Source organism: Rattus rattus, chromosome 14, assembly GCF_011064425.1.
Source record: "Rattus rattus isolate New Zealand chromosome 14, Rrattus_CSIRO_v1, whole genome shotgun sequence".
Lineage (NCBI taxonomy): Eukaryota > Metazoa > Chordata > Mammalia > Rodentia > Muridae > Rattus > Rattus rattus.
Window position 1 is genome coordinate 28,185,669 of NC_046167.1, and position 72,089 is coordinate 28,257,757.

At 42.2% G+C, this 72,089-nt stretch overlaps 1 protein-coding gene across 2 annotated transcripts; it reads left to right on the forward strand.

Annotated features, from left to right (window-relative positions):
* The first annotated feature begins 16,322 nt into the window (after positions 1-16,322).
* On the forward strand, positions 16,323-43,930 carry Ankrd26 (ankyrin repeat domain 26). 2 transcript variants are annotated; one of them, XM_032885149.1, is made up of 9 exons: positions 16,323-16,358; positions 25,282-25,441; positions 29,048-29,106; positions 29,488-29,587; positions 31,879-32,090; positions 38,097-38,307; positions 38,543-38,655; positions 40,930-41,059; positions 43,566-43,930. In XM_032885149.1, the coding sequence occupies exons 2-9, from the start codon at positions 25,295-25,297 to the stop codon at positions 43,782-43,784; spliced, it is 1,191 nt and encodes a 396-aa protein (XP_032741040.1). In that variant the 5' UTR covers positions 16,323-16,358; positions 25,282-25,294; the 3' UTR covers positions 43,785-43,930. The 2 variants fall into 2 exon arrangements, with proteins under 2 accessions (XP_032741040.1, XP_032741041.1); XM_032885150.1 differs by lacking the exons at positions 16,323-16,358; positions 29,048-29,106; positions 29,488-29,587 and having other exon boundaries at positions 25,337-25,441; positions 43,566-43,784.
* Positions 43,931-72,089: the final 28,159 nt, after the last annotated feature.

Consider the following 72,089-nt stretch of genomic DNA (forward strand, 5'->3'; position numbering starts at 1 on the left):
GAGTTCTCTTTACCCTTGAATGTTACAGACTTTGAGGACCGTCTGTGTCTTGTCAGCAAAGCATATGATGATGGAGTATTTTTGTGAGTAACCCCTCAGGAGCAGACAGACTATTAGGTAAAACGGCCTGTGAGAAAAATAGAAAGAGCCTAAGTAGCAAAAAGGCACCCCTGAGAAACAAAATGTGAAATAAAGAGAAAAAAACAAACAGAGCCTCCTGGCCTTTCACTCTGCCCACTGGAAGTACCTCAGTAAAGAACACGGGGACAGACTCAGTGAGGTGGCTCTGTGAATACGGTGTTCCCACCAAGCTCACAGATATCTACACAGTAGGGAAGAATTGAACCTTTTTACGGCCCCTAGAGGGTGCTCTGGTACAAGGACAATTCTGCTGCCCATAGTCTCTGCTGGTGGCTACAGTGGTAGAAAAGGAGAAATTAAGGGATCATAGCAGGGAAAGGAAAAGGGCTCACCAGTTGAAAAACAAAGAATTTCAGCACAATTAGCAACATTGTCTTGAAAGTTTCCTACATGGAGACAATGTTATTCTTATAGAGAGATAATTTCAAGTTAATAATGTTAAAATAGCAATAAACCATACAAAGGCCCCTTTTATGTTTTCAAGGAATTTCATAAGACTTTTGCTTACAATAAAAACACCCTTTCCCATGAACTCAGCAATCTAGGATAACCTTATCAGCTATAATCCTATCCCAATTACCTCAAGAAGGAGCCCACGATCCCATTTAAATCCTGAGTGACCTTCAGAGATAGGAATTGAGAATCCGCCAAAACCATGTGTCTTTGTAAACACAACAAAGAGTACTTCTTCCTTGAGATGCTCATGTCCCTGCCTTTAAAAAATAATCTTTATTTATTCAGTAGATCCTGGATTTAATCCCAGTATCAGTCCCCTCTCCTCTCAGTACCCCTCACACAGATCTTTCCCCATTTTCTCCTCCCCCATTTGTCTGAGGAGGGAAGGCCTCCTGGTTATAAACCCACACACAAGTCGCTCATTACTAGGTGCATCCTCTCCCACTGAGGTGGACGAGTCAGCCCATTTAGGGGAACAGAATCCACAGGCAGGCACCAGGCTCCTGGTCCAGTCGTTAGGGGACCTGCAGGGAAACCAAGCACAGATAGCCTAGGTCCAGCTTGTGTATGCTCTTTGGTGGTCCAGGTTATTGACTCTATTGGTCTTCCTGTGGGGTCCCTCTGCCCTCCTGGATTCTCAATCCTTCTCCCAACTCTACACATGACTCCCAGAGCTCACCCTTCTTCTATTCCCATTATTATTGGGTCTGGTCTTTTCATAGTCCCAATTTATCATGATGTTTTGTGTTAGAAACATTTTAAATTTGGCATTTTCTTTATCTGATGTAGCATTTTTTTTCTCTGGTATCTTCTATGCCTGAGACTCTCTCCTCCTTCTCCTGTGTTCTGTGATGGTGCTCGTATCTGTAGTTCCTGTTCTCATTCCTAGGTTTTCCGTCTCCAGGATTCCTTCGGTGTGTGTTTTCTTTCTCACCTCTGTACCCATTTTCAGGTCTTGAACAGTTTTATTCATTTCTTTCACAGATTTGATTCTATTTTCCTGCATTCTTTTCTGTAGTTTTCTATATTTATTTATTACTTCTTTTTTTGTCTATCTTTATTAACTTGGGTATTTCTTATTGACATTTCAATTGTATTTATTACTTCCTTAAAAGCATGTTTGATTGTATGTTACTGTATTTCATTAAAGGATTTATTCATTTCCTCTTTAAAGGTCTCTGTCATCATCATAAGATTAGATTTAAGGTCATTTTTTTTTGCAACTCGGGTGTATTTGGATATTCAGGTCTTGGTATACGAGGAGAGCTGGGTCATGCCATACAGCCCTGGCTTTAGTTCATTGTGTTCTTACACTGGCCTTTTAGCTATTTGTTTTCCGGAGGGTTACCAGGCCTGGTGGTCTCTGATGGGTCTAGGCCTTTAGGCACTAGGATAACTTCAACTTGCTCCATAGTCATCCTCATCCGATTTACCTGCTGTCATAAAGATTGTGACTGACTCTGTTAGACTCCACTGAGTCTTTCTATACACTTAGAGATTATTTTTAAATTATATGTCTGTGAATGTGTGCTTATTAGTGCAGGTTCCCTCAAAGCGAGAAGAGGCCATACACGCTACAGCCAGTGAAGGATAGACAGTTGTACACCACCCAGACCAAGCTGCTGAGAACCATATTGAGGTCCTATGAAAAAACACAGAGTGCTCCCAACACTGAGTAATCTCTCAAGCCCTTGTAATCATTTTTTACATGGTGACAAACATGTTCTTAAAAAAGAGAAGTGGAAGGAGAAGACCCAGTTGAAGCACGAGTATTAAGCTACTGCTCACCACAGTAAGGTGGGTGGACCCTAGCCCAACTATGTTGAGCACAGAGACCCAGGAACCATCCTACTGGATGAAGTCAGAGCCAGTAGTTTCTGGCTTCTCTTGCCGTGAAAGGCAACCATGGAAGGCAGCCATTCTGCCTCATACCACATCATCCTGGACTCCCAGGTCTCCTAATCTGCCCTCTTTCCTGTCATTCGCACAAATATTCCCAAGTGTAAATTGGCCCTGCACTCTGATGACATTGCTCATGAAGGCTGCCTTAGAGCTGGCTGGAGTCTCTGTATCCTGTGAGGTGTCTGGAGCCGCCTGTGCTGCCCTGGTTCCCAACAAGGGAAGAAAAGGAGGCTACAGATGAATTGCCTAACTCTTTAAAATTCAGGTCTACCTTATGCTGGAGTGCTGGAGGCCAGGTACCCACTTGACTTTCCCCTTTTCCCTGTCCAACCTAGCCTTTTCTTCCTTCCTACCTTCCTTCCTTCCTTCCTTCCTTCCTTCCTTCCTTCCTTCCCTCCTTCCTTCCCTCCCTCCCTCCCTCCTTCCTTCCTTTCTTTCTTTCTTCCTCCCTCCCTCCGTCCATCCGTCCCTCCCTCCCCCCTCTCTTTCTTTCTTTCTTTCTTTCTTTCTTTCTTTCTTTCTCTGTTTTGCAGTAAACCACAGGTCCAGTACAAATGGAGAGATTAAGGTAAGCACCAAGTATACCCCCACAAATCACAAAGAATTAATCACTCATTAGGGCTTTGATACCCAAGACAGTGATAGACCCAGGAGTTTGCAGGTATACCTCCACAGGAATGCTCAGGACCACTGTCCAACAGGACTTAGTGTTATATTCCCCAAAGTCACAAGACCTCTGGGTGACCTGGGAATTCTAGCAGCATCAGATTCTTTCTTCAAAGTACACTCATACTCCTATGAGAGCAGATTTTGGATAGCACTTGGATTGGCCTAGAGGGGACTTCAGGGCGGTGCAGTATCAAAAAAATCTCTCTGCATTCCCTAAGCTTACTTTAATTCATGCCCCATCACACCATGTGCCCAGTAGCTGGAGGGAGCCTACTGATTTGAGATTCAGGAACAAGAGATGTTGGCTCAAGCCCTGGGGAGACCAAGCTCAGCCTCAGGAAACACTGGCAAAAGCACTCTGCCTGCTTCTGGACCTCACCTCTCCTGAGCATGAAGTTCATGTTCTCATGACTTTTATTTTCTTCTACTAAATCTGGGTATGGTATAAGATTAATTTCATAAGCCCTTCATTTCCCTAGCAAATCAATTTTCCTACTGTGTAAAAATACTGCTTTGACAGACCTCGCACCAGCATAGGTGTCTGAGAATGCTCCAAGCACGATCTCCCTCTCCTTGCCTCCCAGTCACCTACTCTCTTCTCTGCTAACCTTAATCTCTGAAGAACTGTCCATTCTGAACCCCAACATCTGAGCTGCCTGGACACCTGAGACCTGTGTTCTCATCCTCCTCCATCTACATCTCACTCTGACGTGACTGCAGGTCACTATCATGCCACCTCTGTTTCTAGGATCCACACCCTGCCAGATACAGTCTCCCATTTCCCGAGTGACAACTATGGCCTCCCCTCTGAGCATCTCTTAAGAAGATATCTGAGTAGAGTCTGCAAGTCCCAGGCCTGGTCACAGGAATCAGAGAGACCAGACAGTCAATGACAGCACCAGAAGAACTGGCCGTGGGAAGGAGGAGGCCAAGTGGGATGGCTGCCCGTGGTTCCTGGATCCTTGTAGAGCTCCAGGCTGAGCAGGTTCAGAGTTTATGGAGTTTGAACCTGGCTCACTGGGAAAAGACACTAAAGCATAAAATCTTTTCTGTGTGTTCTATGCCAGACAGGTAGCAGGCAGGCAGCAAGACTGAATGGGACCAGGTTGAAGCTAGTAGCAGGAGGACACAGTCAGACTGTCCAGCTGTCCTGAACTCTCCCACTCGGACAACTCTATGGGAGAGAAACAAACTCTTCAGCTCTGAAGCACATGTCCATCCGCTTGTAGCAGGATACATCTGTGCCCTGTTTGGAATCCACCGCAAAATGTGACCTCCACATCAGGCTCTAGTCCTGTTGTTCTGGACCCAGTCTATCTATACTATGTGCCAAGTTTCTCCACCCTTCATCCTTAATTCACTGGGCTACTACTCTTCTGGTTGTAATATATAAATACTTGAGTAAATCTGTGAAACCGACACAGATCACATTGGAATTCTCATGAGCTCCAAGCCTATTCCACCCCAGTACAATTACTTTGTCCCTAAAACACAGAAGTCTGTGTATGCTGGCTGAGAGGCATTTCCAGCCGTCATCCTCCCAGGCAAATGTTTCCAGACCAATGTCTAACAAGCTGCAAAGCCTGGATCTGCTCTGCCCGCCCAATGCGCTGCCCTCCTCTGCTTTCTTCTACCCTTCTCATTGTTCTGCACACTCACGTTCAATGTTGGCTGAAGACCTGAGTGCATTCAGAAACCCCAGAGCTTGGTGAGATGCCCCTGACTGTGTGTCCTGTGGTGGAGTTTCCGAGGAGGATTTCCTGCTGAGGGAATGCCCACACTGGGTGTGCAGAGCACTATCCCATTGATCTGGACAGAAGCACAGGAGAAAGTCAGCCAAGCTCCCTGATTCGCTTCTGCTTCCTGACTCCGTGGGGGGTGTGAACTGCCCAACTGCACCTTGCCCTCTCTGCCCTCCCAGACCTCCTCACTCTTCTTGCCCTTCTTGCCCTGGTGAACTAAACCTCTGAAGCTGAGAGCCAAGATGATTTTCCTTCCTTTGCTGCTGACAAGTCCCTGCTGACAGCAATCATGATGCCAACTTGAGCAACACTGACAACTGTACACACTCTTGTGTCTTTCAGTCCATGAACCGTCTAACACAGGATCTCTTTATTTTCATTTCCCCAAATTCTTTGTGAAATGTTGATTTTCACTGTGTATATTTTCAGTATACTCTTTTGTACATCTTACTGATACCAATTCTAATTTCAGTTGTAGCTCATTCATGCATAAAGATATAGATGCAGATTTTATCCATAATTCACATATGACGTGGGACTCCCTCATTACCTCTAATGAGACCATGTGGTGGCTCACTGTTTTCCAAATCTAATTAATCTGTGACCTGTGAGGACACTTTCCATTGCTGTTCATGTATGGATACACAAGTATCTTCAGCATGTTGTATTTTCTTTGTTATGTTGTGACAGCCAGTCCACTACTACTACCAGTTCATCTCCTGCTGTTAGACTGACACATGCTCACTTCCTGTATTACCAGGAAGCTTAACTCTACCTGAGTCAGGAGGGGGGTCTCTCAGCTGACTTCCTGCACAACAGGGCTACTTCAGCAAATCTCACCCTTCACATCCCTTCTTGAACCTACACTCCCATGCCGTAATGCAGACTCTCTGAAGTGCAGAGGCTGGCTCCTAGAGAGCTGAGACTCGTCTGACTTTTCACCAAGAATAATCTCATAGAGACTGATGAGCAGAGTCCCCTTCGTTCCTAAAAAGCTGTAGTGAGCAGATCTGTGACCACTAAGAGGTCCTGCATAACCTGATTGGCCCCAATAGATAGACTAGCACCTTACCTGCCCAAGATTACGCATGTTGGACAGCAATCGGTGGTAGTCATCAATGTTATTGTCTTGAGGAGAGACAAGAACATGCTGAGAGCAGTTAGCTGGTTTCCAGGTCATATCCAGAAACACAGGAAGAAATATAAATAAAACCTTGGCATTGCCTTCAAGTGAAAATTTCTGGTTTCGTTAGTAAAAGGAGCCCGGCTCAGCGCTCTGGTTCTATCTTGAAGGAAGCTGAAGGGGAATGAGTCAGCAGTGGTAAGACTTGGTCTTATGAGAGATTTGGGTGGCTTTCTATAATTTTACCTATCTTGACTTTAAGTTACTGAAGCCAGAAACTGTGGGCTTCTGGACCTACTGAAGCTTGTTGCTGAAAGGGGGTAAGGAGGAGAATTAGGTAAAGGATTCATTACTAATGCTCCCTTCTCTGGCCAGGCAGCTAGGAGCCCCTCACTGACTTGGGTGGTTAACTCTTTGTAAACCAGAAAAGAAAGAGTTACATAGAAAACACATACACTGAATGAAAGAGAAAACGACTACACAACCTTTTATCACTTTCAGTTTTTTATAGGTTTTAGACAAAAAAGTTCTCTATGTAAAAAAGAATTATGTTACAATGAAAGAAATTGAAATCCCTCACAAAGGCAAATGTGCACAGACACATATTCATATACACAGTCTGGCCAGGTGGAGCCACCTGTCTCAACGCCACAAGTGTTTACGCATGCATACATACATACATACATACATACATACATACATACATACGTACATACCTTCATAGGTACATATAAACATATAAACAAACATAGATTTGTATGGATGGATGTAGGATGGATGGATGGAGCAGAGACCCCCAAGTCACCAACCTTATTTCTTGTATTTGGCCTTGTTACACCTTCCTAGACAAAAGTTCTTAGAAAATTACGTCAGAGATAAAATGTTATATAAAGTGGGCGTTACAGAGGGATGTTGACATTAAGTTCAAGGCAGTGTTTCATCCTATTATGTTCATTATGTGTTCACAGAAATTTTCACACACCTTGCTTATCATAGTGTACATCTATAGCTTCATCCTTGGACCAAAAGATTTTTCCTTGAACACGAATGTGTCCCAAGTCTGTTTCTCTTTTTAGTGTAATTACTATAGTGCACTGTATTTTATTAAGTAGCTTTTGCTTACTATTATGAGGAATGGGCACATTCTATTCTTGATTCTGATTTTATTACATCTTTCTAGCAAAACAACTAAGACCATCTCTTAATACTTTATTTCTAAACCTATTTGAATCAAATCAGAAATTCTATAGAACAATTAAATCACATGAACAGCCTTAATTCATAAAAGTTCATCTTCATGTTGATCTACAGGAAATCTGCTCAATAGTTTGGGCTAATGCCCAGGGGTTATTATATTAATTTTAATGATGACAGGAAAGACATCAGCTGCAAGGAGCAATCCTGAGATGAAGTCCTTTTGGACCTTGCTTCATAGAGCTCACCCATCACAGACCATGCAACATTGGTGGGCCACCTCCAGGTAGGCCACCTGCTAGCCTTTGCCTATCCTAGATGGCTCCTGACACTTTAAAGCCTCAGTTGTGTCATGTGATGCTTTTCTGGAAACTGTCTTATGAGAGGATGTGTTTGCTGAAGCAGACACATGGCAGGATATTTTGCAGAGAACTGACTCATATTGTGTTCCAGTGTTCCTGGAAGCTGCCTGGAGAAAGGGTGTGTGATGTTTTTGCTAGAGTGGATGCTTGAGAGAACCATGACGTTTGGAAAGTGTACAATTAGCCCAACAGACAGAGGATGATGCTGTGTGGTGTTGATTCGTTGGGCTTTCCTGATCCTGGACTTCGATGCTGAAGCTGTGGCACTGGTTCACCTCACCTACTTGATGGATCGTCATTTGTCATGACTTCATAAAAATGCACCAAAGAACTTCAGGTGGTGTCTGGCAGCTTCCTGCTGCTTCCATGAACTCTGGCCGATTGGGAGAGCCTCTGTTTCTTCTGGATTGAGCTGCCATTGCTGATTCGTGAATGGTGTTTGTCAGAGGTCTGAGCTACCACTGCTGACTTATGGGAACTAAACTACTGATATCCTGGCCACATAGATCGTATTCGCCCCCAAAGAACTATTTCTAACTCGATCTACATCCCTTTTTGCCTCATTAACCTTCCCTTTCCACTGCTTCTGGTGAGTGGTGAGCCTTCAGAAGGGAAGTTAAAGCATTTACGTACACTTAGTAAAGTTCTGAAAAATATAAGCCTACATGGTCCACCAACATGGGAGTTAACCATTCCTTCAAAAAAATCAAAATGGTTTAAACACTGTATCATGAAACGCCCTCTTCAGACCCTGACATAGTACTGCTACTCAGTTTCAGGAGCCTGAAACTAAAGCAGAAACCACTTTCAAGGACACCTGGTCAGTCTGACCTCAGAGCACTTAACCTTAGCCATTAGAAGCCCAGCAAAATGCAGTCAGCCTCAACTACCTGTATTTCTAGCACCAATCTCAGGCATAGACCTGATCTCTGTCAAAGCAGTCACTTTCACCTCCCATCCTCCAAGATGGTCTCTCTCCATGGAACCTCTCACAGGAGCAGTGTGGTCTCCTTGGTAGACTGCTTATGCCCAGTACAAGCCTGCTAAGTGGACACCATAACCACAACTATTCAACAAAAAAGGAGTACTAACAATTTATTAAAACAAATACTAAAAAGAAACACAACATAAAAAGAACCACAGAAGTAAAAAGGCCATTTCTCAGGGGGAGGTGAGGGCTGGCTGTGGGGCAAGGGAAGTTGCTATATTGAAATCAGGGAATGGTTCTGCCAGTACATCAGACAGGTGCTGTCTGCAGAGCAGATATAAGAGACCCCACAGGTGATAATGACAGGGTCATTCTCTAAGGAGATAGAACAAGGTCGAGAAGGGGAGAAGATGCATGAAAGTTCATTGTGTCGGCTGACACGGTGAGACACAGGCTCCACAGCTGCTAGCAGGTATGCTGGCTGGGCTGCTGCTGTCCCATCTAGTCCCAAGAGATGACCTTTATGGTGGATTCTAGGGTCTCTGTGTCTTGCAAATAATCTGGTTCCGACTGCACGTCCCCTGAGGGAAACCAGGCTTCGATCTCTAAATCTCCAGAGGTGTAGCTCCTTACTTCTACAGATGAAGACAAATCTGCAGCCGATGAAGTCTTGTAGAGAAGGGTAACGGGCATTGAAACTGCAAGAGACAAGATCCCCAAGATGAGACTTCCTCTCAGCCTTTCCAAAGACAGAGGAGACCATGTCTGCTGGGGATCTCAACTCTGTCCTACAAAAGGTCCTGTGGCCAGGCCAGGGTCAAGCGATAGCTTCTGCAAACAGGAGCCTGTCAGCCTCAGCACACCAAGTACAGAACCTCACACACAGGGTCTCAAACACCTACCTGAGTCTTCGTCTTTTCCCTCTGACTCATTGGACTCATGCCGCAACTCCTTGAGGAGCATATGGACACGGACATTCAGATCGGAGGAGGGCATGTTCACACTCAAGTAGGTCTTCAGCTTTTTCAGAATGGTCTGACTAAACTCCTCAGGGTATTGGTCTATCCATGTGTCCAGGAAACAACAGAGAGTGCTGGGGAGAGGGGATACACAACAGGCTATGACCAGGCCTTTCCTTCTACAACCCTCCCATGGCTTCTGCCTGTAGTAAGGACTGCAAGGAAGAGATCCAGCCCTATGCAGATGAGAACGGTGGGCAGTGCTGTGAGGTCCTAGTGAGCAAGGAACCTCACACATCTCATTGTCAACCTCTAGTGGAGAACAGCTGAACAAGCCTCCTGGCATGGCCTGGTATGTGCGTAGAGTCTCACAGCAGCACTTGAGGCCCCAGGCTTCCCCATCTCACCACTGGGAAGAACCAAGCCCATGCAATTCTCATCCTGCAGGCACTGCTTGGACCACGCTGTGGTACTAGAACCCAGGAGAAGAACCAGACCAAAACATTGGCCATCCTTGCCCTAGGAACCCAAATGCCCCACACTGGAGACCCAAATCCTTCCTCTTTCTACAAAGCCCACTTACCTCTTTATTTGTTCATCCTCTTCACGATCCAGGTAGAAGTAGGCAAACCTAGAGGACACCAGAACACATGTTACCTGTAAAATCCCAGGTCCCCACCTAAAACACATTAAGGGCAGGTGCCTACCGAGATGAGAATCAAAATTCAGAACGTGGAAGTTCTGTCTGCTCTCAGAATTATTAGTTCAGCTATGTACAGTAGGTGCTTCAAAGATGCTTGTGCAGTGGGGGAGCACAACATCTCTATTCTGACATCTCAGTGATCACAGGTCTCTCAGATTTCCCTCCATAGGTCTCTACTCTGGACACATCTGTATTGGGTATTTCTATAGGAATTCTGGAACATTCTTTACAAATGGGAGGAGTGCTTCCACCAAGGCCTCAGAAATAGTGGGCAAAAGGTAAAGAGCTTCTTTAAGGCCCAGAGGACAGCTACATTCATTAGGGTCTCAGCTTGGCCAGCAAACCCCTTTGAGCTAAGTCTGGGAGAAGCATTTTTTGAATTGATGCTGCTGTGGCCTGACAATACTCTAGTCAAGGAGTAGACAGAGTGCTTCCCAGAACAAACAAGAGGGCCTGAGACCTCCAGGCTTGGAGGTGGGCACTCACCTCTTCAACAGCAGATCCAGTGCATGCTGTGTGGTGGTGAACTGTCGGTATGCGTTCAGGAAGGCAGGGGCAAAGAAGAGGTCCCCACCCTGCAGAGATGACACCAGACGATTCAGCAGATTTCCCACCATGTCTGCACTGATGGGGGACTCTCTACAGGGCTCCGTCACGACCATTGGGGCACACTCATGCTCACCCTGAGGAGACATCATGATGGATGTTTCAAACAAGCACAAGTTTCGTTCTGCAACATTCTCATTGGTTATTATCATTACAAGTCTCCTTCAATAATAACACCTCGAGCAAAACTAGAAAAAACTGTGAGAGTTCAGAGAGGTTACCTCGTCTTCGTAGTCCTGGGCCTGGTTGTCCTGGGTCAAGTCTGTATCCTTCTGGGCAAATGGCCAGAGACATTGCAGGCAGGAAAGAATCATGAATTTCAAGGTTCCTACCTGACCTTCATTTTTATCTTTCTTCAGGCCTGAGCCTTCAGTAGTCCAAGGACAACAAGAGAACATCCTGCTCTCTCTAAGCTCTTGGACAAGTGAGCCTGCTGGGCTGTGTGTAAGCAGTTGGCTACCTGGTCATCAGGATTTTGCATTGTTGGGTCATAGTGAAGGAAATGAGGTCACTTCCTGGGGGTCCCTTTGCTGTCCCCTCTTCACACAGGACTTTCCCTAAATATTTCTAGGTCCCTTCCCATTTCGCAGGTTCACACTTAGACACAGTTACATAGGTGTGTCCCATTCCACTGCTCCAAGGGATGTCTGGGTACAGACAATACCTCAGCTTTGCAATCTGAGTCCTTACACTTAAATGGCATCTCTGTATCCCTACACCTAAACTTAACCCTGCACACCCAGGCCCACCTTAAACCCTAGCCATGTTGCCTTCTTCCATGCTACCCTGTGTGTGACCTGTGTGAAGTGCAAGTACACATACACACTTGTACCAGCCCTCAGCCCCATAATGTCAGTGTTCTTGCATGGGAATTGTCTTTCTCAGATCATTTTAGAGCTCAATCCCAAAGGTTTGTGGCCCTCTGTAAACTGCTGTCTCAGCCACATCCACCAACTTACAAGAAGGAAGCTGGCCCCCAACTCTCTTTCAGAAAGGATTTGTCCTCCATTGTTTCTGCTTCAAGTTTCTGCTTAAGTTCTTCTCCTGACTTTCTCCAATGATGATCTATGATCTATAGGCTGCAAGAACCCTTTGCAAGAGTTGACAGTATTGTTAAAAGGTGGTCAATACTCCCAAGAATCCTTCCTAGTAAGACACTTAGACTTGGATGCTTTTTTTTTCTACAATGTTCCCAAAGTTCCCAGTGGAATCTGCCAGTTGGAATCAGAGGCTGAGCACTTGACTGACATGGACCAGAGCTAGGAATGATTGCTTTTACCATGTTTAGGTATGGGCTTTGAAGTCCTGATCTTTCCAAGATTTTTATTATGAAGGCCGTTGAATTTTTTCAAATGTTTTCTCAGCATCTAGTGAAATGATCATGTGGTTTTTTTCTTTGAGTTGGTTAACAAAGTTGATTATGTTGACAGATTTCTATATATTGAACCATCCCTTTATTCCTGGGATTAAGCCTATTTGATCATGGTGGTTGATTGTTTTGATGGGTTCTTGCATTCAGTTTGTGAGAATCTTATGCGTATTTTTGCATTGATATGCATAAGGCAAATTGGTCTGAAGTTCTCTTTCTTTCTTGAGTCTTTGTGTGTTTTAGGTACAAGTGTAATTGTGCCTTCATAGAATGAAATGGGTAGTGTTCCTTCCGTTTCTATTTTGTGGCATAGTTTGGAGAGTATTGTTATGAGGTCCTCTATGAAAGTCTCATAGAATTCATCACTAAACCCATCTGGTCCTGGGCTTTTTTTGGTTGGAAGACTTTTAATGAGTGCTGATATTTCTCTACAAGCGATGGGACAGTTTAGATGGGGTATCTGGGCCTGATTCACCTAGGTACCTCTTATCTGTCTAGAAAATTGTTCATTTCTTCCAGATTTTCCAGTTTTGTGGTAGAATCTGATGATTTTTTTTTGGATTTCCTCAGTTCCTGTTATTATGTCTCCCTTTTTATTTCTGATTTTGTTAATTTGGATACTGTCTCTATGCCCTCCGGTTAGTCTGGCTAAGGATTTATCTATCGTGTTGATTTTCTCAAAGAACCAGCTCCAGGTTTTGTTGATTCTTTGTATAGAGAGATCCGATTCTTATTCTCACAGTTTAATTGTCAAATCCTGCCCTGATAATAATAATATTACTGTTATTTAGGTATGGGGATTGAACCCAGGGCTGGTGCTTGAGAAGCACACATTCCTCCCTGAGCTCCACAACCAGCGTCAGAGAAATTCTTGTGAAGTTTAATTCGTTGAAACAAAAATCAATCCTTCCTGTGTAGCACAAAACATGTAGATAAGTGAAGCCTCTTCTCACAATATTCACAATATGCTTGTCTCAGGTGAACAACATGTCTTTGCTTTATAGACAATTATTTATATCAATAAGGAAAAACTAGGCTCTGTTAAATCATCTGTGTGAGGAGTTAGCCTTGGGCCACTCGCCTCCTAATTCCACAGGAGTATGTGTCCATCTTTCCTCAAATGGTGCTGATTCAAACATGCTGGCCAGGCAGCACAGCGCTGTGGCCTTGTGTGCTGTGTACATTGAAAGCATCTTAATGGTGGCACAGTCTGCTCTCACGGTGCAAACACAGAGGGAAGAACAAGGTACGGATGACACAACTTTATTTCCACAACACCCACAGAGTGTTTGTAGTAACAGTGACATAGCAGGTTCATTTGACCGTGTAGAAGCTCAACTCTTCTGGAAAAAAACATGTTGAGGTGATTTATCAAAGCTTCTCTGTATATTTTGATGGTTTGAAGAATTCCAGTTCTTTAAATGGCGTGGAGAGATGGCTCAGTGGTTAAGAGCACCGACTGCTCTTCCAGAGGTCCTGAGTTCAATTCCCAGAGACCATATGGTGGCTCACAACCATCTGTAATGGGGTCTGATGCCCTCTTCTGGTGTGTTTGAAGAAAGCAAGAGTGTACTCACATAAATAATTAAATCTTATAAAAAGGAAGTGGAAGAAGATGTAGTCTTCTCCTCTTCCATGCACTCATGAGAAATATTTGATAAAACACTGAATTTGTTCAAAGCAAAACTTACATTTTTCAAATTATTTTTTCAACAAAGATTTTTAACATACTGAAGCAAAATGATACTTGAAAGCAGGCTCCATTGTAAAGGAAATAAAAGTATTTATATTTTATAATAAATGGAAAGCTTGTTGCTATTGAAAAAATTGTTAAAGTGATTAATATTAAGAAGTAAAGCTACAGCAAAAAGAAGGAGAAGATGAATGGGAGAAAAATGAGGAGGAAGAGAAAAAAAGGAAGATCAGGGGTTCAATGTGAAGACCAGTTTACAAACGAAGCTATCCGAGGGCATTGCCCAGATGCAATGCTAAATGAATGTTCAAATACTCTACATTCTGTGTATGGAAGGGAGCTGGGCTAGTAATCATCACAACCGAGTTACGAATATGCCCAAGATGAGTTCCAGAAGGCCCCAAAGAGGTAGCACAGGTCTGACTGTGTGGAGGTCTGGAGGAGGGTCAGAAGCATAGTGGTGTGTTATTATTTTCTCTGTCAGAAGCAAGCCCTTAGTTAAGAGCTATAACTCACCTTTCCACTCTTCAGTTTTGCTCCAGAATTTTATATGGTAGAATCAACTTGCATTTGGAATTTTCTGGCTCCTGTTCTGCCCCTAGCTGGGAAAATTAGCATTCTTAGGAAATAAATGTGTCTTGTTTCTTCATCTGGCCATATCCTCAGATGACAAGGGAACTCAGCTGTGTTGGTGAGAAACAAGGCTGAAGGGGATGCTTGTCTGCTTTTCAATTAGATTGTCCATGAAAATGACCTGGGGAGAGTTTTGAACAATTACAAATACAGAGTGTCCCTAAACATCTGAATCAATAGACCTAATGTAGCCTGGATGTGGATATTTCTTTCCTAATGATTCTGACAACTATAGTTATATACTATGTCTGCAATGTCTCCTTTTTAGTAGTATTAGCCTAAGGGCCTTCTTTCTTAGCTTCCATTACCTGACAATTTAAAAGGAATCCTACTGGTTATAAGTAATGGTTCACAGAATCCTATCACATTTGCTATGCTGTTAATGATTCATTTCACTCACAAGCTCTTTAGAAAATTGCTCTTTTAGTAAGTCCAGTTTGTCTCTTATAGAAGACTCCCTGTCTCCCTTTTCTTACTTCCATCCTCAGGTCAACAAACAGCAAAATTTATGGAATATATGTATATATATATATTACTTAAAGATTATATAGACATATTTTCTATATGTGTCAATGCATACATATTTTTTATTGGTTATAGTTCTTTATTTACAATTCAAATGTTATTCCCCTTCCTGGTTTTCTGTTCATACCACCCATCCCCCCCCTCCCCCATAAGGGTTTTCCTCCCATCCACCCTCCCTTACCATCCCACTTGACATTCTGCTGCGAAAGGGGTCCAATCTTGGCAGGACCAAGGGCTTCCCCTTCCACTGGTGCCCCAACAAGGCTATTCCTGCTCCATATGCAGATGGAGCACTGGATCAGTTCATATACAGTGTTCGGGTAGTGCTTTAGTCCCTGGAACCTCTGGTTGGTTGGCATTGTTGTTCTTACAGGGTTGCAAGTCCCTTCAGCTCTTTCAATCCTTCCTCTAATTTCCCAAAGAGGGTCCTGTTCTCATTTCAGTGGTTTGCTGCAAGTATTTATGACTGTATTGGACATGCTCTGGTTGTGTCTCTCAGGAGAGATCTATATCCGGTTCCTGTCAGCATGCACTGCTTAGCTTCATCAATCTTTTCTGGCTTTGGTGACTGTATATATATATGGGTTACATGTAGGGCAGGCTCTGAATGGCCATTCCTTCAGTCTCTGCTCTAAGCTTTGCCTCCATATCCCCTCCTATGGATATTTTTGTTCCCCCTTTTAAGGAGTGGAAGCATCTGCATTTTGGCCATCCTTCTTGAGCTTCCTGTGATCTGTGGATTGCATCTTGGGTAGAGAATAGGGATTTATTAGAATGATTTACAGGCTGAGACCAGGCTAATCCAATGGAAGTTGGCTACGAACAGAAAGTTTAAGCATCCCTTAGCTGCTCAGTCCAAGAGGCTGAATGTCTCAGCAGGTCTTCAATATACCTGGAATCCCAAGGAAGAAAACTCTAATAATGCCAATAAAGGAGTGGGCTCAAACAGCAAAGGGCAAAGCTTCCTTCTTCCCTGTCCTTATATAGGCTTCCAACAGAAGGTGTGATGCTGATCAGAGGTGGGTTTTCCCAGCACTATCTTCCTACTTCAAGTCCCAGGTTAAAGGTGTGTGTATTCCCATGTCAAGATCCTTACCTCAAGAATCGGGATTAAAAGTGGATCTTCGTACTTTGAATTAAGAAAGAATCTCTCACAGGTGTGTCCTCCACTTTTAGGTTTTACTTAGTTCCAGGTGTAGTTAAGTTGACAACCAAGAACAGCCATCATAGCAAGCAAGCTTTTCTCTGAGAGAAGAGTAGTAGCAGATTCTAAACAGTTGTTTTTTTCAGTTGAAGTTGTGTCTGTTTGCATTGGTAGAAGATGGTGTCATCAGTTGGCATCTATGAACACTGGTAACCATACATTTAGTAAGAGTACAAACAGAAATCATCTAACTAGCTGAGTTTCAAAAATTTGTGTCAACTAATTGTTCAGTTACTTAGGAGGTTGGGAAAATTCAGTGTAAATGAAGTGATAAGTTCTGGAGGGCAGGTGAAGGCATTGATTCCTTCTGTTCCATGCTGGGACATGAGTTTTGGTAAAGCATAATATTAAGGAAGGAATTCCACATGCCAATATTTTTTTATATCTAATCATTTGAACAGATGCACACAGCCACATCAAATGTAAGACCCAATGATTGTGGCCTCAACCTGGGTCACAGATGTACTGAATCTTCTCTATGATTTGTGTTGTGGTATTTTAAAGCGTTTTCTTTGATATTGTTAACTATTCATATTCTCATTAGAATGCCTGGAAGCCTAAGGGGGCTGGTTGTGGTTTTTATTGAGGGAGTTGCGCTTCTTGCAAACAAACTTATATACTTCTCCTCAGCATTGTCCCTTAACAATGTGAGTGATTTAGCGGCTTTCATTATGCTCAGATTAATATATAAAGAGGTGTATTGGAATTTTGATGTTCCATTATATTTCTACTCCATTTATACTTTACCTAAAATGAAAAATAGCTAGTGATAATGAACATAGAAATAGAATAAACATTAGTTTGAAATAGTGTATGTGTATTGGAGATATAATTCTGTGTGCAAATACAATTCTGTTTTGAGCTTTTATACAACTGAATTATAAGTCTTTCATCTTTTGTAGGAGAAAATACATGGGCCATTTAGTGAGACGCACCCACAGTGTTTCGTGTGACATCTTTTTAAATTCAGGTCTCATTTTCTTTTCTTTTAAAGATTTTTTAAATTTATTTACAGTCCACCCACCACCCCCCACCCCCACTCCCATGCCCCTCTCCGCAGTTCCTCATCCTATTCCTCTCCCCCCACCCCGGTTCCCTAGAGGATGCTCCCCCATCACCAGGCTTCCCTACTCCCTGGAGTCTCAAGTCTCTTGAGCATTTGACACTTCTTCTCCCATTGAGGGAGCCAGGCTATTTCTGTGCTGTATATGTGTGGGGCGCCTTGGGGCAGCCGCCTGGTTGGTGGCTCAGTGTCCAGGAGCTCCCTAGGATGCGGGTCTTTTTAGGGGCTGCCTTCCTCGTCTGCTTCTTCTATCCTCCCCTATTTAACCATGAGGGTCCCCAGCTTCGGTCCAATGGTTGGGTGTAAGTATCTGGGTCCGTCTCATGCTGGTTGGGCTTCTCAGAGCCAGGCCTGCCATGCTAAGCTCCTGTCTGGAAACACATTGTAGCATTAATAATAGTGTCAGTCCTTGGTGTCTCCACATGGATTCCCAGTTGGGTCTGTCACTGGACAGCCTTTCCTTAGTCTCACCTCCATGTTAGTCCCTGCAGTTCTTCTAGACAGGAATACCTCTGGGTCAGAAATTTTGACTGTGAGATGGCAACCCTGTACCTGCTCTTGAGGCCCTGTCTGTCTACTGGAGGCAAACTCTTTTTTTATTTCCCTCTCCCCACTGTTTGGCACTTCATCTAAGGTCACTGCCATCGAGTCCTGAGAATTGAACACCTCCCAGGTCTCTGGTACTTTCTAGAGGGTCTCCCTACCTCCCACCTTCTGAGGCTCATTCTGCTGGCCCTCTGGGCCTCTCTCCTGTCTCCCATTTTCAGATCCTGTTCCCCTTTTCCTCTACCCTTCCCCTTCCCACCCAAATCCCCCCTCCCTCTGCCTCCTGTGATTATTTTCTCCCCCCTACTAAGTGAAATTGAAACATCCTCACTTGGCCTTTCTGTTTGTTAAAGTTCTTAAATTCTGTGGAGTATATCCTAGGTATTCTGTACCTTTTGGCTAATATTCACTTATTACTGAGTACATGTATGTCTTTTTGAGTCTGGATTACCTCTCTCAGGATGATATTTTCTAGTTCCCTCCATTTACCTGCAAAATTCGTTTTGTCCTTGTTTTTAATAGCTGAAGAGTATTCCACTGTGTAAATGTACCACATTTTCTGTATCCATTCTGTGGGAAATCTGCTTTTTCCCCCCAGCTTCTAGCTATTAAAAATAAAGCTGCTATGAACATCATGGAGCCCTTTTCCCTTTGATGTGCTGGGACGTCTTTTGGGTATGTGATTAAGAGTACGTCCTCAGGTACGTCAATTTCCAGTTTTCTGAGGAACTGCTAGATTGATTTCCAGAGTGGTTGTACCAGTTTGCAATTCCCACCAACAGTGGAGGAGTGTTCCCCTTTCTCCACATCCTCACCAGCATATACTGTTGCCTGAGTTTTTGATCTTAGCCATTCTGATTGGTGTACAGTGAATCTCAGGGTCATTTTGATTTGCATTTCTCTGATGATTAAGGACTTTGAACATTTAAGTGCTTCTCTGCCATTTGAAGTTCCTCTGTTGTGAATTCTCTGTTTACCTCTGTACCATATTTTAATTGGGTTATTTGGTTTTTTGGGGGTCAGCTTCTTGTGTTCTGCATACATTTGGCACTCTCTCCGATGTGGGGTTAGAGAAGGTTTTTTTCCCATTCTGTGGGTTGTTAATTTATCCTATTGATGGTGTCTTTTGCCTTAAGAAGATTTTCAGTTTCATGAAGTCCTATTTATCAATTGTTGATCTTAGAGCCTGAGACATTGAAGTTTCTGTTTAGGAGATTTAATGAGTTTGAGGTTCTTTCCCAATTTCTCTTCTATTACTTTAGTTTTATGTTGAGGTCCTTGATCCGCTTTGTGCAAGGTGATAAATATGGATCTATTTTCAATTTGCTACATACAGACCAACAGATCAGCACCATTTATTTATTTGTTTATTTATTTATTTTGGATTTTTAAATTTACATTTCAAATGTTATTTCCTTTCCCAGGTTCCTGGACAAAAGTCCCCCTCCCTTTTTTCTATAAGGGTGTTCCCTAACCCATCCAAACCCTCTTCCACCTCCCCTGACATTCCCCTACACTGAGGGTCCAACATTGGCAGGACCAAGGGCTTCTCCTTCCATTGGTGCCTAACAAGGCCATCCTCTGTTACATATGCAGTTGGATCCCTGGGTCAGTCCATGGTCTTTGGGTAGTGGTTTAGTCTGGGAGCTCTGATGGGTTGGCATTGTTGTTCTTCCGAGGTTGCAAGTCCCTTCAGCTCTTTCAATCCTTTCTCTACTTCCTCCAAAGGGGAGAAAGTTCTCAGTTCAGTGGTTTGGACCAGCACCATTTATTGACGATGCTTTGTTTTTTCCATTGTATGTTTTGGCTTCTTTGTCAAAGATCAAGTGTTTATAAGTGTGTAGGCATATTTCTGGTTCTGCAATTCTATTCTATTGATCAACCTGTCTGTCTCTGTACCAATATCATGAGGATTTTATCACTATTGCTCTGTAGTACAGCTTGAGATCAGAGGGTGATAATTCCCCCAGAAGTTCTTTTGTTGTTAAGTGTTGTTTTTGCTATCCTGTGTTTTTTGTTTTACCATATGAAATTGAGAATTACTCTTACCATGTCTGTGACGAACTGTGTTGTGATGTTGATGGAGATTGCACTGGATATGTAGATTACTTTTGGTAGGATAGCCATTTTTACTATGTTACTCCTACCAATCTTTGAACATGGGAGATCTTTCCATTTTCTAATATCTTCTTCGATTTCTTTTTTCAGGGATTTGTAGTTCTTGTCATATAGATCTTTCATTTGCTTGGTAAGAGTTACACCAAGATATTTTATACTATTTGTGACTGTTTTAAAGGGTGTTGTTTTTCTACTGTCATTCTCAGTCTATCATTTATATGTTTGGTTTAATTAATTTTTATATTGAGTCACTTTGGTGAAGTTTATCAGCTGAAGAAGTTCTCTGGTAGATTTTTTTTTCTTTTTGGAATATATATATATATATATATATATATTATCCTATCATCCACAATGAGTGATACCTTGACTTCTTCTTTTCCAATTCTTATCTCCTTGATCTCCTGTTGTTGTCTTATTGCTCTACCTAGAACTTCAAGTACTATACTGAATAGATATGGAGAGAGTGTCTTGTTCCAGATTTTAGTGGGATTGGTTCAAGTATCTCTCCATTTAATTTAATATTGGCAGACTGATTGCTGTATATTGCTTTTACTACGTTTAGGTAAGGGCCTTGAATTCCTGGTCTCTCCAATACTATTAATATGAAGGGGTGTTGTATTTTGTCAAATGCTTTTTTCAGCAACGAATGAGATGATCATGTGATGTTTTTCTTTGAGTTTGTTCATATAGTGGATTGCATTAATGGATTTTTGTATACTGAACCAATCTTGCATTCCTGGGAAGAAGTCTACTTGAGCGTGGTTAATGATGCTTTTGATGTGTTCTTGGATTCAGTTTGTGAGAATTTTACTGAGTATTTTACATGAATATTCATAAGTGAAATTGGTCTGAAGTTTTCTTTGTTGTGTCTTTGTGTGGTTTAGGTATCAGTTTAACTGTGGCTTCATAGAATGAATTAGGCAGTGTTCCTTCTGCTTCTATTGTATGGAATACTTGGAGGAATATTAGTGTTAGGTCTTCTTTGGATGCCTGATAGAATTCTGCACTAAAGTCATCTGGCCCTGGGCTTTTTTTTTTTTTTTTTTTTTTTTTTTGGTTGAAGTTTTTTTTTAATGACTTATATTTTCTTAGGGCATATGGAACTGTTTAGTTTAACTGCTCTTGATTTTAGGTACGTGGTATCAGTCTAGGAGAGCATCCATTTCATCTATACTTTCCAGTTTTGTTGAGTAAAGGCTTTTGTAGTAAGTTCTGATGATTTTTTTTTGATTTGCTCAGATTCTGTTGTTATGTCTCCCTTTTCATTTCTAATATTGTTAATTTGGATACAATCTGTGTCCTTTAGTTTGGGTAAGGGTTTATCTATCTTGTTGTTTTTCTCAAAGAGCCAGCTTTTGGTTTTGTTAATTCTTTGTATCATTCTGTTTCTAACGAGTTGATTTACACTCCGAATTTGATTATTTTCTGCTGTCTACTTTTCTTAGGTGTGTTTGCTTCTTTTTGTTCTAGGGCTTTCGGTTGGGCTGTAAGTTGCTGGTGTAGAATCTCTTCAGTTTCTTCATGAGGACACTTAGTGCTATGAATTTTCCTCTTGGCACTGCTTTCATTGTGTCTTATTTTCATTGAATTCTAGAAAGTTTAATTTCTTTCTTTATTTCTTCCCTTACCAAGTTATTATTCAATGGAGAGTTGTTCTGTTTCTATGGGTATGTGTGTTTCCTGTTCATTATGTTGTTATTGTCCAGCCTTCATGTGTGGTGATCTGATAGGATGCATGGGATTACTTCAATCTTCTTGTACCTGTTGTGGCTTATTTTGTGGCTGATTATATGGTTAATTTTGGAGAAAGTACTCTGAGGTACTGGGAAGGAGGTATATTCTTTTGTTTTAGGGTGAAATGTTCTGTATATATCTGTTAAATCCATTTGGTCCATAACTTCTGTTAATTTCACTGTTTACCCTTTTAGTTTCTGGTTCAATGACCTGTCCATTGGTGAGACTTGGGTGTTGAAGTCTTCCACTATTATTGTGTGAGGTTCAATGTGTGTTTGACTTTAGTAAAGTTTCTTTTACAAATGTGGGTGCCCTTGCATTTGGGGTATAGATGTTCTGAATTGAGAGTTCATCTTGGTCATTATTTCCTTTGATGAATATGAAGTGTCCTTCCCCATCTCATTTGATAACTTTTGGTTGAAGTCTATTTAATTGGATATTAAAATGGCAATTCCAGCTTGTTTCTTGGTACCATTTGCTTGGAAAACGTTTTCTTCTAGCTTTTTACTCTGAGGTAGTGTCTGTCTTTGTCATTGAAGTGTGTTTCTTGTATACAGAAAAATGTTGGATCCTGCTTGCATATCTAGTCTGTTAGCTTAGTTGTTTTTATTGGGGAATTGAGTTCATTGATTTTGAGAGATATTAAAGACATGATTGTTAGTTCCTGTTATAGTTGTTGTAGGTGGTATTATGTGTGTATTATTTTCTTTTGGGTTTGCTGTGAGATGACGTATTTCTTGTTTTTTCTTTGGTATAGTTATTCTCTTTTTGTTGGAGTTTTCCTTTTAATTTCCTTTTAGAATCCTCTATATGGATGGGGAGATATATATATATTATATATATATATATATATATATATATATATAAAATTTGTTTTTGTCATGGAATATTTTGTTTTATCCATTTGTGATGAGTGAGAATTTTGCTAGGGATAGTAGCCTGGGCTGATATTTGTGTTCTCTTGGAGTCTGCATGACATCTGTCAACTTACAACTTTTAGAGTCTTTGTTGAAAAGACTGGTGTAATTCTGATAGATTTTCCTTTATATGTTACTTGGTCTTTTTCCCTTGTAGTTTTTAATATTCTTTCTTCTACTTGTGCAGTTAGTGTTTTGATTATATGTGACAGGAAGATTCTTTTCTGGTCCAATCTATTTGATTTCCTGTAGACTTCTTTTACTTTTATGGCCATCTCTTTCTTTAGGTTATGGAAGTTTTCCCTCTATGATTTCTTTGAAGATGTTTTCTCGCCCTTTGAGCTGGGACTCTTTGCTCTCTTCTATTCCAATTATTCTTAGATTTGGTCTTTTCATTATGTCCTGGGTATCTTGGATGTTTTGGGTTAGAGGTTTTTTATTCTTTGTATTTTCTTTGACAGTTGTGTCCATATCTTCTATGATATCATCTATGCTCAAGATCTCTCTTCTATGTATTGTATTCTGTTGGTGATGCTTGCATCTGTAGCTCCTGACCTCTTTCCTAGGTTTTCCATTGCCAGGGTTACCTCTATTTGTGATTTCTTTGTTGTTCTATTTCCATTTTTAGCTCTTGCACTCCTTTGTTCAATTCCTTCCCATGTTTGAGTCTTGTGGGAGCCCTAGGTCCAACCCATGTATGCTCTTTGATTGGTGATTCAGTCCAATCAAACTTTTGGAGCCCCCAAAAGTCCAGGTTATCGACTCTGTTAGTCTTCCTGTGGAGTTCCTATCCCCTCCAGGTCATGCAATCCTTCACCCAACTCTTCCACAAGACTCCTTGAGCTCTGTTTAATTCTCGGCTGTGGGTCTCTGCATCTGTTTCCATCATCTGCTGGGTGGAGCCTCTCTGACAACAGTTATGCTAAGCTCCTGTCTGCAAGTCAAACATAATGTTATTAATCATTGCAGGGATTGGTTCTTGCCGATGAGATGGGTCTCAAGTTGGGCTGGTCATTGGGTGGCCATTTTCTCAGTCTCTGCTCCATCTTTGTCCCTGAACTTCTTGTAGAGAGGACAAATTTGGAGTCAAAGGTTTTGTGGGTTGGTTGGTGTCCTTATCCCTCCACCGGGAGTCCTGTCTGGCTACAGGAGGTAGGCACTTCAGGATTCACATACCTGAGACTGGGCTACAGTCATTCTCATAAACTGCCTGGAGTCTCCCCAACCCCATGTCTCTGGCACATCCTAGGGACGCCCTTCCACTGTCAGCCATCAATTTCAATTCACTCTCCCACTCCTCTCTCCCCAGCGCTCCCCACATCTGATCCCTCATGTCCCCTTCCCATCCCCCTGCAAGTTCCTTCCATCCACCTTTGATGACTATTTTATTTCCCCTTCTGAGTGAGATTTAAACATCCTTTCTTTGGCTGTCCTTGTTATTTATCTTCTGTGGGTCTGTGGAATGTGGCCTGAGTATACTGTACTTTATGGCTAACATCCACTTATAAGAGAATACATACCATGCATGTCCGTTTGAGTCTGGGTTATCTCACTTGGGATAATATTTTCTAGTTCCACCCATTTGCTTATAAATTTTATGATGTCCTTGGTTTAAATAGCTGAGTACTCTTCCATTGTGTAAATGAACCACCTTTTCTTTATCCATTCTTTAGTCGAGGGACATCTAGGTTGTTTCCAGTTTCTGGCTATTACAAATAAAACCGCTATGAACATAGAGGAGTAAGTATCCTTGTGGGGTGGTGGAGCATCTTTTGGGTATATGTCCAGGAGTGGTATAGCTGGGTCTTGAGGTTTATAAAATTGTTTATAAAATAATCCACAAGATAGGTTATAGAAAAGGATTTTAAAATGTGATAGAATCCAGGTAAGAACAACCACACTGTATTCTCAGCACTTGAGAAACAGAGGCAGACTCATCATCACAAGTTACAGGTCAGTAAGAGCTAAAGATTGAAATCCTGTCTAAAACAATGTATGAATCTCTATCTCAAAGGGATGTAAAGTGAATAAATAAATAAACAAACAAATAAATAAATGGAGAAAAGTAAAAATAAATAAAAATGGAATTTTAAATGATAAAAATTGTGTGGTAATAGACAATAGACTTGGTAGCTTACTTTTAGAGTTAGTAATATACATCCATGGTATTTGGAAGACATCTCAGGGTGGTCAACAGGACCACCTTTTGTGAGGATAGAATTTCATTTCTAGAATTTATAAACTAGTTTCTTGTTTTATACGCTAGTCTGTAAACCTATAAACACTAACTTTTTTTCAGACAAGATTTTCTTACGTATTTTTGGGTATCATAGAACTCACTATGTAGACCAGGCTAGCCGTGAGTTCACAGAGATCTGTTTACCTCTGCCTCCTGAGTGGGAGGAAAGGCATGTGATAGCAATAACTTTTTCAGAATTATTTAATTTTAAATTATCTGGTCCAGTTGAGGAAACATTTAGAAAAGAACTTTCAAGCTGCCACTTTCCTGGGAAAGCCATAATATTAAGTAGAATAAGAAAGAAGAGAGACTTTGTTATTGCCAGAATGCTTACCTTGTTACCTTTTGAGTGTTAGTCCTTTGGAAAAGTTCAAAGTAAGAAATGAACATTTTTCTGGTTAGTAATTAACACATGAATAATCAGAAAATTTCAATAAAAGCACCTTTAATTGCAGATTTGCCTCACAAATGGAGAAGACTACGATAAATGAGCGGTTGCCTTGCGGAAACATGGAAAACTCGAGAACTGAAAGACAGAGGTACCTTCAGAAGCTTGATGTGACACACCCTGGGATCTATTCATGGATAGAAATCGAGGCAAAAACTTGGGATGAGGTGAATTAACCTTTGGTAAAACCTCATATTTCTGGCTTTATTTGATCAATATAACATATAACGCTCCCTTGATTTGACACAGAGATGTGTTTTGCATAAAGACGGGGATTCAACCTTAGAATGTGGTGTTTGGCAATTGTACTTATGGATCATCGCAGTTCTGTGCTCACAGAAATCTCACAGCACTATGTCCTGCAGGCTTGTGGTCCATGGTGGCCCAGAACATTCTGTGATGTGTGACTTTTATTTAGACTTAAAACAAAATGTCATCTCATGCTAAAAGTAAATGATGACATTTATGAATGAGTTTTTGACTTTCCTTTGTTATAAATCTTGGTGTATATTGGATGCTCAGTGCATATTTTCTGAACAATGGCATGGAAGGTAACCAAAGGCAACCTCTAGGATAAAGGTTAGCTTTGGCATTGCCATGCTATAGTACAGGCTTACCTAGCTCTGAAATTAGTGATGTTAGTAATTTTAAATGTTAAATATTTAAATGTTAGTTAATATTTTGTAATGAGATGTTAATTCCCAGTACTAACTCTGCCTTCATTAAAGAACTTTTGCTTTCGATAAATCATGCTGTCTTTCAAGCAATTAGAATCCGAATAATACATATGATACAGCACTTTAACAGGCTACGTACTTTCAACAAAGTTTTGTTCTTATAGGTTGTGCTAATGATTATATATTTAGACCCACAAATCCCCTTATTAGTCCCTCAACCTGATTTGTTCTTTGAAAGTCACCAATCTACAACCTGTAGGTTGAATTTCCATGCAAATAGCTATATAATATTTAGCCCTTTAACCTGTTCCATTTAGTTAGGGTAATACTTTGGGAATTCTTCATTTCTTAACGTTGCTGTGCAGCGTCTCTCATGTGGTCAGGAATGGTGGCTCACATCTGTAATCCTAGCACAGAGTCTGAAGAAGAAAGATAGGCTCAAGTTCAAAGCCAGCCTGGTATACATAGTGAATTCCTGCTACCTAATGAAATCCTGTCCCAACACACAGACACAGACACATACACAGACACACACACAAACACACACATACAGACCCACACAGACAGACAGGCAGACACAGACACACACAGAGAGACACACAGACAGACAGACAAACACACACAGACACACACAGGCACACAGACACATACAGCATTATGAGGCTGCACCACATACCTGTTCCTAGGCTGATAATTGTGCTGTGAGCGTTGCTGTACCCACGCTGTGTACTTCTTCTTGTTTCCTTTCGACTGGGTTTTGCCCTCCTAGCCAACTGAGTTCATGGTGCTATCTCTCTGCCTTCCCTTATACTGTTCTTTCCTGCTTGTCCATATTTTCTCATCTGGCTTCATTTACTTAGGAGTGTCTCACTACCTTCTCTTCCATGAAGCCTTCTCTAACTAGACTGATTTTCCAAAGTCCGTCTAGAACTTATCCTTTCAGATAAGTTATTCAGCTTATCCTTTAACTTTGAATAAATATTATCTAAGTATAAATTGGGAGGAAGATCAAATGATATATGACACTTTTTCTCAAAAAAATTTAAGACATGTTTGCCTAAGTTATAGGATAAAATATGTATCATGCCAATACTTTTTCCTAAGGACAAAGATATTCTAAAGTTTTTATTTTTGTATTCTGAGAATTATTTTATATTCTGAGGAATTAATATAAAATCAAATGCACTTAATAAATAGGACACATTGTTTAATTGAGTGCTCCTGTTTGCCTTAAAACAGAAAAACTTAGACCTGCTTTCCTTCCTTGTTTAGCCAGAACTGGAGATTATAGACGTAACTGGTAGGAAGTCCCCTGCAGTAGTTTTCTATACACTCATCCTAGCACCTTCACCTGCTCCTGGGGTGTGGCAAAGCACTTTCATGTGACAGTTGCTGGGACAGACTAACTGAGGAACCTGATTCCACAGTGGAGACCATCCAGGGCTTTAACCTGACTCTGAGACTATGCTATTTCCACATCCCTTCTTCTAGTCAGTGCCACACTTTGCACTACACAATCACGGCCTGCGAGTACTCCTAAGAGCTCAGGAGATGTGGACTTTTCTAAGTGGGCAGGAGTAGTGCTGTCTAGTTGTTGTTTGGCTTTTTCTGTGGAGATGTGACTAAATGTCTATTCATACCAGATACAGCAACGACGACATACGAAAGAAGAATGCTGCCCAAGATGGGCAGTAATCAACCCTGAGGTTTAGATGGGCTATAATCAACGCTGAGGTTTGGGGATCACTAGAGGAGCACAGGGAACTGAGGTATCACTGGAGATCCTACCCCAGCATAATGGCAGCTCAAATGTGCTCTGGTAGTGATGATTTAAAAAAAAAAAAAGGAGTCTCCCCCAGGTATTGTTAGATCTCCTGGAGGGACCCCATGGTCCTCTAAGTTTTATGCACATTCAGAGCATAGTAACTTCCATGAGCTTCTGGAGTCTTGTGATCCCCACTCTCCTCCAGAAAGGGATGTTTTCATCCAGAGAAGGCAACTACACAGCACAACATGGTTGGTCAAATTTCAAGAAGTACTAAGGGTGCACGGGGGCCTTGTTCCTCATGGTACCACTTGGACTGTTGTGAGAAAGGAGTCATCGGGATGAGATATCTTCCCTCACACATTAGAATATCAATGTACTCTTGACCCTAATGCTAGCAGCAGGTGTTATATAGCAGTAGATGCTTCTACTGTGCCACACGTGTATTCTCTAACAACATCCCTGATGATCCACTGTGGCAGTGTCTATCAATATCTTCATGTCACAGGTGAAGAAACCAAGCCAAAGGATTAACTTGCTCAGGACCCCACACCTCATCAGGGTCAAGTTGAGATGGACATTCTGACATCTGTGTAGACACTGTCCCTGCAAATGATCCCATGAGACATTTGAATGATAATGGCCCCCATAGGTTCATACATTTGAATGCTCAGTTACTAAAGAATGTACTATTTGAGACAGATAGGAGGCGGGGTCTTGGTGAAAGAAGTGTGCCACTGGGAGTGGGCTTTGAGGTCTCAAAAGCTCATTCAAGGCCCAGTCTCTCATGTCTGCCACCGTGTTACCTGCTTTCATGACAGACCCAGCCTCTGAAACTGTAAGAAAGTCCCCAATTTAGTGCTTTCTTTTATCAAGAGTTTCTTTGCCTCTTTACAGCAATATAACAGTGACTAAGAGGACATCTAAGGCATCACGTTAATTTCATCATCACTACCATGGTGTCTCAAATTATAGTGTTGGCGAGGTGGTGTTTGGATGTCAAAATTACAAATGCTTATTGCTGCGTGGTATTTCCTCTTTCAGTCTTACTGATTGTGCCAACTTGAGTATCTGAGAAAATACAATTCAGACCTAATGATGTGTTTAACATTAGTGCCGGCGGGTCATATTTCTGGAAAAAGCCAGACAGTATGATATTAGGTGTTGTAACACATCTGCTAGGCCTTCCGTTATAACACAGAGCGACTGTACACAGCGTGCAGAGGAAGGGTCCATCTGTGCTCCTATAACACTTAAGAAGAGAACACAAACAGGAGATGGATAAGCTCGAGCCAGAGTCTAACTTAACTTTCCCCCATTTTTTGTTCTAGTTGCGAGAATCATTAGCGATGCTAAAAGCGGCCAAGAAAATGCGTTGTAGGATTCAAAGGTATGACTACATGCAGCATGCAGAGACAGCTGCTGTGTTTCCGATGCAGGCAGAGCAGTGTGATCCACGTGAGCAGAGATGCACGTGTGTAAGGCCAGGGTAACATTTCTGCTCCCAGTCACTTCACATGATTGCACAGCTGCATGGGGCAGGGGACTAACTCAGTGCTGGAGTGTATGTTTGCCTATGTAAGGTCCTGGTAGTTATTCACGCAGTCCCTACACGTCACAACTAACCACATAACACAGCTAGAAAAATTATAGATCTCTTGAGTAGCTTGTTTTCCAAAGAATTTGCCAAATTGCTTTTAAGATGGTTATTTAGAAATCACGTGGTATCTAAAAAATTCACTCATGAGAATCATTCCTTTAAAATACTTAGGCTCGAACTTGAAAATTCCAACTTAGTCGTCACAATTGAAAAACAAGCGAGAGAAATGGAAGCGCTTGGTGAAAAACTGTTAAACACAGGAAACGACGTGGTAAGTTTAATAGGTTTCTCATTAATGCTGTCAATATGGAAGAGTTGTTGTTCTTTCTCTAGTAGTACTCCACGGGACCATGTTACCCAGAATGAAAAGGCTCATTGACAAAAGTGTTTGTTTTAATCACATTGCTACTATTTATTAGTAGAGGTGAAAGTCCTCTGGCTTTACAGAAATTGACGGAATAGATAAAAGAAACGATTTCGGTAGAATTTTTTAATGAGAAACATTGATGGTCCTGTTTTATATAGGCATTCATTGATGGGCACACTCGATGCTTCCCACGGTTTGGTCGCTGTCGGCTGTGCTGCTTTGGATCTCTGGGTCTCTGATAAAAGTTTATGATAACTCTTACGTTTGGTGCTAGTTAGATGAAGAATTCTGACCTTATCTTATTGCCAGTTTCTTAACGTTAGCTTCTGTACTAGTTTTGCTTTCTGTTGCTGCCAACTTGGGGAGAAGAATGTTATTTCACCTTAGATCTCCCCAGTCAGGTGCTGAGGAAGGTCAGGACAGGAACCTAAGGCAGGAACTGAAGGCAGGAACTGAAGCACATAGCTTGTTCCTCATGGCTTGCTCCGCTACGCTTTGTATGCAGCCGAGGCCCCGTGCCTAGGATTTCTGTACCCTCAGTACCTATGTCAGTCAGCAGTCAAGAAAATGTCCCACATACATGCCCCCAGGCTAACCTGACTGAACTTCCTCGTTTGAGATTTCCGTTTCCCAGATGTGTCAAAGTGGCAACTAAAACTAACTGTGACAACTTTTGGGGAAAGATAACTTACGATTTCTACTCGTCATCAAGAATAGATACTAAGTCTTACAGAAGCTTTTGATTTGTGCCAGAGAATTGCCCTGCAACACCCACCCCTTTGGGTTTTAAAAAGAAAAGTTATGTCTGAAAAAAAAAAAAAAAAAGATGTGGCTTCTGAGCTGTCATGGACCTTGCAGAGTACCCTAGGAAGCCTACCGTTGACTGTCGTCAGTGTCTGAGCTTCCCAACCATGCGGCAGTCCATGCCCCTGGAAGGTGGATACGCCTCTGGGATGGAAATCTATTGTAGAATGAAAGCTGTGTATCTGCACACCCACAGAGCAGCATCCATGGTCTCCTTCCTGGAAGCCGACCCCTGTTGCGTTTTGAGCCCCAAATTGGACCAATGAAGTAGTTGCTCTTTTTACTCATAGAGCCCAGGCTCTTTTCGGTGAAGCATCTTTCTTCAGCCCAGCTTGCACGTTGATTTGCCCTCAGCGTTGTGTTGTAAAGTCCCTTCCTCATCAGACTTCACCAGCCTCCCAGCCCTAACTGCCAATGTCTTGGAGCCCCCACAGGTGTCCAGTACTACCCTTTGAAGCCCCCATGGCTTCCAGCTTTTTTTGTTCCCAAGGAATATCATATTTAGTTTATTTTTTAATTTTTAAAAATGATCTTATAATTTCTCACCTGAATCCACTGCATGCTCACCACCCTCTCCCACCCTCTTCACTCCCCTACCTCCTCACAAATCTCCTTCTCACACTTGTCTCTTCATTTGTGTGACCCAGTGAAATTAACCAGGGCCGTCTGAGTGGGTTCAAGACTAAAGACAGTGACAACACACCCTCCAGAACTTCTTACTTAACTCCTTTTGGGTTACAGTATTTGTGATTAAAATTTCCGAATTGATTTTATTATTTTGGGAATGATGAATTTATGAAATTACACAAGGCCATTCATGGCTGAGGATGTGACTCAGTTTGCCTAGATTGTGCCAAGGTGGGCACAATCACAGCACTCCACGCCCACAGAAACCACACATTCTCACAAACATACACATACAGGTGTGTGCACACACACATGTACAGGCACACACACATACATGCTCACACACATGTACATGCACACACATGCACACACATGTACACACATACATGCGTAGGGTGAATCACAAGTCCCTATTAGCCATATTTAGTACGGTGGATACTGAAGAAAAATATTTTGAACTCCAGTTCTGTTTTTCTTAATTGAATTGTATTTTACCAGCATGCAGAGAAAGAATGTGACATTTTTATGTACATATGTTTTTATCCATTGTTGCTAATTCTTCAAACACCAGTGCCCTTCCTGGGCCTCCTTACTTCTCTTTCCTAAGTCACCTTATTTCCTCACAATTTCCCTTTTCAAAATGTATATTCCATTTCCGGTATACTTACAGTTGCTGAGCTGTGGGTGAAAACTGCAAAATTTCAGGTTCGCAGAAGTTACTTACGTTCTGATTTGAAAAAGTCCACCTTTGTAATTTGTTTTAGGTGGAAGCGGCACCGGAAGGAGACCCGGGGGAGGCGAGGGAGGAGGCTGTTGCTGCACCCTGGAGTCAGATGGAGCTGATGCAGCTCACGTCTGAGCTCGCGAAAATGAGAATGCAAGAGGACTCTTGTAAAACGGAAGTTCAAAAATACAAGGAACTCTATCTACAAGAACTAAGAAGTAATAATGCCTTACTCTCAAGTCTTCAAAATAGGTGAGAGAGACACGGGGGAGGGGGTGGGGGGAGGCGGGAGGGAGAGGAGAGGAGGGGAGGAGAGGGGAGGGGACAGGAGGGGAGGGGAGGGGGGGGGACGGGAGGGGAGAGAGGTGCTGAGACTAAACTAAGCTCAGTGCCTGTCACTAAAGGATACTTCTCAGTGAGCAGCGTCCCTGGATCTGTAGATTATGAGAGCTAAGTGGACTTTGTAATTCTGGGAGGTTACGCTAAAGCACTTCCTTTGAAATGTTAATTCGGGACACTTTTTACTCCTCCATTCTTACAGTATGTCTATTTCCAACTCAGTATTCTCACCTAGTTGATTTAATCTATTGATTTTTTTAGGTGTTTATGAAACTCTTTAGTTAACATAGTTTTACTATAACTCGATTATTTGTTTACATAAAATAGATATTAAAGGCTTTACTATTTTTGGAAGACTATAACCTCTGCATTGAACGTTCCCGTGGTATTCAGTGTCGCCACTAGAGGGTGCAGCAGAGTCACTGCCCTTCAGCGTTTCTCTCTCCTCGCAGTTTTGGGATACAGGAAAAGACCAACTTTGAGCAGAAGGAAGCAGAAGTCTCAGCTGGTTACAGCAATTCCTTGTTCAGTTGGGCTAAGAGTGTGTGGCAGACAGAAAGGTCAGCTTCATCTCGGTGCCTCGGCAAGAATGTGCTGAACTAATTGCCTGGGCTGCTTGCTTCAGTTTCTCGTTCTCTCTCCATCTTGGCCTCCCTGACTCAGAACTCCTCAGGGAAAGGCTCAGTTTCTTTCACTTGGGTGCAACGAATGTACAGATGGCAGAAGCAAATGCTTGTGGGTGTCTTTGAGGGATTTTTAAAAAACATATTTTCATTAAGCCGTTGAGAATTTCATTCATAAATGCAAAGTATTTTGATCGTATTCAACTTCCATCACTAACTGCCCATCTTTACCCTGCCACCAAATTCGTGTCCCTCTTGGGTTTGGGGCCATCCACTATAGGGACCTTTAAGGGACAGCCTTAAAGAGAACTGATTCTCCCTCAGAAGCCATAACTGTCAAAAGCTCCTCTGGTGTGGGAGCTTGAGACCCTCTCCCCAGTTCATGCTGGGATGCTGACTGGCTTGGTCCTGTGCATGTCACCGTGATTCAGGATGACAGCAATCCTGTCGTGCCTAGGAGATAGCTTTCCTTAGTCTCCATCCTCCTTTGGCTCTTGTGCCATGTGTTCTGTAATGTTCTGTGAGGCTCGTGGGTAGGGGTTGATAAAAGGAGTCCCATTTGTGGCTTAGCACTCCATTGGCTTATAGTCTCTCCCACATTAGCCAGTTGTAAATGTCTGCATTAACCACATAGAACTTTCTCCAATGAGGTCTGAGAGTTGCACTAATCTTTACTAATTTAGAGAGCAACTTGATACCATGCTCATTTAGCAAAATAATAGTAGGGGTTTCACCCCTTGGGGCCAATGAGAGTATAAAATCCATTAAACTGGAGAAGTAGCATTTTCTTCTACTGAAATAAATTATATGGCACACTCAATCTAGCAAATACAATACACAATTCAAAGTTTCTGAGAATACTTCAAATGAGGTACCATAAAGATGTAGAGATGGGTATCACTTCATTTAGTTTGATGATATTATTTCACAAAAGTTTCCATGAATTATATTTCTCTTTTTCATTGGATATTTTTTATTTACATTTCAAATGTCCCCTTTCCGGGTTTTTCCCATACATAAACCCCCAGTCCTATTCCTCCTCCCCCTTCTTCTATGAGGGTGCTTCCCCATCCATCCACCCATTCCTTCCTACCTTTCCTCCCTGACATTCCCTTACACTGGATGGTTCAGCCTTGGCAGAACCAAGGGCTTCTCCTCCCATTGGTGCCCAACAAGGCCATCCTCTGCTACATATGCAGCTGGAACCAGGAGTCTGTCCATGTGTATGCTTTGGGTGGTGGTTTAGTCCCTGGGAGCTCTGGTTGGTTGGTATTGTTGTTCTTATGGGGCTTAGCTCCTTCAAACTTTTCTCTAACTCCTCCGATGGGGACCGTGTTCTCAGTTCAATGGTTGGCTGTGAGCATCTGCCTCTGTATCTGTCATACTCTGGCAGAGCCTCTCAGGAAATAGCTATATCAGGCTCCTGCCAGAATGCACTTCTTGGCATCAGCAATATTGTCTGTGTTTGGTGGCTGAATGTATATGGGCTGGATCCCCAGGTAGGGCAGTCTCTAGATGGCCTTTCCTTCAGTCTCTGCTCCAAATATTGTCTCTGTGTTTCCTCCCATTAATATTTTATTCCCTCTTCTAAGAAGGACTGAAGCATCCTCACTTTGGCCATCCTTCTTCTTGAACTTCATGTTGTCTGTGGATTATATCTTGGGTAATTTGAGCTTTTGGGCTAATATCTACTTATCAGTGAATGCATACCATTTGTGGGTTTTTTTGTGGTTGGGTTACCTCACTCAGGATGATATTTTCTAGTTCCATCCATTTGCCTAAGAATTTCATGAAGTCATTGTTTTTAATAGCTGAGTAGTACTCCATTGTGTAAATGTACCACTTTTTTTTGTATCCATTCCTCTGTTGAGGAACATCTGGATTCTTTCCAGTTTCTGGCTTTTAATGCCTCTCCTCTTTCAGTGGATTTGTCTGCAGTGTTCAGGAGAATCTAGGTTGTGGTACAGTTGTATTTGTTTATGAGGTTGGTGGTTGAGTATTTTGTGCAGCCATAGTTACTATCGAGGTGTTAGCCCCCTCTGCACGAGACTACAGAAACAGATACTTGTTAAGTCTTTTTTTTTAATTTTATTATTTATTAGATATATTTATTTATATACATTTCAAATGTTATTCCCTTTCACGGTTTCCTGTCCATAAGCCCCCCCATCCTCTCCCACTCTCCCATACGGGTGTTCCCCCTATTCACTCCCCTTACCACTCCCCCCAACATTCCCCTGCACTGGGGGTCTAACCTTGGCAGGACCAAGGGCTTCCCCTTCCACTGGTGCCCCAACAAGCCTATTCTCTGCTACATATGCAGTTGGAGGCCTGGGTCAGTCCATGTATAGTCTTTGGATAGTGGTTTAGTCCCTGGAAGCTCTGGTTGGTAGGCATTGTTGTTCTTATGGGGTTGCAAGCCCCTTCAGCTCTTTCAATCCTTCCTCTAATTCCCCCAAAGGGGTCCTGTTCTCAGGTCAGTGGTTTGCTGCTAGCATTGACCTCTGTATTGGACATGCTCTGCTTGTGTCTCTCAGGAGAGATCTACATCCGGTCCCTTTCCGCGTGTACTTTTTAGCTTCATCAATCTTATCTAGTTTTGGTGACTGTATATTTATAGGCCACATGTGGGGCAGGCTCTGAATGGCCATTTCTTCAGCCTCTGCTCTAAGCTTTGCTTCCATATCCCCCCCTATGGATATTTTTGTTCCCCCTTTTAAGAAGGACTGGGAGCATCCACATTTTGGTCATCCTTCTTCTTGAGCTTCCTGTGGTCTGTGGATTGTATCTTGGGTAATTCAAGCTTTTGGGCTAATATCCACTTATCAATGAGTGCATACCACGTGTGTTTTTCTGTGATTGGGTTACCTCACTCAGGATGATATTTTCTTGTTAAGTCTTGACTGGTTTAGGGAGCAAAGGGACACAGATAGGCCAGTGTATGTTAATGTGTTAGAATTAGTTAAAAGGAAGAGGAAAAAAAAGGTGGGCAATGTTACAGCAACTGCAGTGACTGGTCTCAGGTCAAGTTAGATAGGAAGTAGAGGAGGGGATACATAGAGGAATGGGAGTAATCAAGGCAGAGGGGAAAGTGGGCTGAATATATAGTTAACCGAAGACTATACCAAGAGGGTAAAGACACCTACCCTCTCTATATACTATGATACAGGAATAAAGTAAGAAGTGTAATAAATTACAATTTAAAATAATGTAATAAAGGCATAATATAAACCAGGTCAGCCTCTAAACTTTGGGAGTAAGAAGAAAAGGCATAGAAAAAGAGTAAAGGAAAAAATGAAAAAGAACACACACACACACACATAAACATACACACATACACACATGAGCACATGAGCATATGCATACACAGAGGGTCGGGAGACATGAACAGGAGAGGACAGTGTTTGCTTGCTAAAACCGACTGTACCATCCTGGTAAGACATGACTGTAGGGGAGGGCGGAGAGCTGAGTGGAGACATGAGATATCTGGGCCCCTGGCAGCTAAGAGCGTAACAAGAGCTGTGCTGAGGAAGGAGAGCTGGGCGGAGACAAAGGAAAGGGAATCAGAAGCCTGAATAGTTTTCCTCTCCTTGGTGGACCTGCTGCTTCACTGTGTTTTCTGTCTGGTCCCGGACTGGGCTTTTTCCCAGTCCTGTTCTCTTGTGGGATCCCAGTTCTTGTTCTTGTATGTGGGGTTTTCTTGATTGCCCTATGGACTGTGGAGGCAGACTCCACTCAGCCACCAATGCTGCATGCCCATAGGCCTGCATGGCTATCTGGTACCCAAAGCACTGTGTACAGCTCTGTGGTGCTGATGGTGTCCCTGACAGCAGGAATCCTACTGTGGTACTCCTAATTGAATATCCATTTAAGTTTCCTGGTAGGAATCTGGACTCATTGATCACACTTATAGTGGCAAGAGCAGTCCAGTGGGAGGGAAAGTTTAGGGCCCAGGGGGTAGAAGGGTTTGTTGGGGCCAAGATGGAAAAGTAACTTGTGGAGTGATAGGAAACTCCCTTTCACTGTGTTTTCCAAAATCATCATCAGACAATTGTTCCTGTGTAGATTCTTATCTTCTATCTTACCTGGAAGTCTTCAAGATTTTTTTTCTTTAATCATTATTTTGCTAACTACAAGTGTATTAGTCAGAATTCTTTAAAGGAACAGAACTGAGTGAATATATATATGCACATGAACGTGCATGCACAATCACATTCACACACAGAGGGCATGTGTTCTCACACACACACACACACACACACACACATGATTTATTAGATTGGTCTACAAGCTGTAGTCTGCATAGTTCAGTAATAGCAGTCTTGTATTGGAGAGGCTGAGAATCCGATATCTGCTCAGTCCATGAGACTGGATGGCTTAGCAGCCTGAGTCTGTCACTTGAGGATTCCTGGAGAGCTGCTGGCCTTTAGTCTATGTTTCTAGCCTGAAGAAATTGGTTCTAATATAGATGAAGAGTTGCTGCATCAAGTTAGATGAATTTGCCAGCAAGAGTGAGGGAAAGCGGCAAAAAGAGAAGTTTCTGTCTTCCATGTCCTACAGTCTGGGCTGCATCAGAAGGTTCCACCTACTTTTAGAGTGGGTGGGTGGACTTTCTGCTTTAAATGGTTTGATCAAGAAAGACCAGGCTGGCCTAGAACTCACAGAGATCCTTCTGCCTCTGCCTCCCAAGTATTGGGAATAAAAGCATGTAACACCACTTCTGGCTCTGGTAGTCTTAACTTTTACTGACTGTATGTATTTAGTAGTACAGCATGATATTTGAATATGTTCATATGCAATGGGATGATTATAATTATCAAGTATGCCTTTATCTTCCAGAGTAACCCTTTAAAAATGTAAATCTTTACAGGCACATTAAAAACTCAAAGCAGATTCCTTCCACAGGCCATAGCTTTACCTGGTAAGCCACATATTGTTAATCTGTCCTATACTGTTCGATAGTTCAAAGTTTCCGTTGCTGTCTTTTGAGACAAGGTTCACTCTGTAGATGAGGCTGGGCTAGAACTCACAGTCTGGCCTTAAACTCACAATCCTCCTGCCCCAGCTTTGTATGTGCTAGCATTATGGACATATGCTTCCATACCTTGCTGTGTGTCTTGAGACTGACCCTAAGCTTATAATCGTGTGCCGTCTGAATCCTGTGACAGTTTCAGAGTTAATGCACCATTTTACTCTGATGCCACCATTCTCTGAGATGCAAGTCATGCAGGAATCCTGTAGTCATTTTGGGGAACATGAGACATACTCCACATTAACATTTTTTCCATCTGTGCAGGACTTGCAAGCGTCCAGAGCAGTCATGTTCAAATCAGGAGGGGGAGATGCGGTGGAAGACGTCTTCAATGGTGGCTCTTGTAGGGCCCCACCCGGAGTGCCCTCAAGTGCCCTATCTAACAAGCAGCACCATGGAGCCACAAGGAAATGTGCCCCAGCCCTCCCAATGCCCAGGAGCTAGCTGTGAATTCATGGAAAATGCTAGGGGCTGTGTGAGTTGTATAATCAAACTTTCTTTGGGTTTTAACTTCTTGATATTACTCAGTGCTTAATTTGGGTGAACTCCTGAGTTACTCAGTTGACTTATGCTTTGGTAGAAGGTCACAGTAATGCACATAAGGAAAAGAGAATTAAAAACAGTAAAAACGTGAGTCCTAAAGTATTTTAAGAAAGATGTGCAAGTTTTTTTGCTTGAAAAAATAACCTTCTACTAACTTCTTCCTGAAGTCTGAAGATACGGAGAAAGTGAGGCGTAAACTGACAAGTTCAGTGCGTTCTCTACTCTGTGCTTTGCATCAGGAAACCAGGAGGACTAAAGAGCTACAAAAAGAGCTAGCCAAGTAAGTCTTTATTTAACCATTATTTGGCTTAATTAGAATTGAATGAAATCCTAAACACAAACTCACACCGAAAGTGCAGTATTGTCATATGGACTTTAGACACTCAAAGTGCATCCTGAACAATTTTGGTTGTCAAAATATTACAGTTACTAGTCAATCATTTTTAAAACTAAGAATAATGCTAACTGCTCTCTTCTTCATCTGCTTTGAATTTTTATTTCCATATATTTTATCATCCATGTTTACTCCAATTTAAACACGTGTGTGTACAGAGTCAAAGCTAGCTAGAGGGAGAGCAGGCAACACTGGTATTTCTGGGTCTGGGTCACTTCATTCAGAATTATTATTTCCAATTTAATTCCTTTTCTTAAACGTTCATTTTTTATATCAAATTCCATTGTGTATAGGTAGCACATTTTTCTTATCCAAGTGACCACTTGATGGGTATGTAGGCCCTTTCTATGCTCTAGCTGTTGTGTTTAGAGCAGAAATGCACATGGGTGAGCATGTGTGTCTGTTCTAGGATATAGGGTGTTTGGGGACTCTGTGTAGCTGGACCATATTCTAGTTCCAACGTTTTGGATCTGATGTCCATCTTGATTTCCTTAGTGGCTGTACAAGTTTGCACTCTCACCAGCAGTGAAGGAGTGGTTTCTTCCTCACATTCATGCCAGAATTTATTACCTTTTTGCCTTTTAAAAAATGTTAGCTATTCTGACCTAAGTAAGATGAAATCTCTCAGTAGTTTTGATGTGTATTTCCCTGATAGCTAAGGATACTTAACATGTAAGAGATAGTTCTCAGCCATTTGCATTTCTTTGAAATCTCTCTGTTAGTTCTGTCTTGGTTGCTGTTCTATTGCTGCGAGAAGACATCACGACCGAGGCATCACTTACAAGGGAAGCATTTCGTTGGGGCTTCCTTACTGTCTCAGTCCATTATTATTATGCTGCTGAAGCATCAGCTAAGAGCTGCATATTGATCTGAAGGCAGAGGGGAGGAGGAAGGGAGAGAGAGAGGGAGGGAAAGACAGACGAACAGCCTGGGTCTGGCATGAGCTTTGCAGACCCCCGCATGGCCATTGTTATATTTATTTGCTGAATGCTTGGTTTATTTGCTGAGTGTAATCAATGATCTCCTCCCACTTAACTTCTTGTGCACAGTCTTTATTTCATGCATTATCACTATTGTGTAAGTAAAGACATGGATTTTTAAAAATGGCCATGATTCTTCACTTATTCTTTGTGGGTTTCCTTTCTCTCAAACCTTTTTTTTTTTTTTTTTGTCTTACTTTCCCTCTCTATAGCAATTTCAAAGACTTTTTCTATTTGTTTTCAACTATGAATGTTCTTGAGGCCTGTGTTTTGCGCTGACATTGTGCTCAGAATGTGGCTTATAAACCTGGCTTCTAGCACCGAGCTGCGTCTTCTAATCTCCCTGATGTGTTCTCATGTATATTGTCTTCTTTTGCTAGAATGTATTCTGTAGTTACCAAGGCACATTTTTATAGATATTTTGAAAACATTATATAGAACTATTCCTATCTTCTTTGCCTTGGCTACTAACTTCTGGATTATAGCTAATATTTAATATTAAGTTAAAGTATATGTTAACATGCTGAAATTGATACTAATCATTATAGAATTTCATATATAGTTATAATATTAACCATTTGTCTGCCATGCATATCAATTGTTCTGGTTAGTCTTCATACATGAACCTTACACAAGCTAAGAGGATTGAAGCTCAATTGGAAAAAAATGCTACTATAAGATCCAGTTGTAGCAGATAAGCCTGCAGGGCATTTTCTTAATTAGCGATTGAGAGAGGACCCAGGTCCTTGTGGGTGGTGCCATCCCTGAGCTGGTAATCCTGTGTTCTATAGAAAGCAGACTGAGCAAGCCGGGAGGAGCAAGCCAGTAAGAGAACCTGCTCATGGCCTCTTCATCAGCTTCCGCCTCCAGGTTCCTGCCCTGTTTGAGTTCCTATCTTGTCCTCCCTAATGGACAGTGATTCAGCATACACATGCAAAATTAATCCTTTCCTCCCCGAGTTGCTTTTGTTCATAGTGTTTCATCACATCAATAGCAATCCTGAGACATCAGTTATCTATGACTATAATATAAGCCTAGTGGTTTCACATAAAGTTACTGTGAGACAGGATTGTGATATACAGATGTTTCCTACATATGATAGGGTATCATATCTCTACCACCACCACCAACAACAACAACCAAAAAACCCCTAAACCTCCCTTCCTTTGCTTTTTTGCAGAATGAAGAAGATCTTTAACATGGCCTCCCGGGAAGGACGTGGGCATGAAGGCCGAGGACATAGTTTTCATGAGGTTTCAAAAGTCAACCAAGCCAAAATGGGTGTTCCAGTTGCCATGCTAAGACTCGAGGTGATCAAGTGGGATCAAAATCACTTAACCTTGGGAGAAATAAATTTCTGCAAACTTCCAACAGCCCATGGAGATTGAACATGACATCAAGGAAATACGGGATTGATTTCCTCATCTTAAAAGGGACTGATGGATAGATGTAAACAGCACACACCATGACAGTGCTCAGATTTGCAAGTAGGAAATCACTGGCTTATAGCCAACACGCCATGAGTGTAACCACACAAATTACAGAATCTAGTCGCTGTTGTTACATGCATAATCACACTATCCTCACCTTCTCCCTTTTCCATATTCCCCAATTTGAGGGGAAAATCTGGACACATTGGCCTCACTGTAAGAATTTACAGTAGCAGGGTGCTGTGCATAACCTTCCATGTAGCCGTAGGGTACTTTGTGGATTCTCATCAGCCCTTCTGATGGTGTTCAGTCAGCCCCCTCCCATCGTGTCCCAGAATCACCAATTTCTGTGGTTGGTTAAGTAGCTCTCTTACTGAGACTTTTACAAACCAATCTTTCCCCTTTCCTCTTAGATCACTCAGTTTAATGGCTTCGGAGATTTGTTTCCTTTCTGAATCTGTGGTTTGGGGAAACTTTGGAGACATCTGTTATGCCTCTCAGCTGAGGTGGGGCAGCTTGATGCCTAGGGTACGGGGTGATCTCTAGCTGCTGTAGATGTTGCTTGCTGCTCTCCTAGGCTGGGGAGGCAGCTCCGACTTGTGTACTGGAAGACTTGGTCTGGAATGTCACTTGAGGTGGCAGTTGGAACCCTTTCCCCACCTCACACTGGAACCCCTGGTGCAGCTCTGTGGCTTAGTGACCTCACAGGGTAGCGTGGTGTCTCGGGGCAGCATTCTGCGACAGTTTTCTAACTTAATGTTGGAAGTTGCATGTAATCCCTTTATCAGACTCTGTCACCCTTCTCTGTGGAATGACCATGAGGGGATGGCCTGCCCAAAGCTAGCATACTCTGTTCTTTGTGTGCAACAGCTTACGTCTCCTCCTCGAAAGTGTCAGTACCTGCTACTGTTCAGTTGTCAGACTTTGTGCTAACTGGAAGCAAACTTGAAACACCAGGTCGTATCAGCATTATCAGGTCCCAGTGTGGTTGAGATCCTCCAGATGTTGTTACTACAGTGTTGCCCTTCGAAACAATTTCTCTGTGTGTGGGCGCTTCAAAGCTCAGGTGGCAAAGCTATCACCCAGACACTACATTCTCTTAACCCGTCACACAAATATTTTTTTAAACTGCTTTGTTTATGATTAATCCAAGTGAATGGGCTCTTCTGTTGTTTCTTCATTTCTCCTAAGAGATGGTCTCTGGGTTTCACTGGAATTTGTGACACTATAAGAATCCACTTTTGCAAATCGTTCTGAGATTAAAAAAAAAAAAAAAACAAAAAACAAAAACCTCTTGCCTTGGAATGTCCAGGACCCTGTACCCAAGCAAAGCTTTTGGAACGTTATGGTTACAAAACTTCGTGGGAACTACAGTACCAGTTTACACGTTTCTGAAGTCTTAACACGGTCCTAGTCAAGGCTGGTCTGACTCACCACATGTTTCCAGCAACAGCCTGGATTTGGTGTCATCTCATAAGATGTTTTAGAATTCTGTGGCGATGTTACTTGTGTGGTGGTTGCAGATGGGAAGTGAGTGTTTAGAGCCAGTGTATGCTACTGTCAGCGTGTGCTGGCTCCGTTAGGCTTCTTCTCCCCTTACCTCTCACATTAGTTTCACTCCTGGCTGCCCGTAGCCGAGTCCCTGCCCTGCCAGACTTCATGATCACTTCCACTGGCCTCGAAACCCTCATCACCTCTGGTTTTTCTAGGCCTCGGGACTATCATTCTCGTAACTCGTTCTTAAGTTACACTGCTCACTATTACATTTTTCGATTACCTTTTATACGTTTTTAGATTGTCATATTACCTGAATGCTCACGCAAGTGTAAGCCAGAGCTGAGGGTATGGCTGGGTGGGAGACAGCTTCCTAGCATGTGCCATGAGCTGCTTCCAAATCACAGCCATCCACACGCACCATACACACGCCGAGGATAAATTAAAATTGTTTATATTTTTTTAAATGTATTTTATTTTTAAAACTTATGTGTGTGTCTGAGTGTAGGTATGTGCATGTGAGGGATGGTGCCCACTGAGGCCAGAAGGGAGTGTTGTTTCCTCTGAAGTCAGACTTTACAGGAGTTATGAACTGCTCGACCAAGTGCTGGGGACTGAATGGTCCTCTAGGACAGCAGCAAATGCCCCTAACCACTGAGCCATCTCTCTAGTCCCCATGAATAGAAACACTATAAGAGTTGTTACTGATTTCATATATTCAAGACTACAGAATTCTTTTTTTGAGTGCATTTAAATAGTTCTCTGAGTTACTGATGCAAAATGCATATTCAACACAGCACAGGTCATTGGATCCTGATTTGATTTTATTTTACTATTTATTTATTTATTTGGATCCTGATTTTGGATGACACATCACTTTCATCTGTCTCAGGGAGAAGCAGCAGCTGCAGAAAACTTAGAGTGTGCTCGCGAGACTCGACGTGCTTCCTTCCTAACCCAGATGGAGCTTGAAATGAAAAGGATCAAATCTGCTATCGCCGAAGTGAACACCCAGGAATGCTTGGTTAAAAAAGAGCTGGATGCAATTAAGCAGCTTTACCGAGGAGAGTTAGAACACATAGACAGCGTGTCATTGGAGCAGACCGTGTAAATGGAGAGGAGCCACGGCAGGAGGACCCTGGGCCTCACCACGGAAGCACAGTCGCAGAGAACCCAGCTCGTGATAATTGTAAACCGCTAGAGTAACGGAACAGTGTAAATCTGGAAAATATATTGATAAATGAGTGTCCTCTAAAATGCTAGTCCAGGACAGTGTTTCTTCCTCCATTTTTCATGACATATGGCATTTCCTACTTTAATATTCTTACATAGTTGATTTAATCGATCTGATCTTTAATTTTTTATGAAAGTCTCTAGATAACGGTTTGTATTATTATAAGTTAAATAATTATAGCTTAATTTGTAGAGTTCCCATAAATATTAACATCAAAAGTTTAACTGTTGGGGAGAGTATAGCCTAAACCCAAGCCTTCAAGCGCTCCTGACACTCACTATGGGCACGTTCTGGCATGGGCAATTTAACGTTCTTGTGATGTTCATTGTTACCACTAGAGGGCGCGTGCAGAGGGGCTGCCATTTGGAGTCTCTCTCCCAGGATGCATTGTTGGAATACAGGGAAGGACCAACAGAGGAGCTGAAGTACCAGAACTTCCAGGGTAGTTAGAATAATTCCTCGTTCAGTGTGGGCAAGAGTGTGTGGTCAACAGAAAGGGCAGCCCCACCTCGCTGTCTTGGTGAGGATGTGCAAATAGCCCTAGAACTAGTCACTACACTGGACCTCAAGTTCTTGTTGTTCAGGATGATTCCTGAGTTCCAAACACTTCTGGCCTATGAGTAGATAAACAGATAAAGAGAACTAATACTAATAATTTTCCTTGGAGAGTTTTCAAAACACCTGGAGCTTAGTTTAATAAATACAGATATTGTTGGAAATTTTCCTTTTTAGTTCTATTTAAATAGATGCTTTCTAAAGTGATGCTTTAATAATTTATACGTAATGAAATACACACTATAAACAGATTAGCATACCTTCACCATACAAAGTTACCTTCTCAGTACAAGTATTTCTTTGTTATTATTGAGTTAGTCCTTGGACATCTTGATACCATGCATATTACTACATTCTGGTTACTCTATCTCTCTTATTTCCCTCTTGCCTCATCAAGCTCCTCTCTCCCCTACTTGCCCCTTTCTGTGTTTGTTTTGCAGTGAGGCCCCGTGGGACTCTCCCAGACCCATCCTTCTGCAAACCCAGTGCAAGCATCTGCAGGTATTGAAAGTTCACAGCCACAATGGCTGTCCTATCCAGAAGACCGCATTTGGCAGCCTTTTCTTTCTGCCTTCTGTTTTGTGGTATTCCCCGAGCTTTGAAGGGGAACAGCATGTTAGTCTTGCTTAGGCCTGAGCACCCCAGCATCCCTTTCTCAGCCCTGTAGGGATTAGTGTTCCCAGTGACACACCAAGGGGTCTTCTCTATACGCCCCTCCACAGGCCAAGGGCTCCTCCTGATATGTTCCACTCTCCTTTCACTCTGGACTGCCCCCCTCAGAAACATATATATCTCTTTAGAATGATTGTAAACTACATATGTTCACAGTGAATGTGTTCTGGTAAGTTTTTGTGTTAAAACATTACTCAGTGAGAAACTTCATTTGTAGCAGTTAAGAAAATGTTCATCTATCTTAAAACTAAGAATAAGATACCCAGGTTTTGATGCTCACAATTTCACAGCTCTATTCAAAGCAGAATGGTAGCAAACCTTGAGGCCTCCGTGAGGTGTGGCTCTAAATTACACTGCTCTGACAGAGCCCTGCCTTCAACTCTCTTCCACTAGAAATGTTTGTAAGAGTTTGGGGCTCAGTGGAAAATTCCTGCCAAGAGAAAACCCCAGATGATATCAACTGCAAATTTATGGCAGCTAGAGTGAGGCTAGAGACATTTCCAAGTGGGCTTAACATTTTTCCTCTGAGTTTCAACTTTCTGGTATGATTCTTAATTTTTTTTAAATATTTCTAAAAAATTATTGAAATAGTGACCTGTTTAATCAACTGTGCTTTGATTGGTATGGTCACAATAATGGGCATTAATTACATAAGAAAACAAAGTTTGTAATTAACTAAAATGGGCCATCATGAGATGTACCTTTTTTTTTTTTTAATCATTTTTGTCTCTTGAACTATTTCTTTTTTTTAATTAGATATATTTCTTTACTTACATTTCAAAAGTTATTCCCTTTCCTGGTTTCCTATCCATATACCCCATCCCCTCTCTCTCCCCCATATGGGTATTCCCCCATCCATCCCCTTTATCGCACCCTCCCATATTCCCCTACATTGGGGGTCCAACCTTGTCAGGACCAAGGGCTTTCCCTTCCACTGGTGCCCCAACAAGGTTATTCTCTGCTACATATGCAGTTGGAGCCCTGGGTCAGTCCATGTATAGTCTTTCAGTAGTGGTTTAGTCCCTGAAAGCTCTGGTTGGTTGGCATTATTGTTCTTATGGGGTTGCAAGCTTCTTCAACTCTTTCAATCCTTCTACTAATTCCCCCTAAGGGGGTCCTGTTATCGGTGAGTGTTTTGCTACTAGCATTGACCTCTGTATTGGACATGCTCCAGATGTGTCTCTCAGGAGAGATCTATACCCGGTCCCTTTCCGCATGCATTTTTTAGCTTCATCAATCTTATCTAGTTTTGGTGGCTGTATATATATGGGCCACATGTGGGGTAGACTCTGAATGGCCATTCTTTGAGTTGCTGCTCTAAACTTTGCTTCCATATTCCCTTATCATGGATATTTTTACCCCCTTTTAAGAAGGAGTGGGAGCATCCGCATTTTGGTCATCCTTCTTCTTGAGCTTCCTGTAGTCTGTGGATTGCATCTTAGGTAGTTCCAACTTTTGGGCTAATATCCACTTATCAATGAGTGCATACCGTGTTTTTTTCTGTGATTGGGTTACCTCACTCAGGATGATATTTTCTAGTTCAATCCATTTGCCTACAAATTTCATGAAGTCGGGGTTGGGGATTTAGCTCAGTGGTAGAGCACTTGTCTAGCAAGCACAAGGCCCTGGGTTCGGTCCTCAGCTCTGAAAACAAACAAACAAACAAACAAACAAACAGAAACAAATTGCATGAAGTCATTGTTTTTGATAGACGAATAGTACTCCATTGTGTAGATGTACCACATTTTTTTTTTAATCCATTGCTCTGTTGAAGGGCATCTGTGTTCTTTCCAGCTTCTGGCTATTATAAATAAGGCTGCTATGAACATAGTGGAGCATGTGTCTCTGTTGTATATTGGAACATCTTTTGGGAATATGCCCAAGAGAGGTATAGCTGGGTCCTCAGGTAGTAGAATGTCCAATTTTCTGAGGAACCTCCAGACTGATTTCCAGAGTGCTTGTACCAGTTTGCAATCCCACCAACAATGGAGGAGTGTTCCTCTTTCTCCACATCCTCTCCAGCATTTGCTGTCACCTGAGGTTTTGATCTTAGCCATTCTGACTGGTGTGAGGTGGAATCTCAGGGTTGTTTTGATTTGCATTTTCCTTATGACTAAGGATGTTCAACATTTCTTTAGGTGCTTTTTGGCCATTCGATAATCCTCAGCTGAGAATGTTTTGTTTAGCTCTGTATCCCATTTTTAATAGGATTGTTTGGCTCTCTGTAGTCTCACTTCTTGAGTTCTTTGTATATTTTGGATATTAGCCTTCTATCAGATGTAGGATTGATAAAGATCTTTTCCCAATCTGTTGGTTGCCATTTTGTCCTAGTGACAGTGTCTTTTGCCTTACAGAAGCTGAGATGTACCTTTCTTAAGTTGCTTCAATAAGTGTGCTTCAGAGTTTTGAATCTAGACTGCTTCATGCATATAGAGAAAGAACCATCAGTGGCCTCTGCAGGGAATCAAATATCAAATGCCCCCAAAGCTCCCACCAGGGAAATCAGAGACTGTGTTGTTGTGATGTTTCTATCTTTATTATTTAAAGGTCTGTGATTACCAAAGAATGATAGCCTGGACTCACATAGTATATAAACACAACTATGAAGACCCCACATGAGCTCATAGGCAGGAATTAAAGCACATCAGGGGGATTGTGGGGAGGGGGTAGGTGATCTCTATCTTAATCTGTTGGGTCATTCCAGAACCATTGCTGTGGAATGGGGGACTGGAAACTGTTGCTGAGGAAGTCTGGAAACTGCTCTTGTCCCATTGTCCTTGTCTCAGGCCAGGTGGAGGGGCAGCTTCTGAGGCCTGGACTTGCCTGGACTTGCCCCATTCTTGGAAACAGAGATTTAGGCCTGAAAGAATAAAAAAATACAGCCAAAAAGTCAGAAGTTTAGGAATGCTGTCTCACCCCTAAGAAGCCCTAAATACCTCAAATTCCAGACCCTGCCCTCTTCCTGTAAGTAAGTAAAGGGTCACATTTCTTGAGCCTGCTCTCCCAGGATCCAGATAAAAGGGTTTAAGACAAGGCCCTTAGATAGGTGATCCCAACCTAGTAAAGGAAGCTTCTCCCAGGAACTAGCTGACCTTAAAGTTAGATTAAAATCTTCGAGAACAACCTTGAGAAACAGGAAGCTTCTCCTAGGAACTAGTGGACCATAAAGTTAAGCAATCTTGAGAGACAGGAAGCTTCTTGTGATTTTCCAATGACACCACCCCTGCCCCCTTGGGTTGTGGTTTCTCCCTTTAAATACCCTTTCTCCCAGCCTCTTGGGGATGAACTCCTGTGCCCCTGCGTGGGATATGAGTCTCGACCCCAGTGCACTGGTTCCTATCAATAAACCTCATGTTTATTACAGCAAGGACGGTCTCACATGAGTTTTTGGGGGGTCGCATCATCCCAAGACTTGAGTGAGGGTCTCCCCGCTCCAGGGGTCTTTCAGTCCTAGTCTCCTGAACTGCCAATTTGAAGCCTGTCATGTAAGAGGCCAAACTTACTCCATCTTGGAAACAGCCTCCATCTTAAAAGAAAAAAGAAAAAGAAAAAAGGCCCAGAGAACTTGACCCACAGCTGAACCCAACTGCAGAAGGACCCCAGGGCTTTTCCTTGGCCACAATTACTCCCTGGCTACTTCCTAGCAACAGTTAGTCAAAGATCAGTCTGATTGTTTCAGATGTACTTTAGACCATTTGTAATTGTATACGGTTCCACCCACCTGTCAGCATACAATAGCCATCCTATTAGATGCTTGCTATGCTGGACCCTCCTCCCTCAGCCCTCCCTAGCTTGCCATTTCCTATAAAACCTCGTCCCAATGAGAGTTCGAGGTTGCTGCACCAAATTGTCCATGGGTTGGCTGTGAGTAAGCCCATAGAGGCCTGGAGAGCATGGCCAATGAATTTCCCTTCCCAGACACTCCTCCCTGCAAAAGGTATTTAATCTGTGGCCCACCCTGAGAAATGGGGTATGGTTTTATTCATCCACTTTCTGCCATGACAATAAACACCTTAAAACCATGGGCTATCTCTTTTCATCGGGATATGCAGTAGGGAGTCATGGAGAAGGCCTTCTTTCCCTACAGAGCTGCTGTCTAAAGGCTTCTCTGTGCTCCCAGCCATGGCCTCACCAAGCCAAAGACTCCCCCAAGGGAATAGTTGGAGCTCTTCTTTTTTTCCCCTCAACCCAGGCTAGATCCAGTCCCACAGGCCCTCACTCTGTTCTTAGCTCTTCTGCAGCATCTAGAGGTGCCTGGGTATCTGGGCATGGGGATCCCTGAGCCAACTCTGGCTGTCCCAAGCCTCAGACTGTGCTTCCCTGCTCCACTGGAATGGTGTCCTGTGGCTTTCCTATACAGCCTGACACAGCATGAGGTAAGTGCAGTCAAACTCCCCACATCCTGGCTCACCAAGAGGCAGATCCCTGAAGCAGAGTGGACATGGGACCCACAACTTTGCTGAAGTGTGATGGTACACACTGGTTCAGAATCACACGTGGCTTTATTTCTGTGCCTGGGACTTTTATGTTTGGAAAGCACAGATGGCACTAAACAGAGGGTAGAGACCCTAGATCCTTGTGTTTTTATTGCAGGACATTATCCTTGTATTAGGCTGCAGCTAGCTCCTGGAGTAACCGACAAACTGTCCCCAAAACAGAGCATGTGCTACAGGACCTGGACCTACTCACAAGCCTGAATCAGGATAGATATATAATGCTGGAGGTTAAGTAAGGGACAGAATATAAACAAGGTGGTGGTTCATGAAACAGGACCAAAAGAAGAGTAGGTGCCATGGGTTGATGTCAGGAGCAGCTGTCTTCAGAGAGTTCCTCTCCAGGGGAGCATGCGGAGAAGGTTGCCATGCTCTCCTCTAGCAGACTGATCAGATTTGGGGGTGTTTACATCATGCCTATTCTTACAACTTATCTGTCACCATGGACTGAATTCATGGTAAAATGGGACTTGCTGAAAAGCACACTCCTGTCTTGGGTGTGCCCATGCTGAGGGAGAGATTGCAGGGACAGGAGAGATGTGAGCCTGTCCTGCTAGGCCTGATTGTTTTGTATACATTATATCCAACTTTTCTTGCTTGCACGCATTAATTTCTGGAGGCTTGTCTTACTGCATTGTCTCATTCTGAACTCTTCTGTTGCAGGAGCATAAGAGCCCAAACTGCTTCTGGAGTTGTGGGGAGGGAACTGGAGTCCTCTCTATAATTCTTGTGCTCTGTCTTATAGATTCCAAGCTCCTGCCTGGCCATTGGGAATCTGGGGCTCTCAGGAGGGAGGAGTAAAGCCAGACTGTGCCTTTCTCCTGGCATGCTATGAGTTTGGACATAGGGAAAGGGAAATTTGGGAGGTAAGAGCTGTTCTGGCTGAGCATTCTGTGATAGATGTCACTTGGGATATAACATTCCTGTGTATAGGTTGTTGACTAGTAACTAACAAAAATCAGGAGGCTCTTTGAAAAGTGGTGGGTGCTTTATTTGGGAACATGTTAGGGAGAGGAGACTGCATAGAAGTTGTCTACTTGGGAAAGCACGAAGGGTGGCCATTAAACCCTGCTCTCAGCTGCTCTGTGAACTGTGGTGCCATTTATCAAATGCTGACTATTGCTGTCTCCGAGTTGGTGTCAAAGGCTTTGTCTTCAGATCCCCAAATGCCCTAGTTTTCCTTAACTGTCGTGGGAAGAGGAGAGACCTCCACTTGCCTGTCCCTCATTCTCATGAGCAGAGGCCAGGGAAGTTCAGCTGGGAGGCAGCAGTGGAGCCCAGCTATAAGCCATGCTCTCCTGGGCTGCCATGGGTCCCTGCTGTAAACTGTGCCCTCCTGGGTTGCATGGAGCCCCACTGTAAGCTGTGGTGTCCTTTTCTGGGTTTCACAGATGTCTCTGCTGAAACCTCCTCCAGAACTCTAGGGACTGAGCTTGGGACAGGCCCGCAGAGGAGAATTTGCTCTCCAGGCTCAGAGAGATCAAGGCATGTCAATGAGAACAGAAAGAACATGCATGCATACAGTGACAGTGACAGAGGGCTATGTTGTCACCCTTCCCTCTTCATGGGCTAGCCCAGGTTACCAGTTGTCCTCAGGACTCAGGAAGTAGAGACCATCCTGCATTATCAGATCTAAACTTGTAGCAACATTTTTCTGGTCCAGCTCTTTGCTAAATGCACTGGTGCTCTCATTCTGAACACAGTTCTGGAACACAGATACTGAACTCTACAGGTTCAGTATTAATGATGTAGACATCTTTTTTCATGAAATGAAATATGAAGAGGCTTGAATTTTATTAGTGTAGGGGTCCCTACCCTCATCCTCAGGGAATCCTATTTGTCCTCTGGACATGAAAGCTAGCATAGCTCTGCGGGGAACCCCAGCTCTCTGCACTCACTGGTCAGGGCCCACAGGCCAGTCCTGGGCAAGAGCTTCGATAGTCTGGAAGAGTCTGGTCTTCTTCCCTATGTTAAATTCATCAAAAGAAACCAGGTCCAGAGCAGGGCAAAGATTCACTCTCACGTAGCAGACTCCTCTGACTCCTGACTTCCTGGTCTAAAAGCATGATTGTGGATTCCAAACCAACATTCAGTGCTGCCAATGCCGGGAGTGCCAGGGCACCAGGAGGCTCTGCTCTTACAGGTTGCAAAATTCTAGGATACAACAACATCCTGGTGGTACTGCTTCCAGTTCCATTTCTCCTGATCCAACCCAGACTTCTGCACACTAGCAAAGAGTGCATATGATACCCACCACTCAATTATAGAGAAAGGTAAGGAGAATATGGTCTCCTAATAACACCCCCCCAACATACACACATTTGAGGCCTACCCTCTGCTCTGACAGAAGGTATTCTGAGACTGGTGTTTTAGAAATCCCACACGCTGAGCCCCTGGCTGATAGCCAGACCTGTGAGAGAGTCTTTCCTCACAGTCGGTAGGCTCCTCTTTTCCTGGGAAAGAGTTCTATGTATGGATCTTGTAGACTCCTAAATTTGAGGGGTCAGCCTACTGGAAGCAGTCTTAGATTACTTTGTGTGAACCCAGGTTTATAAGCAGGTTATCAGAAAATCCTGCGGACATAATGACTGTTCCCGCTGCTTTTGATAGTGCATACACATCAACTCTAGTGTGTGCCCAGGCCTAAGGGCCGTCCAGAAAGGTAAGCCAGCCGGAAGGGAGCTCCAAATGCATCCAACAACAGGAACGGAATGTTTGATGCTCTTGCCTGGTTACCGTTATTGCATCTCGGCATCTTGACAGATGCAGTGTTTGTGTGTGTGTGTGTGCACATGTGCGTGTGTGTGTGTGTGTGTGCGTGCGTGTGTGTGTGCACACACACACACATGCACACGCGCACACGCGCACACGTTTTGTTCCTATCCAGCACTCTTCTCAGAAGACAATATGTCTGCTGTCTTCAGTGACTCTGGTGGTGAGTCTTTCTGGCCTGCTTTGTCCTGTTCAATTTTTTGTGTTTTGTTCTTTTTTAAAAATGTCATTGTTTCAAGATGCACTACTTTCCCCCAAACAGGAGGGGTCATGAAGAGTTAGGGGGGCAGTAGCCAAAGATGGCAATGAGGTTTAGACCTGGTGCTGACAGAAGAAAGATGCGAGTAAGGCTGTGTGAGCTGGTGTACCATGCATGCATGACAGGTAGGAGCTGAGACACCGAGTCACTTTCAGTCCCTCAGATAAGGATGCTCGGGCTGATCTCACATAGTCATCCTCAATGATTTTGTATACTTGTTTAAGGACATTTATTTATAGCTGTGACACAGGCTGGCCTAAACTCTCTAAGTATTTGAACATGACCTTAAAAACGTGGACATCTGTTCATCCTGTCTCCTCTGAGAACTGGGATTACAGGCATGAGCCACCAAGCCTGGCATGTGTGGTAAACGGAATGGAACAAAAATGACTCTGAAATCTTGCTTCCTCCTGTTGAGGGCTGTAAGAAAGTGTCTTTTTTATCTTCAATCATCCGCCTGCTGAGTTCCTTATCTTTCAAACAATTGGAAAGCTCACATTTAATTGCAAGTGGTGGCTGGGAAAAATAGTGCTTGCCCTCTAAAATCCTATCACTTGAGGGGTGGATGCAGAATGATCAAGAGTTCAAGGCCAACTTCAGCCAGATAACGGACTAGAGGCAATTCTGGGCTATATGAAATTCTTCTTGAACAAAACAAAATAGATACCAAGGTGTGGCCACTTTGCAAGTCAGCATGGAGAAATCTCAAAAAGCTAAAAAATAAATCCACAGATGACAAAACTGTACCACCCATCGATTTACTTCCAAAAGAATGGGAATCACACTTCCTGGAAACTTGGTCTGTTAAGTTCATTGTCTGCTCCCCCATCTGGGGGCATCTACTGATGTAGTAAAAACAAGGAACACATCCACTATGGGACCCTATCTGGCTGTTAAAAAGAATGGAATCATGACATTTCAGGTAAATGGATGGAAATGTCCATGTGATCCTGAGGTGACTCAGATCCAGAAGGGAAATCGCTGCATGTTCTCAGTTGTTTTTGGATCCTTCTTCCAAACTTTCAGATGTGAGGACACCAAGTGGAGTAACCCCAGAAAAATACAAAGTGTCTGGGAGGTGAGGGTTGGTGGAGATGAGGATAGTAGGACACAGGTGCCATTAACGGGGAAACATCAAGAAATAAGGAGGTGATTGTGACATTTTCTGGGGATGAGGGAAGGAGGGAAATACTGAGGGAAAACAACAAAAAGGTGATAGAAAAAGTCAGAGAAACATTATTTTATGTTTATGTAATGATACATAAATAACTATGTGGAAGCAGGGACACTACCCACCTCCCAGCATGCACCATATACACACATTCTGTAAACTCCCAGATGTCATGGTCCTTATTGCTACTCAGCACAACAGGGCTCAGGCCACAGGCTCTCCACAGCATCCTCCCTAGACTTGGCCAACTAACACAAGCCCTGAGTTCTCTACAAACTCCCTGTGGATGAGGCTCTAGAATTGAAGGGTGACTATGAATTTTGTGTGCTGAAGAGCAATGCTATTACTTGTGACCTGAGCAAGGGGAGCTATAGGCAGTGGCAGGGCCTGGGTATGCAGCGAGCAAGCTTTGTTGATAGTGACATCACTTCTTCAGCCAGCACCTGGGTGTTCTCACCTTAAGCTTCATGCACAACATAAGCCCACTGAAGTTGCCGAAGAGGTGTTGAGGGGAATCTTGGGGCTGCTGGTCACTCAGTTAAAGTTGAGGACGTTCCTGGTGCACAAGCAAGTAACCCTGGTAGACACCATGATTCTTTCCATCCTGCCGTGGCTCCATAAAAGGTCTAGGGCCTTTCTTTCTCCAGGCTCCACAGTACCAATGGCTGGTTCCTCATCTGCATTAAGCAGCCTCGGTCCATGGAAGTCTCGAGATGAAGCTTCAGTTTGATGGTAGGAAGCTTGGATACCCCATGGAAAGAGGAAGGTTCAAAGGCAAAGAAGCAGAACCTCCATGCTGAGTGAAAGAGGAAAAAAGGCCACCTTCTAAGCTCCTGAGGGGATGGGTAAGTGTGATCCTTCCCTGGCTGCCCAGCCCACGGTTCACTCTTCTGCCCAACTTTGTGTTGAATGAGTTTAAGTGCAAGCACTTGCACTCCCATAAGGTGACCCTCTCTGTGGCACTGCTCCCCTATTTTGGCAGCACATTGGTAAGGATGGCTGTACCCAGTGTTAGTTGAGTACTGCTTCCATCAAGAGCTTTCCAGATCACAGTGGGCTGCAACCTCATCACTGGAATATTCCAGAAACTATAGAAATTGAGGAAGAATGCCATAGACAGTGTTCTCCTCTCTGCAATCAACAACAGCTCCAATCCTGGGTATGGGTCTTCCAAGTGGGGAGAGATTGCTTTTCTGATGAGTCTAGATTTGCATGTAGACTATGAGTCATATACATGACAGACAGTGGAGCCTGAATTCACAGAACCTCAAGGCTTTTGTGAGAGTCCTTTGTCTGGGAGGGGCCTTCCAAAATGTGGGCAAAGCCTTCAGTCGAGCAAAGATCATCAAGCGAACATCTCTGGCAGGTACAGGACTGTGTGTACTGACTGTGGTGGTGTGAATAGGATTGGCCCTCATAGAGTCATGTGTTTAAAGGCTTGGCCCACAGGGAGTGACACTATTTGGAGCTGTGTCTTTTTTGGAACAGGTGGTCTTGTTGGAGAAAGTTTGTCACTTTGGAGTTTGGTTGTTGAACCATGGGTATCAGGGAGCATCCTGGAAAGGACTGAGAGGTTCAGAAAGGAGCCAGGCCAGAGTTCTTGGGGGATGTGTGCCTGTACACTCATCAGATACCAACAAAACCCTGGGTACGAGTGCCTGCACCCTCCCTCCAGTTGCTGGACCTTAGCTACTGGTTCTTGCTCCTTCAGCTTCCAGCAGCACCCGCCATGATATCATGGTCAAGTTTGTCCAACATGGCACCTTCATCCCTGCTCCCGATTTGTATTTGCAACATGTTCCATGACCTTAACCACCAGCATCAGGTGACCCACCCACAGGAAACAAGACCCTTTGTCCCCATTTGTACATTTATTAAGCTGGGAAAAGCATGTCTACTCTTCACCAGCATATGCTGCAACAAAGTTCCAGAACAGGTTGAGAGGTGAACATACGTTTGTGCCTCTCCTCTCTGGATAGGATCAATTGAGTAAGGGTCATATTCTAATTCCCTTCCCAGGACAATGCTAATGTGAATATTAGGAACATAGGATGTCCATCTCTAACTCCTTTTTCCTGAAGGGATTTCACTGCTCTGAAGTAGGCCCAACAGTCCAGTCCCTGCATGTGATGATGGCAATGATGCAGAACAAAGTAGAGAGCAGCATGGCCAAAGCCTGCTGTGTGAGCTACGCTGGAGTCTAGAACACAAGACGAACAGCAGGAGCTCTTGCAGCAGCAACTCAGACAAACTAAGTAGAGATGAGACAAAGAGAGGAGAAAGGTTTATTACCTGAAATGGGTGAGGAAACATTGACATCATATTTGGAAGGCCAGGTTCTGCTCCAACAAGTAAAGCATGCAACCTTCACTCCAGGAGGCTGTAGATATAATAGAAATGTGGGTCCGTTCCTGAGCATGCTCCATGCAGGAAGACCCTAGTGTCCTCGGTGTGCTCAGTATAGGAGTTTACTATACTTGTAAACATGCTTAAGGAAGAGTTTACTATGCCCCGGACATGCTCAATTTAAATTCACAGGGCATGTACCTTAAACATTTAAATGACAGGGACACCAGTGGTGGTGCTCAACTTCTGTGCAGTGTTGGTGCTACAGTTAGTGGGAAAGCTGCTTTGAAGGTGTTGTCCCCAGATAGGGCCTGCCTCACAGTGTGGCTAAGACCACAGTGGACACTCAGACTTGTGGCCGGCACTTGGGCACAGGGCACACATTGAACTGCTTGAGGTTCGAAGCCAATTCATGTAGATTTATCTGTTCAAATACTTCTGGGAAGCTATGTACAATTCACTCAGTGAAAGCAGGAGTCAATTATGAAAAGAATATAGAATAACATAGTTTCTTTTCTTCTGGCCTTCCTGTCTGATCTCCTTCCTGTAAGCCAGTGGTTCTTAACCATCCTAACTCTGTAACTCTTTAATACAGTTCCTCATTTTGTGGTGAACCACAACTATAATATTACTTCATTGCTACTTCTTAACGGTAATTTTTCTACTCTTATGATCATAATGTAAGTATCTGATATGCAGGATATCCAATATATATCCTCCAAAGATGTTGCGACGCACAGACCTAGAACTACCACTTTAAGCAGATCGTACAGAGATACCAGCTTGGCCCTGAAACCTGAGAGGGCTTGGTATTCAATGACGATGCACAGCTCCCTACCACAAGGCTCTGTCTTCTTTGATAAGTCAGCTACACTGCTGAAGTGTCATGGTGTGGGAGTATTTTCAAGTCTACTTTCTTTTCCCTGAGTAGAACTTCCATGATTGTGGTGGAGAGATCATGGTTAGAGGATATTAGCATGTCTGTGTACATGTGTTATGTAAAACACATTGTTCGTATGTTAGACAAGAGGCTAGTTACCATAAGGAGCAAGAAGCACGGTCTCCAAAGAGAACCTAAGAGGTAATAGTTGGGTCTGCTGAGGGCCTGAAAACAGGATTAAGTTAATAGCATCAGTGAACTCATGTTCAAGATAAAATGTCCGTGCAGAGTTAGAATCCAGGTAGGTCAGCTCGTGTCCAAACAGGATGCAATGATGGTGGTGGCCTGTGAAACAGAACCCAAAGAATAAATAGGTGGCATTGGTTGATTGACTGGGATAGTCTCAATCCCCTTCAGGAATTTCTTGCTACCCTTTCCTCTAATAAAGTTTTCAACTATGGGTATATTTAGACTTTCTGTATATTCTTGACACACACACACACACACACACACACACACACACACACAGACACACTATTTATTTATATTACATACACATATAAATAATACATATGATACAATTATATATAAACATTTGGACTTAATTCATAGTAAAATGGGCTTTTACGAGAAGGAAACCATTGCCCTTCATGTGCCCACTCTAAGGGAGGCTCAGGAAAAGGTTACAGTGGCAGGAGAGATGTGAGGCAATTCTGCTAGGTTCCCTTGTTTATGAAATCTGCATTGTGCTTTCCTTCTTACCACTAAATTCTAGGTGTTTGATCTTACACTGTGTCTCATCTGGGATCTTTCAGGAGTATAAGAACCCAAACTTATTTCAGAATAACTAGTCATCTAGCTTTGATAAAATAGTAGATAAAACAGCTTCAAAACTGTCCCCGCCAGTGGGGACCCAGTTATTCAGGGTCCCGAAGAGGCTTTCTACCTGTGGGCCAAATGGGGTGAAGAGAAGAAGGAGACCAAGCAAAAGTTCTGTTGTCAAGGTCTCGTTTATTGGGGTGAATGTTACAGCTTTTAAGGCTTTAAGGTAGGGGGAGTGTCCTTTGTGAAACAGGAAGGATGGAGGGGCGAGGGTATAGGCAGTGATAGCAGGAGGCAAAGAGGTCAGGCGGTGGAGACACCGGGTGTTGACTCAGGAGATAACTGGTATCTGCTCAAGCTGAGGCATCCCTTGAATGTTATCTTCCTGTGCCGTAAATTCACGGGAGAGGCTTTTGTCCAACAATCTTAAGACTTATGGCAGCCATCGTAGGGGTGAATATCTGTGGCCAAACAGCCCAGAGTCACCTAGTCACTTTGAGCCATGGAGTCAAAAAGCGGCCAGGCCCAAATCCAATATGGCTCCCTACAAAAAACAGCTCTTTTCTTTCTCTTCTTTGTGCCATAATGTCCATTTTTATTACATCTCTGTGATGGAAACCCATCAACACATTTTTATTACTTTTGTGGACACCCAGTGCTCTGTTCATTTCTACACAGACTCTGTTCATCTGTACTTTATTACTCCTGTCCTTGTCATTTATCTGTTTGAATTTGATTTACCATCTGGTACCATTTCCTTCCACATTGGGACTTGTAAGGCAGCCACAGCCCATTCTTTTTTTTAGTACTTTAATGCGGGTCAAAGTGCTGGTAGCCTGTCAGGCCAGGAATGGGTTGAAGCTGGACACTGAGTGGAAATCCAGTGTAGCTTTAAAGACTGATGTTATCTGGTTAGCTCTCTAACCAAGCAGAATGCTTGCTGATAACTTGTAAAAGGTCCTAAACAATTTCTTGCTCCTTCTGAGGGTTAAAAACTGCTGGAAAATCTGCACCCAGAGCTAAGGCTGTCCCACAGTCCTCTGGACCCAAAATCTGCCCAGAGAGAGCTGGTCTCCCTGAAGTGCTCTCATTCCTAAGATCACAGGCTCACAGGCTCACAGGAAGGACAAGTTCCAGTCAGAGACAGCAAGACCAAGTAACATCAGAGATAACCAGATGGCCAGAGGGAAGCATAAGACTACTTAGCATCATCAGAACCCAGTCTTCCTACCACAGCAAATACCCCAAGACACTGGAAAAGCAAGATTTGAATTTAAAATCACATTTCATGATGACAATAGAGGCCTTTAAGAGGAACATAAATAACTCCCTTAGAGAAATACAGGACAACAAACAAAAACAAGTAGGAGCCCTTAAAGAGGAAACACAAAAATCCCTTAAAGAATTACAGGAAAACACAACCAAACAGGTAAAGGAATCGAACAAAACCATCAAGGATCTAAAAATAGAAATGGAAACAATAAAGAAATCAGAAAAAGAAACATCCCTGGGAATAAAAAACCTAGGAAAGAGATTAGGAGTCATAGATGCAAGCATCATCAACAGAATACAAGAGATAGAAGAGAGTATCTCAGGAGCAGAAGATACCATAGAAAACATTGACACAATAGTCAAAGACAATGTACAAGAAAGCTCCTAGACAAAAACATATCCAGGAAATTCAGACACAATGAGAAGTTCAAACCTAAGGATAATAGGTATAGGTAAAATTCCCAAATTATCTTCCACGAAATTATAGAAGAAAACTCCCTTAATCTAAATAAAAAGATACTCATGAACATAAAAAAAAGTCTACAAGACTCCAAATAGATTGGGCCAGGAAAGAAACTCCTCCCATCACATAATAGTCAAAACATCAAATGCACAAAACAAAAAAAGAGTATTAAAAGCAGTAAGGGGAAAATGTCAAGTAAGATTTAAAGGCAGACCTACCAGAATTACACCAGTCTTCTCAACAGAGACTATGAAAGCCAGACGATCCTGGGCAGATGTCATACAGACATCTAAGAGAACACAAATGCCAGTCCTGACTACTATATCCAGCCAAACACTCAATTAACATAGATGGAGAAATCAAGATATTCTATTACAAAAGCAAATTTACACAATAGCTTTCCAGAAATCCAGCCCTACAAAGGACGATAGATGGAAAAACGCCAACACAAGGAGGGAAACTACACCCTAGAAAAATCAAGAAGGTTTGCAACAAACCCAAAAGAAGATAGACACACAGACATAATTCCACCTACAACAACAAAAATAGCCAGAAACAACAATCACTATTCCTTAATATCTCTTTGTAGAGAGCTTCAACGTGCCACGCCTCAAAGATGGCTCTGGTTTCTGCTTTCCACCCTCCCAACGGTGAGCGCTCCTTGCAGTAAACAAGTCCTTATTTGGCTATGTCTGCCTGGCCCGCTAGCTTCCGCATAGTGACAGCCTATCTACATGACCCACGTGGCTTGCTAGGACTGGCCAGTGCTAGCTATTTAAGTGTGGTGCAGGGTGTTCCCCTGGGAGAGAGAGCCAGAAGAGAGAGAGAGTCAGAAGGTTGTATCAAGGTTCCTGAGTAAAAATGCTTGAAGAAGATCTCCTGTGGTCGTGTCTTCCTTGCTGGTCAAGGTTGGGCGCGGTGTCTCTTAACATCAATGCACTCAATTCCCCAATAAAAAGATATAGACTGACAGATTGGTTACCTAAACAGGACTCAGCATTTTACTGCACAGAGGAAACACACATCAGTGACAAAGGCAGACACTACCTCATAGTAAAAGGCTGGAAAAAGTTTTTCCAAGGAAATGGCCCCAAGAAACAACCTGGAGTAGCCTTTCTAATATTGAGTAAAATTAACTTTCAACCAAAAGTTTTCAAAAAAGATAAGGAAAGACACTTCATATTTGTCAAAGGAAAAATATATCAAGATGAACTCTCAGTTCTGAATATCAATGCCCCAAATATTAGGGCACCAGCATTCATAAAAGAAACTTTGCTAAAGCTCCAGGTGTGCATTGAACGTCACACAGTAATAGTGGGAGACTTCAACACCCAACTCTCATCAATGGAAAAATGATGGGAACAGAAACTAAACAGAGACGCAGCAAAATTAACAGAAGTTATGAACTAAATGGATTTAACAGATGTGTATAGAACATTTCAGCCCAAAACAAAAGAATATACCTTCTTCTCAGCACCTCATGGTGCCTTCTCAAAAACTGACTATACAATCAGTCACAAAACATGCCTCAACAGACACAAGATGATAGAAATAATCCCATGCATCCTATCAGATCACCATGAACTAAAGCTGGTCTTCAATAACAACAAAAATGGCAGAAAGCCCACATACAAATGGAAGCTGAACAATGCTCTACTCAATGATAAGTTGGTTAAGAAAGAAATAAAGAGGGGTTGGGGATTTAGCTCAGTGGTAGAGCGCTTGCCTACCAAGTGCAAGGCCCTGGGTTTGGTCCCCAGCACCGAAAAAAAAAAAAAAAAAAGAAAGAAAAGAAAAGAAGAAAGAAAGAAAGAAAGAAATTAAAGAATTTTTAGAATATAATGACAAGGAAGGCATAACATACCCAAACTTATGAGATACAATAAAAGCAGTGCTAAGAGGAAAACTCATAGCTCTCAGTCCCTCCAAAAAGAAATTGGAGAGAGCTTGACAGCTGAAAAGCTGACACCTGAAAGCTCTAGAACAAAAAGAAGCAAATACACCCAAGAGGAGTAGACAGCAGGAAATAATCAAACTCAGATCTGAAATCAATCAGGTAAAATAAAAAAGAATTATACAAAGAATCAACAAAAGCAGGAGCTATTTCTTTGAGAAAATCAGCTAGAGAGATAAACTATTTATCTTGGTTAGCCAGACTAACCAGAGGGTATCTGAGACATTATCCAAATTAACAAAATCAGAAATGAAAAAGGAGTCATAACAATGGAACCTGAAGGAATTTTTAAAAAAATCATCACATCTTAGTACAAAAGGCTCTACTCAACATGATTGGAAAATATGAATGAAATGAACAATTTTCTAGACAGATACCAGGTACCAAAGTTAAGTAAGGATCAGATAAACCATCTAAACAATCCCATAACCCTAAAGAAATTGAAGAAGTCATTAAAAATCTATCAAACAAAAAAAAGCTCAGGACTAGATGGTTTTATAGCAGAATTCTTCCAGATCTTTGAAGAAGGCTTAATATCATACTTTTCAAACTATCCCACAAAATAGAAATAGAATGAACACTACCTAATTCATTCTCTGAAGTCACAGTAATGCTGATACCAAAACCACACAAAGACCCAACAAAGAGAACTTCAGACCAATTTCCCTTATGAATATTCATACAAAAACACTCAATAAAATTCCTACAAACTGAATCCAAGAACACATCAAAACAATCATTCAACATGATCAAGTAGGTTTCATTGCAGGGATGCAGGGATGCAGGGATAGTTTAATATACAGAAATCCATCAATGTAATCCTCTATAAAAACAACAAAGAAAAAACATATGATTATCTCATTATATGCTGAGAACGCATTTGATAAAATTTAACATCCTTCATGATAAAAACATCTTGGGACGAACAGGACTTCAAGGCCCATACCTAAACATAGTAAAAGCAACATACAGAAAACCAGTAGCCAACATCAAACTAAATGGAGAGGAACTTGAAGCAATCTCACTAAAATCAGGGACTACACAAGACTACCCACTATCTCCCTACTTATTCAATATAGTACACAAAGTCTTAGCCAAAACAATTAGACAACAAAAAGAAGTCAACAGTATACAAATTGGGAAGGAAGAAGTCAAAATATCACTACTTGCAGATAATATGATATTATACTTAATTGATCCCAAAAATTCCACCAGAGAACTCCTGAACCTGATACACAACTTCAGCAATGTGGCTGGATATAAAACTAACTCAAACAAATCATTTGCTTTCCTCTACTCAAAGGATAAACAGGCTGAGAAAGAAATTAGGGAAATGACACCTTTCACAATAGTCACAAATAATATAATATGTCTTGGTATGAGTCTAACCAAGCAAGTGAAAGATATGCATAACAATAACTTCAAGTCTCTGAAAAAAAGATCTCAGAAGATGGAAAGACCTCCCATGCTCATGGATTGGTAGGATTAGCATAGTAAAAATGGCCATCTTGCCAAAAGCAATCTACAGATTGAATGCAATCACTATCAAAATTCCAATTAAATTCTCCACAGAGTTAGAAAGAGCAATTTGCAAATTCATTTGGAATAATTAAAAACCCAGGATATCAAAAACTATTCATGACAATAAGAAAATGTCTGGGGAGAATCAGCAGCCCCGATCTTAAGCTGTAGTACATAGCAATCGTGGTAAAACCCCATTGGTTTCAATACAGGCATGTAGATCAATGGAATAGAACCAAAGACCCAGAAATGAACTCATACACCTAATGTTACATGTTCTTTGACAAAGGAGCCAAATTCATCCAGTAGAAAAAAAGACAGCATTTTCAACAAATGGTGATAGTTCAATTGATGTCAGCATGTAAAAGAATGCAAATCAACCCATTCTTATCTCTTTATGCAAAAGTCAAGTCCAAATGGGTCAAAGATCTCAACATAAAACCAGATACACTGAAACCGATAGAAGAGAAACTGGGGAAGAGCCACTCATGGGCTCAGTGGAAACTCAGGGGAAATTTTCCTGATTTTGCACTAATGGCTTATGCCCTAAGGTTAACAATCAACAAAGGGAATATCATAAAATTGCAAAGCTTCCATAAGGCAAAGGAGACCTTCAATAGGACAAAATGGTAACCAGCAGATTGGGGAAAGATCTTTACCAATTCTACATCTGATAGAGGGCTAATAACCAATGTTTACAAAGAACTCAAGAAGGTAAACTCCAGAAAACTGAATGTAGCAGAGAGTGACCTTGACTGGCATCAAAGGGAGGAGAGGCCCTTGGTTCTGTGAAGGTTTGATGCCCCAGTGTAGAGGAATGCTAGGACAGTGGGGCAGGAGTGGTTGTGTAGATGGGGGATTAAACTGGTAGAGGCAGGGGTGTGGGTTGTGGGGGTTTTGGAGTAGAAACCAGGAAAAGGCAAAACATTTAAAATGTAAATAAACAAAATAACCAATTAAAAAAAAAAGAGGTGTTTATCTAACAAGACCCGATATTTAGCAGTGCCAACAGAATTGGCAGTTCTCAAGCTGTGCTGGACATTGTCCTGCTGTTTCCTTATATAAACTTCTAGTTATCAGGCCTTTACCCAGCTGGCCAGTGTGTCCCATGTATACTGAGATATCAGACCCTATTGGACACCCTCTATCTCTATAGCTATCATACCCACTGCCAGTTGTCAGATCCTACTGGGCATCCCACTTCAGACCTAAACACTGTGCTATGAAATACACCGCTATGTTTCAGGACTTGGTATGCATCATATACTTTCCCTCAAAGACCCATTGTAGTGGGCGAGCAGTAGTTGGGTGCTATCCAGCGGGGCTTCTTATATAAGAGTGTGTGTGTGTGTGTGTGTGTGTGTGTGTGTGTGTGTGTGTGTGTGTGTATGTGTGTGTTGTGACTGCAGATTGTGCCCTGCTGGTCTTCATATGTAATAAATCATGTTGGACATGTAGAAAAGGGACATATTCCAAACATGTTTGTTGGACAGTGTCAAAGGGAAGAGTGTCCATATGTGCTTGTGTCATCAATACTATCACAGTGATTTCTCTTTAGTAAGAAGCAAACATGTTGTCAGACATGTTGAACACATGGAAGAAGGTGGAGCCTGATTACATGTTTTATACAATCTCCTCAGACTTAAGGTTGCAAAGAATGAATGCAGAGTGGTGAACATTCCTGTCCTCCATGTAAAGGTAAACAGCTCTGTGACCAAGTGGAGGAAGTCACAGTTGCTGATCTTTGCACAAACTGATCAATTCTTCATAATTACTCATGCATGCTCACATTACAGAGGAGAGTTTAGCCAGCTCTCTTTGGCTTGGCCCATATTAGTAACAGCTTTTCCTGGCCAAGAATGCATTTACAATAAGTGTTAGTTAATGCTATTGACACTGTTTAGAGCCCTACTCAGTACTGAGTAGGTCCTGTGTTTTAAAGTTACTAACAGATTCTTTTTCCTAGGCTTCACAAGAGATCAAGGGGAAAAGGCCCATCTCTGTGGTTTTTGAACCATGGGAAGAGGATGCATCCTGACAAGGACTGAGACGTTCGGGAAGTCACAGAGGAGGAAAGATAGAGACTAATTTTCATAGCTACATTTTCATCATACTTTTGTTTTGTCCCTGAGAGACACAAAAAGGGCTGGGGCTCCATTTCCTCTCTTGTTCCGGAACAAGCTGCTTGCTTTCAATTATTCCTGTGCAGTTTGACTTTCTATATTGCCAAGACAATCTGCATGCCTTTCTTTTCCATTTGCTTCTTTATCATATGGATAAATAGTCCCATGTTACTCCTTGTTAAATGACCCCCAGTTCCAGTTAGGCACCTCCTGTTCACCACACATTCTGAAAGCTTTGGGTAAACCACATGGGCCCACTCTCATCTGTGTTCCCCATGCCAGTTTACAGGAGTGAGGCTCTATTTTCTGAAAATTTCTCAACTGTCCTGATTTTGAAAGTGAAAATGTCATTAGAAGGGAAGAAGAACCTTGCTTTTCCCCATTATCCTGAATATGTCTCAGATTTTTTTCCTTCTCCTAGGTAATAGTGAAACTGAAGTCTATTCTGAAGTCAATAATGACCTCCACTGCTCCAGTAAGGGGCACTAAACCTTACCTGCTGGTGAGAAAATTGTTAGTGTGCAATGTGTGTGATAGATGGAGCACTGCCCATACCTGCCTGTGTCACTCAATGTTCTACACAGACTTCTATTAGATGGGCCACTCAGCCTTAGTCTGCAGGAACATATCCTGTTCTGTTTTAGTGACATGTGAATCACTACACTAAGGCCTCATGAGCAGATTATTGGTCCTCTTGTGGCTGCTGTTGGACTCATTTAATCTATTCAAATGCCTCACTGTCTTTGGTGGCTACTCAGCATTGAGACTTCAGAGGCTTGAGGTAGCAAGCACATATCTGACATCTTTGATAAGCAGAAGACTCCAGCATGCAACCCAAGTTACACTCCAGCATTACAGTCTTCCTCTAAATAAAGCAGACCAGCAGGAAATCATCTAGACAAGGGTGGAGCTTTGACTGGATGACTTCCTGTATCTCATGGCTGCTGGATGGTTTTACTAATAAGTGGGCAGGTTACTGAGGCCTACATGTTGGGCAAGAGCATCATGTTTTTGACTGGAAGATAGATAGTCTATTTGAGCAACCCAAATGTCAATTTGTGTGGTCATTTCACTGATCATATCTAGTGTGTGGATTCAGAAGATTTCTACCTGCCTGAAAGTTGGAGATGGCACTGTTTAGATGGTTTATCTGATCCTGATTTAACTTTGGTACCTGTTATTTGTCTAGAAAACTGTCCATTTCCTCCAGATTTTCTAGTTTTGTTGAGTATAGGCTATTGTAGTAGGATCTGTTGATTTTTTTTAATTTCCTCAGTTTCTGTTGTTATGTCTCCCTTTTCATTTCTGATTTTGTTAATTTGGATACTGTCTCTGTGCCCTCTGGTTAGTCTGCCTACGGGTTTATCTATCTTGTGGATTTTCTCAAAGAACCAGCTCCCGGTTTTGTTGATTCATTGTTTAGTTCTTTTTTTTTTTTCCTACGTGGTTTTTCAGCCCTGAGTTTGATTATTTCCTGCCCTGTGCTCCTCTTGGATGTGTTTGCTTCTTTTTGTTCTAGTGTTTTCAGGTGTGCTGTCAAGCTGCTAGTGTATGCTCTCTCCAATGTCTTTTTGGAGGCACTCAGAGCTATGAGTTTTGCTCTTAGCAGTGCTTTCATTGTGTCCCATAATTTTGGATACATTGTGCCTTCATTTTCTTTAAATTCTAAAAAGTCTTCCTTTTAATTTCTTCCTTGACCAAGTTATCATTGAGTAGAGAGTTGTTCTGCTTTCATGTGTGTGTGGGTTTTCCGGGTGTTGTTGTTGTTGTTGTTGTTGTTGTTGTTGTTGTTGTTGTTGTTGTTGTTAAAGACCAGCCTTAGTCCAGGGTGATCTGATAGGATGTATGGGATTATTTTAATCTTCTTGTTTTTGTTGAGGCCTGTTTTGTGGTCAGTTTCAGAGAAGTTACCATGAGGTGCTGAGAAGAAGGTATTTTCTTTTCTTCAAGATAAAATGTTCTATAGATATCTATTTAATCCATTTGGTTTATAACTTCTGTTAGTTTCTCTGTGTCTCTAAGCAGAAGTTTAGTTTCTGTTTCCATGATCTTTCCATTGCAGAGAGTGATATGTTGAAGTCTCCCACTATTATTGTGTGAGGTGCAATGTGTGCTTTGAGCTTTAGTAAGGTTTCTTATATAAATATATGTGCCCTTACATTTGGAGCATATATATTCAGAATTGGGAGTTCTTCTTGGTGGAATTTACTTTGATGAATATGAAGTGTCTTTCCTTATCTATTTTGATAACTTTTGTTTGAAAGTTGATTTTATTGGATATTACAATGGTGACTTCAGCTTGTTTCTTGGGACCATTCACTTGGAAAATTATTTTCCAGCCTTTTACTCTAAGGTAGTGTCTGTCTTTGTCACTGATGTATGTTTCCTGTATGCAGCAAAATGCTGGGTCCTGTTTAAGTATCCAGTCTGTTAACTATCTTTTTTTTTTCCTTTTTCTTTTTTTATCTTTATTAACTTGGGTATTTCTTATTTACATTTCGATTGTTATTCCCCTTCCCGATTTCCAGGCCAACATCCCCCAAACCCCTCTTCCTCCCCTTCTAGAGGGGCTTCCCCTCCCCATCCTCTCCCCATTACCGCCCTCCCCCCAACAATCACGTTCACTAGGTGTTCAGTCTTGGCAGGACCAAGGGCTTCCCCTTCCACTGGTGCTCTTACTCGGCTATTCATTGCTACCTATGAGGTTGGAGCCCAGGGTTAGTCCATGTATAGTCTTTGGGTAGTGGCTTAGTCCCTGGAAGCTCTGGTTGCTTGGCATTGTTGTTCATATGGGGTCTCAAGACCCTTAAAGCTCTTCCAATGGGGGTCCCGTTCTCAGTTCAGTGGTTTGCTGTTGGCATTTGCCTATGTATTTGCTGTATTCTGGCTGTGTCTCTCAGGAGAGGTCTACATCCGGTTCCTGTCGGCCTGCACTTCTTTGCTTCATCCATTTTATCTAGTTTGGTGGCTGTATATGTATGGGCCACATGTGGGGCAGGCTCTGAATGGGTGTTCCTTCTGCCTCTATTCTAAACTTTGCCTTCCTATTCCCTGCCAAGGGTATTCTTGTTCCTCTTTTAAGAAGGAGTGAAGCATTCGCATTTTGGTCATTCTTCTTGAGTTTCATGTTGTTAACTATCTTTTTATTGGGGAATTGAATCATTGATGTTGAGAGATATTAATAACAATGATTGTTGTTTCCTGTTATTTTTGTTGTTATAAGTGGAATTATGTTTATGTGTCTAACTTCTTTTGGGTTTTTTGCAAAGATTTGTTGCAAGATTGCCTTTTTGCTTTTTGGTGTGTACTTTTCCTCCTTGTGTTGGAGTTTTCCATCTATTATCTTTTGTAGGGCTGGATTTGTGAAAACATACTGTGTAAGTTTGGTTTTGTCATGAAATATCCTGGTTTCTCCATATACTGGCCATTTAAGTTGGGGATCTTCACTCTTTTCTATACCTATTATCCTTAGGTTTGATCTTCTCATTGTGTCCTGGATTTCCTGGATGTTTTTGAGTAGGAGCTTTTTGTGTTTTTAATTTTCTTTGACTATTGTGTCAATGTTTTTTATGGTATCTTCTGCCCCTGACATTTTCTCTCCAATCTCTTGTATTCTATTGGTAATGCTTGTGTCTATGTCCCTTAACTCCTAAAGAAATAGAAGTAGTCATTAACAGTCTCCCACCCAAAAAAGCCCAGGACTAGATGGGTTCAGTGCAGAACTCTATCAAACCTTCATGGAAGACCTAATACCAATACTGTCCAAACTATTGCACAAAATAGAAACAGAAGGAACACTACTCAATTCCTTCTATGAAGCCACAATTAAGTCTTATACGTAAACCACACAAAGACTCAAAACAAGAAAGAGAACTTCAGACCAATTTCCCTCATGAATATCAATGCAAAAATACTCAATAACATTCTCATAAACCGAATCCAAGAGTACATAAGACAATCAGCCATCATGATCAAGTAGGCTTCATCCCAGGGATGCAGGGATGGTTCAATATATGGAAATCCATCAATGCAATCCACTATATAAACAAACTCAAAGAAAAAAACCACATGATTATTTTATTAGATGCTGGAAAGCATTTGACAAAATTTAATACCCCTTCATGTTAAAAGTCTTGTAAAGATCAAGAATTCAAGTCCCATACCTAAGCAATATACAGCAAACCAGTAGCTAGCATCAAACTAAATGGAGAGAAACTTGAAGGAATTCCACTAAAATGAAGGACTAGACAAGGCTGCCCATTCTCTCCCTACCTATTCAATATAGTACATGAAGTCCTAGGCAGAGCAATCAGACAACAAAGGGAGGTCGAAGGGATACAAATTGGAAAGGAAGAAGTCAAAATCTCATGCTTTGCAGATGATATTAAAGTATACTTAAGTGACTTCAATAATTCCACCAGAGAACTACTAAGCCCGATAAACTTCAGCAACATGGATGGATATAAAATTAACTCAAACAAATCATTTGCCTTCCTCTACTCAAAGGATAAACAGTATGAGAAAGAAATTAGGGAAACAACACCCTTCACAATGGTCAGAAAGAATATAAAATACCTTGGTGACTCTAGCCAAGCAAGTGAAAGATCTGTAATGACAAGAACTTCAAGTCTCTGAGGAAATAAATTGAAGATCTCAGAAGATGGAAGGATCTCCCATACTCATGGACTGGCAGGATTAATATGGTAAAATTGGCCATCTGGCTGAAAGTAATCTACAAAGTCAATACAATTCCTATCAAAATCCCAAGTCATTTCTTTACCTGATTAAAAGATCAATTTGCATATTCATTTGGAATAATAAAAAACCCAGGATAGGCAAAACTATCCTCAACAATAAATGAACTTCTAGAGAAATCACCATCTTTAACCTCTAACTGTATTACAGAGCAATGATGATAAAAACTGTATGGTATTGATACCAAGACAGGCAGGTAGATCAATGGAATTGTACTGAAGACCCTATGGTCACTTGATTTTTGACAAAGGAGATAAAACCATCTAGTTGAAAGACAGCATTTTCAACAAATGGTGCTGATTCAACTGGCAGTCAGCATGTATAACTTGAAACCCCTCCCACAGGCAAGGACTAAGCCCTGACATTATTGATGATACTCTGCTATACTTGTAGACAGGAGCATAGCATAACTGTTCTCTAAGAGGCTCTACTCAACAGGAGACTGAAACAGAAGCAAATACCCAAAGCTAAAAATTAGACAGAGGTTGGGGACACTCATAGAAGAGTTGGAGGAAGGACTGAAGGCCCAGAATTAGATGGGAATAACACAGGAAGATCAACAGAGTGAATAAACCTGGCCTTCTGGGAGCTCTCATAATCTGAGCTAGCAACCAAAAAACATACAAGATATGAAACTAACTCCCACCCCACACATACACCATATATATTTAGTGTACAGGCAGCTCATTCTTCATGGCTTCCCCAGTCTGGCCTCAGTGGGAGAAAATGGGCCTAAACTGGTAGATACTTGATGTGCCAGGGTTGGGCAGTACCAAGGCAGAAGGTCCTATCATCTCAGAGGAGAAGGGGAGGGAGATGTGGATGGGGAAGGGAATATGTGAGAAAGGGAACAAGAAGGGGAGCAGTATTTTGGATGTAAAAATTAAAAAGCAAAACAAAACAAAATAAATATACTACTATTACAGATGATTCCTCACATTAAAAAAACACACATGTAAACACAAATAAACAAACAGAAATGAAAACCATAAACCTGCCCTTGCAAAGTTGCTTAAATTTCACATACTTTAATTCTCTTTTTTTATTATTATTATTATTAACTTGAGTATTTCTTATATACATTTCGAGTGTTATTCCCTTTCCCGGTTTCCAGGCAAACATCCCCCTAATCCCTCCCCCTCCCCTTCTTTATGGGTGTTCCCCTCCCCATCCTCCCCCCATTGCCGCCCTCCCCCCAACAATCTAGTTCACTGGGAGTTCAGTCTTAGCAGGACCCAGGGCTTCCCCTTCCACTGGTGCTCTTACTAGGATATTCATTGCTACCTATGAGGTCAGAGTCCAGGGTCAGTCCATGTATAGTCTTTAGGTAGTGGCTTAGTCCCTGGAAGCTCTGGTTGCTTGGCATTGTTGTACATATGGGGTCTCGAGCCCCTTCAAGCTCTTCCAGTTCTTTCTCTGATTCCTTCAACGGGGGTCCTATTCTCAGTTCAGTGGTTTGCTGCTGGCATTCGCCTCTGTATTTGCTGTATTCTGGCTGTGTCTCTCAGGAGCGATCTACATCCGGCTCCTGTCGGTCTGCACTTCTTTGCTTCATCCATCTTGTCTAATTGGATGGCTGTATATGTATGGGCCACATGTGGGGCAGGCTCTGAATGGGTGTTCCTTCTGTGTCTGTTTTAATCATTGCCTCTCTATTCCCTGCCAAGGGTATTCTTGTTCCCCTTTTAAAGGAGGAGTGAAGCATTCACATTTTGATCATCCGTCTTGAGTTTCATTTGTTCTAGGCATCTAGGGTAATTCAAGCATTTGGGCTAATAGCCACTTATCAATGAGTGCATACCATGTGTGTTTTTCTGTGATTGGGTTACCTCACTCAGGATGATATTTTCCAGTTCCAACAATTTGCCTACAAATTTCATAAAGTCATTGTTTTTGATAGCTGAGAAATATTCCATTGTGTAGATGTACCACATTTTCTGTATCCATTCCTCTGTTGAAGGGCATCTGGGTTCTTTCCAGCTTCTGGCTATTATAAATAAGGCTGCAATGAACATAGTGGAGCACGTGTCTTTTTTATATGTTGGGGCATCTTGTGGGTATATGCCCAAGAGAGGTATAGCTGGATCCTCAGGCAGTTCAATGTCCAATTTTCTGAGGAACCTC

Excerpts from the sequence above, each read along its gene's own strand:
- Ankrd26 (XM_032885149.1), top strand. The coding sequence starts at position 25,295 with ATGGAGAAGACTACGATAAATGAGCGGTTGCCTTGCGGAAACATGGAA. Across the intron at positions 32,091-38,096 it reads CTCTCAAGTCTTCAAAATAG|GACTTGCAAGCGTCCAGAGC; the intron begins GTGAGAGAGACA and ends CCATCTGTGCAG. Across the intron at positions 38,656-40,929 it reads CTACAAAAAGAGCTAGCCAA|AATGAAGAAGATCTTTAACA; the intron begins GTAAGTCTTTAT and ends GCTTTTTTGCAG.